Raw genomic sequence first — 70,235 nt, forward strand, 5'->3', positions numbered from 1 at the left:
GTAAAATTTCAAAAATCAAGAAATGAAAAAAAAAAAACTTGAGTTGGTTCATTCTGATGTTTGGGGTCCTGCAAGTACACCATCACTTGGTGGCTCATTATACTATGTAACATTCATAGACGATGCGACTAGAAAAACATGGATTTATGTCATGAAGAATAAGTCCGATGTGTTTTCCATATTTCAAAGGTGGAAAGCCTTTGTGGAGAATGAAAGAGGTACCAAGGTTAAATGCCTCAGGTCAGACAATGGAGGCGAATATTGCAGCCAAGCTTTTGTGGTAGCAATGTAATTCGGAGGCAAAGGACAACCCCAAGGACACCTCAACATAATGGGGTTTCGAAAAGAATGAACAGGACAATCATGGAGCGAGCACGAAGCTTGCGGTTACATGCATGTCTACCGCTTGAGCTTTCAACGGAAGCTGTAAGTACGTCTGTGTACTTAATAAACCGGTCATCCTCAATGGCATTGGATGGGGGAGTTCTAGAAGAGGCATGGACAGGTAAACCGGTGAATTATGCATTTCTCAGTGTTTGGGTGTGAGGCTTTCATGCACATAGATAGAAGCCTAAGATCAAAGCTAGATGCAAAGTCCAAAAAGTATTTCTTCATTGGCTATGGAGAAGGTGACTTTGGGTATCGCCTATGGAATCCTGAAGATGGTAAAATCTTAAGGAGTAGGGATGTAACTTTTAACGAACAATTATATGTACAAAGATTACTTGGAGAGAAAACAAACAAAAGAAACAGGTGATGAGTACATGGAGCTTGAGGACGGTGAAGACTCAAGGACTGCAAACGGTGACAATGTGCAACAATGTCAACCCAATGAGGAGCCTCAACCTATTCCCTGAAGATCTACAAGAGCAAGTAGACCCCCAGAAAGGTTTGTTTCTTCCTTCAACCATCTCTTGATCTCAGATGCTGGAGAGCCGGAATCATATGAAGAAGCTATGCAACACGAATCCAAAGAAGAATGGACGAAGAGCATGCAAGTGGAGATGGACTCACTACATGGAAACCAAACATGGGAGTTAGTTGAGTTGCCTAAAGGTAAGTGGGCACTTCAAAACAAATGGGTTTACAAGCTGAAGGTAGAAGAAGGTGGGAAGAAAAGGTACAAGTCTAGGCTTGTGGTAAAAGGGTTTTCTCAAAAGAAAGGTATTGACTTCAATGAAATATTTTCTCTTGTTGTAAAAATCAATTCAATTAGGCTTGTCTTAAGCCTTGTGGCTACTCATGATTTTAAATCTCAAGCAAATGGATGTAAATACGGACTTCCCTCACGGTGACTTAGAGGAAGAAATCTACATGCTTCAACCAAAGCGGTATGAAGTAAAAGGTAAGGAGAAAATGGTTTGCAGATTAAAGAAGAGCTTGTATGGTTTAAAGCAAGCATCAAGACATGGTACTTATAGTTTGATCGATGGATGTTGGATCATGGATTCACAAGATGCAACGCGGATCACTGCGTCTACACGAAGAATTTGGGAGATGGGAAGTTCATCATCCTAATGTTGTATGTTGATGACATGGTGATTGCAAGTGCTAACATGCAGGACATCAAAGACCTAAAAGAGGAGCTGTCTAAATATTTTTCAATGAAATATTTAGGTGCTACAAAGAGGATACTTGGTATGAAAATATCAAGGGAGAGGATGAAGAAGACAATAAAGCTATCTCAAGAGGAAGGTTTGCAATACAAAATGCAAAACCAGTTTCTACACCTTTGGTTGGTCACCTTAAACTAACCAAGGATATGTGTCCAAAGACAGAAGAAGAGATAGCCTATATTTCTAGAGTTCCATATGCTGCAGTGGTAGGTTCTTTTATGTATGCTATGGTTTGGACAAGGCCAGACATTGCACATGGAGTGGGAGTTGTAAGTAGGTTCAAGGACAACCCAGGTAAAGAGCACTAGCAAGCTGTGAAGTGGATTCTTAGGTATCTAAAAGGGACAACAAAAAATGCTTTGTATTTTGGAGGAACTGATATTTTTCTAGAAGGATATGTTGATGCAGATATGGCAGGTGACAAAGATACTTGAAGGAGCACTACTGGCTATGTCTTCACGGTTGGAGGCACAACAGTAAGTTGGGATTCAAAGCTGCAGAAAGTGGTCTCACTTTCTACCACGGAAGCAAAGTATGTAGCAATGATGGAGGCAAGCAAAGAAATTCTATGGCTTCACAGATTCTTAGAAGAGCTTGGATTCAAACAAGACAATTGTGTCTTGTATAGTGATAGCCAAAGCGCTATCCATCTTGCAAAGAACTCAGCCTTTCATTTAAGGACAAAGCACATTGAGGTGAGATATCACTTCATACGCACACTTTTGGAAGAGGGACAGCTAAAGCTAGGAAAGGTGCAAACAAGTGAAAATCCTGCATACTTTAATAAGTGACCTACGTAGGGATGAACGAACACGTCTTATGTTAGGTAATGCTGTTTGGAAACTAATCAAGTGATTGTTTTCTTACTGTGGATGCAGGTAAGGGTGCTCTCTCTCTGGCTTTGCTTAAAGGAAGAAGTTGCTGTTACCTTTTTCTCTACCACTAGCAGGACCCCAGAAACACTCTCTTCTGGCCTGTTCTTTAAAAAGATGTATCGTTTTAGTGTGAATGACTACATTGATATGTCTACTTTTTATAGAAATTGTAGTCTTGTCGTTCTTGTACTTCCCTTGAAGTCTCATGTACTAATTTAGCCTATGTAGTAAAACTCTCTCTCTCTCTCTCTCCTGACGGAGATTGTGGTAGAGGATCCACAAGATTCTAGCATGATACGCAGAGAGTCTATCAAGATAGGCTGCATGCTAGTGCTATATTTTATCATGGTGAAACTTATCCCCACACAGTACATGTAAAAAAGGCTCTTTGTGTGTGTGTGTGTGTGTGTGTGTGTGTGTGTGTGTGTGTGTGTGTGTGTGTGAGAGAGAGAGAGAGAGAGAGAGAGAGAGAGAGAGAGAGAGCAAATTGATACAATCTTTGTGGATCTAATATAATGTTTGGGTACAAAATAAAGATGAAGTAAAGTGAAAAACTAAAAAAATCATCATCATCATCAATGCTCGACGATGGCTAGCATGGGACGTTGTCCAAGAAAGTATTGCATCGATCCTCGCTGAAGAGCATTGTCAATGTCCACCTCTGTAAATAGTGGTACTACTGGATGTCTCCCATGTCGTGCTAGAATAGTCATGATCCTCTGATGGAGCCTCTGTCAATGTTGTGGTCGCCCTCATGGTTGTCTAGCCTTCGGAGATCAATGGCTCTGTCAACTAATATACCTCTAGTATAGGTGGGCTTTGAAGTCTGTTGTGAGGCTTGCTCATCTAACTATCGAGTCCCTGCTCTAAAGAAGTTAATGATCTCCCTCTGTGAATGTCTCCCACTGCTTGAGCTCTAGCAAAAACAACCCAAGGAATCTTTGATCCTGATATCTCATGACTCTAGCCAACAGTCCAATGCCCTCTCTGAATAGACAATGAAAGCGGCCTCATAGTATATTGGACAATGATGTGTGAATGTGACCAATAGAACATTGTATCCCATGGGATAAATGAGTGTCCATATAGGCCGATATAATCACATAGCCATCTTCGTGCCCAACTCTATGTCGGCTATATCCATGTGTTCCTAGTATCTAGCTAAATCAAATAATGATGTATGAGTCTAGTGATCTCTGTCCGTGTGAGAAATAGGGAGGGTGCATCCAAGGAGTACTGGAACGAAGGTAGTCTATCCATGCCGAAACCATGTGATTGAAACCATGATGTCATCGGCCCATACCAGCATGTCATATCTCCCTGTAGAGCTAGCTATCGGGATGACTCAATGGATAGCTAAGCGTATCTTTCTCTAGGAGGTCCCATAAACTATGCATGAAGGATACTGATCTAGTAAGCGCGTTGATCACGAGAAGGGGGGCAGCTAGCTCGGCTCAAATAATCTCATGTGGAAGTTAGGCCTTAGCCCCAATCATCTGAAAGATCATAGAGACTAAAGGCCTCTCCATACATCTCCATCCATCATTGCTACCAAATCTTCCATGGTGGTCCACTGAGAGTCTCCAAAGTTGAACTTTGTAAAGCATAATTGAAGCCACTAGAGTGTCAAAAAACCAGACCTTTGTTCGAGGTTCCTGAAATTGAACTTGCGAGCACATCCTCTCCAATCCTCCCAAGGGTACACAAGCTCTTGTCAATTTAGTCTCCGTTGCTCTCCTCAATGAAAACGTCGGTCCACTGAAGACCACCCTAAGATAGGGAGTGCGGACATGCCCGACTACTGACCTGTACATAGATCCATGATCCCCCAAATCAATTATGTGGGTACCCCCATCTCCTGTAGTTTGCGCATCAATTTAGCTCTGGGCACTGTATCAAAGGCTTTGCGGAAATCCACAGAGCAAAAATAGAGTCGTCTCCCATGTGATCTCCCCTCCTCAATAATGGCTTTGTCAGAATATGATCAAAAGTAGAGAAAGCTCTCCTAAAACCCGCTTGTCTTGCTGCATGTACACCCTATCTCTCTGCCCATCTACTCAACTGCTACTGAAGGATGGATGCATACAATCGTGTCAATGTGTGTCCAATCATGATAGTGATAGTGCACTAGTTCCTAGGCTCCATAGGGTTCCCGGACTTGAAGATAGGTACGATAGTATACAAACTGCAAGTATCAAGTATGCCCTCACCCATGGCACGGTTGAACATCACTGCTAGAAGCTCTACAAGCAAATCTCTGGCATGTATAAAATGCTCTGCTACTAGGCCATCGTGATCATATGCTCTCCTGGTCCTCATCCTGTCAATTGCCTTCTTTACCAACTCGGTGTTAAAGAAATCACGTGTGTGGGCATGGCTCTGGTGCCTCCGAAAGAGGTGGCTGCCCCAAGACCGTGTAGAGAGATGATGCATACTGACCCCATTTCTATGTAGAAGTGATGACAGGTGGGCGAGAATGCCCATGGAAGGGTCGCCATAGCTTGCCTGAATCTTGGCTCAAAAAATAGGCGGCATAAATCTTGCTCTGATCGAGCTAGAAACGCCCTCTTCTTCTATCGCATGGGCAATGCCGATGCAACATGGCAAGAGAGAGAGAGAGAGAGAGAGAGAGAGAGAGAGAGAGAGAGAGAGAGAGAGAGAGAGAGAGAGAGAGAGAGAGAGAGAGAGAGAGAGAGAGAGAGAGAGAGAGAGAGACAAGAAGAGAGCATCTTTGGTTTTTTGCTAATTTCTCTCCAAGTAGAAATGAAATGAAATGAAATGTATATTAACGTCTTCAAAAGGCCAAAGTGACCTATGAGACCAGAAAGTTACAATGTGGTGGATCTGATACAAAGTCAGAGTAACAAAATAACAACATAACAGAACAAAGATATATACTATGGGATTCTAGACTGGTCGATGTGGACTAAGCAAAATGGGTGGCTTGCTGGGATAGCTAAGCATTGGTCGTTGGCGGATCTCATCAATCTCCTCCATGGTTAGTAGTCTGATCGGGCGTCGTGCATGCCTAGCCAGAGTGCTCCAAAAATCTTCTGACGTAGCCTCCGTCAATGCTCTGTAGTCCTCCGCAATCGTGGACGCCTAGATTTTCCCAGCTCAATCGCTCGATCGATCGGTGTGCCTCTGGTGTGAGACGAGAGGGAGCTCTGCTGTGGGAGTGGCTCCTGTGGCTTTCCCGTGTCTGATCTGAAGAAGTCTGTGATCCGTTTTTTAGATTGACTAGCCTCGCCACTCAGCAGGCTATCTCTGTGTCTACGTAGCTCGAGCAAGAACAAACCCAGGCATCTTTGATCCTCGTATCCCATGACTCTTGAGAGTGGTCCAAAACCCTCTCTAAACAAGCAATGGAAGCGGCCTCGTATCTCGTAGTAGACGGGGCATCTGCATGTGTAGTGCAACTCTGTCTCAGGCTCCATGTCACACAAGGGGCATGTCCTGGCCTCTGCTAGTACTCTGCTGTATCTCCCAATCTCAATCCGTAGCTGGTGAGAAGATGTGCGTAACTGGCCAATAGCACATCGTATCCCATGAGACAAGTGGGTGTCCATGTATCTGGGTCTCGTCACAAAACCATCCTCCGTAAGCTGGAGAAGATGGTCTCTGTAGAAAGCCATCTTCGTGCCCAGTTCCTGTGATGACTGTATCCAAGTCCTCCTGGTGTCTAGCTGGGTCAGGTCTTGGCGGATGAGCCTGGTGATCTTGGATTGTGTAAGAGTGAGAGATGGTGCATCCAATGAGTATTGGAAGGGTGGTAACTTGTCTATGCTGAACCCATGCGCCTGGAACCATGATGCCGTCTCCCCATACCAGCATGTTGTATCTCCTTGCATGGCTAACTCTCGAGAGGATCCAAGTGCAATGCGAGCATATCTGTCTCTAGGATCTCTAGGAAGTTCCCATGTGCGGTGCATGAAGGAGACTGATCTGGTGAGCGCCTCAACCACTAGTGGGGGGGGCGCTAGCTCTGCTCGGATAATGGCCCGTGGTACTGATGCCTTGGCTCTAATGAGCCGCGAGATCATAGAGACGAGAGGTTTCTCCATGTTCCCCCATCCATCAGTGCGACCCGGCCTCCCATGGTGATCCAACGAAGGTCCCCATATCTCAGCTCCATAGAGCAATGCAAAAGCCACCAAAGTGTCAAAGAGCCAGAGTTTCATCCGAGGCTCCTGAAATTGAACCTCCTGAAGTAGAGAGAGAGAGAGAGAGAGAGAGAGAGAGAGAGAGAGAGAGAGAGAGAGAGAGAGAGAGAGAGAAATGAAATGAAATGAAATGATATATTAATGGCTTCAAAAGGCCAAAATGACCTATGAGACCATCAGATACAAATTGGTGAATCTAATACAATGTCTGAAGTACAAGTACAAAAAGTAGTACTGAATGTAAAAATGAAACTGAAATTGAAGTGTGAAATGTGAAATGTGAAAATGTAGAATAGGCCCTCAATGACAATCTGGGTGTCGTGCTAGAATGCCTCTGATCCTCTGCCGAGTCTCCGTCGATGGAGTGTGCTCCTGTGTCTCGATCGTGGTCGTCTAGATCTCCCGAGCTCAGTCGCCCTGTCAATGAGGGTGCCTCTGGTATAAATGCGGGTACAACCTTGTGCTGGTGGTTGGTCTCCTGGCTCCCTCGATCCAAAGAAGTATGTGATCTGTCTCTGTGACTGTGGTACTCCATGTCTCCTCAGCATACTATCTCTATGTCGGTGTAGCTCAAGTAGATATAAGCCAAGGCATCTCTGATCCTGATACCTCATGACTCTATCTAGGGGTCCAAAACCCTCCCTGAATAAGCAATGGAAGCGCCCTCGTATCTCACAATACACAGTACAGTGGCATATGTAGTGTAGCTCTATCTCTGGATCTCTACCGAATAGTTGGCATATCCTAGACTCCGGTGGTATCCCTCTGAATCTACCCGTCTCAATCTCCACCTGGTGTGAGGATGTGCGAATCTGACCAATAGCACATCGCAGACCGGGAGACAAATGAGTGTCCATGTAGCTCGAATGAGTCACAAACCCATCTCCCGAAATTTGGAGAAGATGCTCTTGTAGAAAGCCATCTTCGTGCCCAACTCCTGCATCGGCTCTACCCATGTCCTCCTGGTGTCCAACTGTATAAGATCCTGACGAATGAGTCTAGTGATCTCCGTCTGTGTGACTGGCAAGGAGGGTGCATCCAGGGAATACTGAAAAGGAGGCAATCTATCCATGCTGAGACCATGCCTCTGAAACCATGAGGTCATCTGCACATACCAACATGATGCATCTCCCTGCATCGCTAACTGTCTAGAGGACTCAAGAGCCAATCTAGTGTATCTGCCTCTATGTGTATCCCATAGACTGTGCATAAAGGATACTGATCTGGTAAGAGTCTCAATCTCTATAGGGGGGGCGTCTACCTCCGCTCGAATAATCGCATGTGGTACGGAGGCCTTGGCTCTAATCATCCGGGATATCATAAATACCAAGGGTCTCTCCATGTTCCTCCAACTGTCATTATTCACAGATGGTCCCCAAACCTGGACCCCATAAAGCATAGCTGAAGCAACCAAAGTATCAAAGAGCCATAGCTTTGTTCATGGTTCTTGAAACTGAACCTGCGAACACATCCTCTCTAGCCCTCCCAATGCCACATAGGCTCTGGACAGTCTAGTCCCTGTTGCTCTCCTCAAAGTAAACCTCAGTCCCGTGAATACCACCCCTAGATATGTATATTCATCTGTGTACTCCACAGTGTCCTGACCATATACGAGTGTAGGTGCCGATCTATTGATCCACTGTGGAGTACAGAGAGAGATAGATAGATTGAATTATCGTCCACGGAGGTCAAATATGACCCATGGGACCGAAATCAAAACATTACAAAGGGGTTCTTCTAAATAGGGGGATCATGAGATACATCTCAGTTAAGGACTGAGGGTCCAAAGAGGTGTCAAAGGAAAAGGAAAAGTTGAAATGAACAAAACTAAGAAGGGGAAGGTGAGGGGAGGGCCAGCTTGGGAGTTCGAAACTCCTGGATAATGGCTTTACCTCCTCGATAGACTACCCATTTCCCTGCTGTGCGTGCTTCTCGCATCTTCTGGAGTTCTGCCTTTTTTTGTTTGAGTTGGGCGGGTGTGAGATCTTTTGCAAACCAAATTTTAGTATCCTTGAGGAGCCTTGATTGTTCGAGGAGTTCGGTTCGATTCGCCTTGGTCTTAAAAGTTAGGATTGCATGATTGGTGCGATGCTCATGTGTAAGAAAGGTGATTGTTGCTGGATCCCATTGTACCAAAGGGGTTACTGCTTGGATACGGGCAGAGCACTTGTGAAACTTGTGATCTCCCTCCCCTTTCCAGTCACTTGGGAGCCCGCCAATGCGGACATTGAGGGAGATGCCCTCTTGTCATTGTCGCTCGCATAGTGTGGATGTCACACAGTCCTCGACCTTGCGAAAGATTACTTCGTGCACTTGATTTTTGACCTCCTTCGTGAGTTTGGTCTCCACTTTCGCTGTTGAACTTGACTTCCATCTCTTCCATCTCTTCTTTCTTGCAGTTTTCCATTGCGGCAAGCCGTGTCTCGATGGTGACAAGTCTTAGCTTGAGCTCCTCATTCTCCTTGCGAAGCTGTCTGACTTCATTTTGAAGGCCGACGACGTTGTCCTGCTTCGGGGGTGTTGCTACAACTCCTGCGAAAGTGAGCTTGCTGCGGGATGAAGCTCGAGTGGCCATCTTTGTTGCTTGTTGCGGGATGAAGCTCGAGTGACTGTCCATAGGCTCGGGGTGGGAAAGGCCGCTTAGGGTTTTTAATGTATCACTGTGTGAGCTTGAAAGGTAAATAATAATGTGAACTACTGGACAACGAGGAGACGGGGGCGGGTATGGGAGGCAGGAGGCAGTCCGTGGACGGAACAGGGAGCCTGTGATGGCGCTGCTCGAGCAGGTGATGGTGCGCTAGTGGCGGGACAGAGCGGCGGCGCTGTTGCTGAAGGGGATCGGGGAGCACCATAGACGGAGAGTGAGAGAGAGGAGACACACACACACGATGTGGGTGGGGAGACTCAAAAGAGTGAGCAGTCCCCTATACACTTATGCTATGTATAAGGTATACACGTCAGTGGGCGCCCAGACTCTGGGCGTCCGGGCAAGGCACAGACGCCTATACCCCAACAACCTCCCACTTAAAGGCGACTGTGCCTTTAAGCAAGAGAACCTAGTCTAAAGACTACAAAAGGCGAGAGAAAACCGCTCTCAACCGATGCCCACTGGCTGGCTGTGATCGTGTGCATCCGACTGTCCTGCTCCCGTGTAAGTCCATACACCACCAGACGTACCGCACACGTACTGCAAGTATGTACGCAATACCTGCATATCTCCCTCGTGCACTATGCCATCATCAGTCAACAAACGACTGACAACCCCAACTGCAAATGCTCCCACTGCAGCTGCAAAATCCGGTCTCAAGATCAACATCTCATACATGAGACCACCAAATGCCGATGCAATGCTAGCGGGCCCTGCTAGCTCTACGGAGCATGCATCAACATATATATCCCTGGCAATAGGCATCTCTGACTGACAAGGCGTGTCAGCCACATGCATCTCCTGACTGTCCGCAAAAGACGCATCAACCTGTCGTGCAACCTCAGAGCAAACCAGCTGCTCTAGGTGTCTGCTGGAAGACATATCCTGCACAACTATATCCCCATGCTCACCGTCGAGCATAGAAAGGAATGATTGCATAATCGTTGACATCTCAGTCTCCTCTGCAATAATCCACTGCAAACATGACCACTCAATCTGCTGTGACTCACTAGAGCTCTTATGCTCTAACTCCGTATGCATAGACTCTTGCACAACGTCCTCCTGTTGTGACTCACTAGAGCAAGACCGCTCTACCTGTCTATCTTGCATAGAAGTATCTCGCACAATTGACTCTCTGCTTTGCTCAGTCACTAGCAAAGCATGCATGTCTGACTCTATCACCTCTCTGTGTGACTGCTCAAGTCGTGCCCCAACTGTGTGCACAACGAGCTCACTACTCTGCACTCCATGCAAAGCACCCTGCAACCCATGAGCAAAAGAGATTGTCCGGGTCTCTCGCTCTCTGCATGGTTGTAACAAGATTGAGACTCGACCATCTCGCACTAGTACTACGTGCAATGGGTACCATGTGCCAACTCTAGCACCTCTCGCAATCACTAGCGAACCCAAATGCAACGCAAAAGATCGCTCAAGCAGCGATACCCGACATCCACTATCCCTGAGCTGACCAACGGAGATCAAACTCATCATCAAATCTGGCACATGACGCACATCTCTGAGCACGTACGATGCACCGCTCGGTAATGACACTCTCACATCTCCTGAACCAGCAATCTCATGCAGTGACCCATCTGCCAATCGCACACTACCATGCACTCTGCTAGAATAGCTACTGAACCAGTCACGATACGGAGTGACATAAAAAGTAGCGTCCCTGTCTAGCACCCACTGCAAAAGAAGTGCACTATCCTCAGACGTCAAAAAATCAGGAGTAATACAGGAAGCAAATGTGACCTCATTGTCACTAGGGTACTCAGACACTCTATCTGATCTGCAATTGTCAAGTCAACGGAGCCTATAGCATCTACTGCATCCTTGAGACTAGCCTGTCTCTTGTGCTATCTCATACGACGAAAGCATCGCCGTCTAATGTGCCCTGTGTGACCACAATGCCAACATCTCAAGTGTCGACATGAACGAGAACGTCGTCTCTCATGAGTCATTGTCCTAGACTCGAAAGTCTCACACATATTGACTACTATAAGTGAATGTCAAAAATAACCAAGAGCTGTAACCCTACTCTAGGTACGGTAGCAATGAAATGCACTCAACTAATCCAAAAGAAGCAACCTGCAATGAGAAAATGCTCTCCGAAAAAGAGCTCACCAGCACCTACAATGCTCATGCGAATCCACGCATAAAATCTCTCGCAGTAGTGTAACCACACTGTGCTCCACAAATGACAATGATGCAAATCCCAAATGCCAAGTGTACGAGGCTCTTAAGAGTAAACCAAGCTCCTGTATGGTTGTAAAATATGGCTACAAATCAGCCCCAAAATTCAGCTCTTAAACAACTGCATAAACAAGTCTCAAACGTATCCCAAATCAGCCTACAACTGAGCCATACATGGACACCTGCAAATAGGAAACAATGTCTGAAAATTCAGCACCCAAATAAGCCCTCAAAACTACCTATAAACTTGTAAACCTTAGCTGAAACCTGTTGAAAAAACTCAAGCCATTAGTGCTCGAATCTGGCTACCTAGCTCGTAGCCACACAAGCATACATCACAATATTCACTCTTGTGAGTGTGCCAAGATAACTGTACGCCTGTCAAACCGTGAGCGAATCACCAAGTCCACACTGTGCGGTATCGATGCATACACATGCACAAATCTCCCACCTGCAGAGAACACCGCACGCAAATGCTGAGTGCAACCCGCAATCTCTACCTAGATCGCATAAATGATGCGCATAAAACTCCTGGGAAAATTTCGCCAGAGTTTCGTCAGTAAAACGGCCACAAAATCAGTAACCAAACTGATTGCACGCTCAAAACCATGAGCAAATAAAGCACATCAAACCGCACTCCAAATGCATGCACCAATCTCCACACTTTGCATACATAATTGCAAACACCTGCAAATCTAGTACACAAATATCTGCTCTACCTGTGACTGCCAAAAAACATGCTCGAGGCATACATTTCCGAGCTCAAATGCAATCACATTAGTCTCCCTGAGCATCAAACCACATAAGGCATACATCATATCCTCCCACCTGTGAGGAAACTTGCAACAAATATCACTCACATCTCCTCGACACACAATAAACAACTGCTGCTGCAGAAAATTCAGCGTTCAGAATTTTAAAATTCTGATATAACGAGCGCGTCCGGAGCATGCCAAAACCCCAAGGTAGACTCCTGGATCACATGTATCCGAGTCCGGGTGTGAAAGCTATGCCAAAAACCTCCGTTTCGGCCCAAAAACGCAGCATAAACTGCCAAAAGAGGGCTGAAAATGCAGCTCCTCAACCGTAGCTCGAATGAGGTTTCTGATGGCTCGAATGGCTTCGAAAGGGGGGTAAAATGCAAGCACACCTGGTGGAAACGCTCTCGGAAAGCTGCATTTGCCGATGCCGAAGTCGAAACCCTGTTTGGACTCTTAAAAGTCCGTGCGTGCGCGGACACGAAAACAGCAAGCACAAAACCTCGCTCTGATATCAATTGAAGGGGATCGGGGAGCACCACAGACGGAGAGTGAGAGAGAGAAGGAGACACACACGATGTGGGTGGGGAGACTCAAAAGAGTGAGCAGCCCCCTATACACTTATGCTATGTATAAGGTATACACGTCAGTGGGTGCCCAGACTCTGGGCAGCCGGGCAAGGCACAGACGCCTATACCCCAACAGTTGCTGGAGTTGTGACGCAGAGCCGCTCGGGCTGGAGCTGGGATAGGGCAGCGCTGTAGAGCCGGGGGACCCCCCGCAAGGCAGCCCCTCGCCCAGGGGGAGGTCAGCGAAGCAGGAGAGCAAGAGAGCTAGGGTTAGAGAGAGAGAGAGAGAGAGAGAGAGAGAGAGAGAGAGAGAGAGAGAGAGAGATGAAATGTTATATTAAACATCTTCAAAAGGCTAAAATGACTTATGAGACCAAACTGATACAATCCTTGTGGATCTAATCCAATGTTTGGGTATGAAAATAAAATGAAGTAAAGTGAAAGACTAAGGACTAAAACTAAAAAACTACTATTGAGAGAGAGAGAGAGAGAGAGAGAGAGAGAGAGAGAGAGAGAGAGAGAGGGGGGGGGGGGGGGGGGGGGGGGGGGGGAGACCATCCTTTTGGAAATCTGCTTGCCAAAAAAGTACTTTGTGTGAAATGCTTGCCTAAACAATACATCTTGATTGATTTGTCTCTTTCTTGTGAGCCTCTTTAACCTTAAGCTTAAGATGTCACTTGATAAAACAATCGTTTTCTTTACAAAAATGTCATTTCATATTATTATGGCCTTTATTGCCAAACTTCTCACACCTATTGTTGTTTGAAGAAGCAATAATTATGAGGACATGCCTACTTCTCAAAGAAGCATTGGAGGTGGCAACAATGGTATTTTTCTTTTGTTTGTGTAGCCGCAAATGCTTATTCAACAACACACCACTTAACTCGATTCTTCTACACTGGCCTCTTGCAACAATACAACAGAGAAAATACAATCAAACTTAATATCATCAAGTTTATTATCTATCACAAGTCTCACAGTGGAGATAAAAGTCTCACAAAAATATGAAAAAGTATCAAGAATTGTCTGCATAAGAGAATGTTCATGGATGACCTCACCAATAGCAATTAAGTGCTCATTGAGATCTTTAATCTCCACAAGCAGTACATCCATATCCTCCTTGTGCATAACCTTTGACTCTAACTCTTTATGTACGTAAGTTATTTTTATTAAACTAAGACTTGCATATAAAGAAGCTAATATATCCCATGTTTGTTTGTTGTTTGAGATGAGAAAATGTGTGGGGTAATGGATGGCTTGACAAAGAGCACAATCAACACATGAGCTCCGTGTCTTTAGCATCCCAATGTGTCTGCTCAATAGTAGACAAAACAACTTTAGCAATGCTAAAACCTGCACCATCATCCCTAGAACCTGATTTTACATCTTAACCTCACACAATGTCCAAATGCCCTTAGCAACAAGGAGATGTTACATCATGTATCTCCAAAGTGGGTGGTTGTCCTTGTCCAATTTGTAATCAAGAGACAACTTGCTAAAAACATCATTGTTGTCAGCAATGGCCGAAGACTACACCTAATACAAAACCTACGTGCATATTTGAAAACTTCCCAAAACCAACATGTGCTATACGCCCATATTGGAAATGCAGGTGAAATGATACTAAGTAAAAGATACCAAGGTCTATGAGCTTGCCCAAAGGTTATGTTGCTCTACAAGCATTCACCAAAAGTCCCCTCAATCTGAAAAAGTGAGCAAGGAGGAAGGGTTTTGGCAATGGTGTTCAAATTGCTAGGCCTATTTGACATCATTTGTTGGAAAATGGTTGTAAGAATGCACACAGAGATGGAAGACCACACAACATAGGAAGTACAATTATTGAATGTGCTTACACAAAGATAATTCTTCTTCTAGAATGATGCATGTATATACACCTTGTAGGGAAGTGACTTCTTTCCATATAACTGTGTGAATTGGCCCCATGCCATTGAACCTTGGCCCTTGACCCATGGGCCATGTAGCAATATTGGCCTACAGGACTCAAATTTGCCCAAAACTACAATTGGTCAAACACAACGCTTAATGTACTAAATCAGACGTTCATACGGGAGTCCTTGTTAAGGGGGAGAACATTGTCAATGCAAACACAATATTAAATTTAGAGTTCCTTGCTACCATCCTCAACAAAGGAGCTTTAAACTCAAAGTTTTGTTTGCATTGATCAACTTCTCGCCCTTTGCGGTCTTAAGCGCCATTAGCAAAGAGTTGCACACAACCTGAACATTAAGGGAGCACAGCTAGCTATGAGCACTCCATTTCATTGAGAGGCGCTAGCCTCACCAATAAAGCTAGTATCTAGTCACTTTACTCGTGTGCTTTGTAAACAAAGAGCAAATCTTGGTTGTAATGAGTTCCACCCATTTTTTCACGTGTTCTGATTTTTCTGAGATTCACAACCACCTACGAGTATGGAACATGCTTAAGCTAGAATATCCAAAGTTAAGTGCTTCAACTCCTTCGAATAAGATCCAAAGTGAACTTGATGCCCGTCGAGCTATCACTCCTCGATTGTGCCCGGCTTTTGGAAGAGTGTGAATTTGCCAACAAATACAAAGCTGCTGCAATTCACAATGTTGTCGTGGTGAACATACATTGACAGAAAAGTGGACCAACAATTAGCCTTTACCAGAAAGTCTTGGAAAAAAAGCCACTCGACAAAATCAGAACGGTCTTGCAGCTAACGATCATATAATTATCTGGCTCAAGCAGCTCAAAAGATAGTGTGCAAAGAAAGAAGATAACCACTCATGTTTACTCGGCGAATTTGAGCTATTATGGACTATGAAAAGCACACCTTTCTATATTGCCACTACTGTCAAAACATAGAAAGGAAAAACATGATATGTGGAGAAGCCAAGCCTTGCAAGCTTAAGAGGCTTCTCATATCTATTAGATAAGGTGGCATTTGTTATGCTCGATGATATCACTAGCTAGCAAATTCGTTTTAAGCTGTGTATATTACAAGGCTCTGGCACATTTCCAGTAAGCCTTGGGAGAGCTTCCTATCAAAAAGCTCATGACTTCAACAAGTAGAGCTGTAGTGCAGTCTGCTATTCTTCGCAATTTTGTACAAAATCTGTCAAGCTACATACATCTGAAGCTAAAATATTACATGGCTTAGGCACATTTTGAGGGAGCTTATTTTCAAAAAGCTCATTGACTACAATAAGTGGAGCTATACTACTACGTTATGCAATTTTGTACAAGGATTGTTGCATTTGGGAGTCCTTTTAAAAGTCTAGGCTATCTTGGCAGCATTTGATAGCCTGAGATGCTGTGGAATGGTCCAACAGATCAAGCATAACCAAACATGCAAGCAAGCTAAATAACTTGATCAGTTATCATTCCTAAGCCCCCTCAGCATAGATTCTATCATTCTTCCAACTGCAATACACCATTTGTGCACGCCGAGGCTCTCGCGCATGTGTCGTAGGCCCCTTAATGGCTTAATCCCTCCAATTCATTGCTGTCAATAAGGTCCTCACATGCACCCCAGATACCATCAACTGCCGTCTCCGGGCTCTCCTTGTTTGACTCTTTATTTTTCACTACTGCGAAGCTTGCCTTCTGCTCGTTTAGACCATGCGATTCTTCTGCATTCCAGTTATCAAAGCCTTGTTCATTGTGATTTTTGTGTTCATTTACAAGTGAACCTGCAGAATTCTTGTCCCTCTTGTCAGTTTCCTCTGCTGTCCATTTTCCTGCCGAGCTCTTTCCTTCTCCCTCAGAGGATTGACCTCCTTGCCCAGCCTCAAAGCTTTCACCAGGTACTAGATCTGTTCCATCCTCCCTTTTCTGCTCTCTCTCTTCACCTTGACCTGCGCAAGTATGATCTCCCCAACCCTGTTTCTCAGTGCTCTTTGAACCATCATCTCCCCATCCCCGTGCACTCTGGCCTTTATCCAGCTGCTCGGTGGTGTCACCCCAGCAACTGTCGTTTTGGCCTTTGGAAGCTTCAACTCTATCTCCCTTTCCATTCCCCCCATTCCGTTTACTTGCACTGTTTCCTTCCCCTACATGCCAGCCACTCATTTCTTGTTTCTCAGCATTAGTTGAGTCATCTGCTCCCCATCCACTTTCAAATTTCTCTGATGAACCGTGCGCCACTCCCCATTCACTTTCACCTTCGTTTCTCGACTCCTTAAAGCCCGCCTTCTGTTCACTCCAACCAGTTGATTCACCTACAGCCCAATTGTTCATAAAGCCTTGTTCCTCGTGCTTCCTATGCTCATTCCTACATGAATCTGCGGAGTTCCAGTCATTGCTTTCCCTTTCCTGTGCTCCCCATTTTCCTGAAAAGCTGTTTCCTCTTCCAGCTCTCCCTCCAAAGCCTTGGCCTCTTCGCCAAGACCCAAACCTTCCACCACGTCCTCGTCCTCTTGCATCCCCACTTTGCTTGTAGCTCTCATCATCTTGGCCTGCCCCCATAAAGCCTGCAGCTCCCCAGCCACCTTTTTCAGTGTTCTTTGAATCACCGGCTCCCCATGCTTTCCCAGTTTCCCCTCTACCCAACTGCACATCAGCATCACCCCAGCCCCTGTCATTTTGGCCTTTGCTTGCTTCAATTCTACTTCCCTTTGCATTCCAACCACTTCCTTCAGTCGCACCATTTTCTTCCCCAACATGCCAGCCAGTCCTTTCCTGTTTCTCGGCGCTCTTTGAGTCACCTGCTCCCCATCCACTTTCAAATTTCTCTGATGAGCCATCTGGGATTCCCCAACCACTTTTATCTTGGGTTCTTGACAACTCAAAGCCCCCTTTGTTTTCGTTCCAACTGTTTGATCCACTCACAAAAACTGGCCGATTGTTAAAGCCTTGTTCCTTGTGATTTTTGAACTCACTACTGCCTGGATCTGCAGAATTCCAGTCACTACTTCCCGCTTCCTGTTGTCCCCATTTTCCTGAAAAGTTGTTTCCTCTTCCATCCCTTCCTCCAAAGCCTCGCCCTCTTCGCCCAGACCCAAACCTTCTGCCACGTCCTCGTCCTCTGTCATCGCCTCTTTGCTTGTGGCTCCCTTCATCTTGACCTGCCCAGGTACAGCCTGCAGCTCCCCAACCACCTTTCTCAGTGTTCTTCGAATCATTGGCCCCCCATCCAGCCTCAGTATCCCGTTTACCCGAAGGCACATAAGCATCACCCCACCCACTATGATTTTGGCCTTTGGACACCTCAACTCTATCTCCCTTACCTGCCCAAATACAGCCTGCACCTCCCCAACCACCTCTCTCAGTATTCTTGGGATCATTGGTTCCCCATCCAAACTCAGTTCCCCCTTTGTCCAACTCCACATCAGCGTCACCCCAGCCACTATCATTTTGGCTTTTGGAAGCTTCTACTTTATCTCCCTTACCTGCCCCCATACAGCCTGCAGTTCCCCAACCACTGTTCTCAGTGTTCTTTGAATCATTGGCTCCCCATCCAAACTCAGTTTCCCCTTTATCCAACTGCACATCAGCGTCACCCCAGCCACTACCATTTCGGCCTTTGGAAGCTTCAACTCTATCTCCCTTTGCATTTCCACCAATCGTTGCACTTTTTTCTTCCACTGTATGCCAGGAACTTATTTCTTCTTTCTCATTGTTCTTAGAGTCATCAGCTCCCCATTCCCTTTCAAATTTCTCTGATGAGCCGTCGGTAAGTCCCTGACCACTTTCCCCTTGGTTTCTCGATACCTTAAAGTCCACCTGCTGGTCATTCCAGCTGGTTGATTGACGGGCAGCCCAATCGTTACTGAAGCCTTGTTCCTCCTGCTTCCTGTCAGAATTCCAGCCGCTGCTTTCCTTTTCTTGTGATCCCCACTTTCCTGCAAAGCTGTTTCCTCTTCCGGCTCTTCCTCCAAAGCCTCGGCCTCTTCGCCCAGACCCAAACCCAAACCCACGTCCTCGTCCTCGTCCATCGCCACTTTGCTTGTAGCTATCTTCTTGACCTGCCCCCACAAAGCCTGCAGCTCCCCAGCCACCTTTTCCAGTGTTCTTTGAATCACTAGCTCCCCAGCCACCTTTTCCAGTGTTCTTTGAATCACTAGCTCCCCATCCACCTTTCCCAGTGTTCTTTGAATCACTAGCTCCCCATCCAAATCCAGTTTCCCCTTTATCCAACTGCACATCAGCATCACCCCAGCCCCTGTCGTTTTGGCCTTTGGAAGCTTCAGTTCCAGCTCCATTTTTATCCCCACCATTTTCTTCCCCTACATGCCAGCCATTGAGATCCTGTTTGTTATTCATGCCTGAGCCTGCAACTCCCCAACCAGTGGTTACAGTATTTCCTGAGTCATCTGCTCCCCATCCACTTTCATTACGCATGTGTGAACCTGCAGAATTCCAGTCACTATTTTCTGTCTCCTGTGCTTCCCGTTTTTCTGAAGAGCTGTTTCCCCTTCCACCTCTTCCTTGAAAGCCTCGGCCTCTTTGCCCGCACCCGAACCTGCCACCACGTCCTCGCTCTGTTCCATTACCCCTTTCCTTATGGCTCTCTGTATCTTGCGATGCCCACGTACAATCAACGGCCCCCCAGCTACCTTTTTCAGTGCTATTAATCTTTGAATCGGTGGCTCCCCATCCACCAAGCCCAGTTTGCCCTTTATCTGACTGTATATCAGAATTACCCCAGCCACTGTCATTTTGGCCTTCAGAAGCTTCGACACTGTCTCCCTTTGCATTCCAACCATTTCCTCCAGTTGCATCATTTTTTTCCCCTATATGCCAGCCGCTTATATCTTGTTTCTCAGCTTTTTCTGAGTCGTCTGCTCCCCATCCACTTTCAAATTTCTCTGGTGAGCCATCAGCGACTCCCCAGCCTTTTTCATCTTGGCTTTTGGACGCCTCAAAGCCTGGCTTCTGTTCATTCCAACCATTTGATTCTTCTGCAGCCCAACTGTTATTAAAGTCTTGTTCCTCGTGCTTCTTGTGCTCATTCCTGTGTGCACCTGCAGAATTCCAATCACTATTCTCTGTTTCCTGTGCTCCCCATTTTCCTGAAAAGCTGTTTCCTCTTCCACCTCTTCCTCGAAAGCCTCGGCCTCTTCGCCCAGACCCAAACCGGCCACCACGTCCTCGCTCTGTTCCATCACCCCTTCGGTTGTGCCTCTCTTCCTCTGGACCGACCAACCTACAACGAGCATCACTGACAGTCTTCTTTATATAGTTTATAACCGTATCCATCTTTCGAAACATTTTGTTCTGCAATCCATATCCTTCAGGATACAGGTCGACTTTCTCTGTAAAAACTTTTTCACCCACCATGTACGATAATGCTATGGCTCCAAGATTATTAGGGCACAAGGAGAAGCAATACACCAAACCGTCTGTGGAGACCTCTTTTTCCTGATTAAGGAAGCTTCTAATTTCATCATCATTCCCGGACTGGAATTCTCTTGATTGTAGCACATCATTCATTTTACTGACCAGAGGGGAAGCATAGCTAGTAACCACCTGCAAGCATGTTTGTAAGGTAAGAACAATCGTGTAGTGCTAATGAATAGACCAACCAAAAAGAAAATGACTTGAATTCCTTCTAAATCAAGATGCAAATAAGAGCAGGTAAGCAAGACTGTAAAGTTCATGTTCTTCGCATCATAAGAGTCTTTTGTGACTGTGACATCACATTGTGAGAGTTTGGAAATAAGAGCAACTATGCAGCACACAAGCTCATAAGCATTTAGGATCCGACAGAGAGATGGAAAAAAAGGGGACTGTGATAGTCATTGCGGGAGTATTTGTGAGCTTTTTACGTGAAGAATAGGCAGAGACAATTAAGGCTTGTCCCTCTGACCTGAAAACCTGTACTAATGAATAGTAGCATCGAGACACTCCTGAAACAGGTTCCATAAATTGAAACTCAAGAGTGTAATTCTTCCCATCTCTGGATGCTAGCTACACTTTGCAATATAAAATTGTATCACCTTCAGGGTTTAGCACATCATCACAAGGTTTTTTATTTCTAATATTTACTTTTCCATACACCTCTCTCCCAGACAGTATGCCTTTGGTCTCTAATAATGCCATTTTTATTCATTTTGCTAGTGTATTGTCACTTTATAATACTATGTAACAGAGTTCAAAACAAAGGTTCTTGCTTATGACACTTTCAAATCGTCCAGGCCATTAAATTCACAAAATACTCCTATGATAAGGGAACACAGTGCTTGAGGCCTGGAGTTCACAAAATAATGCTAATATGAGAGATCACAGAGCTTGAGGTTTCCAACACATCTGAATTGATTCGGATTGGAGCTACTTCTTCCTGAAGTTTGCACTAGACAAAGAATGACAGTTAAAACTTTTTGTAACCTGTTGACAATGTTTCAGAAAAAACTCAGTAAGGGAAGGGAACAGACAGAACTCTACATTGTACCTCATCAAGGGTACTGAAATTTCTTCCATCAATTTTGAGAGTGTTCCCAAGTCGTGAAAATGTGCTTAGATCTGAGCTATCCTTCTCAAATTCTTCAATCTCTTTTTGTATATAAACATTGTCCTGACACTTCAAAGTCATCGATAAACAAGCAGGTCCTTCACTACTTGGATGGAACATCACCTTGTTAGGATTCTCCTCTGATAATGCCTGAAGACAAGTAAAAACGTTCATAGAATCTACAACAGATGCAAAACAAACTCATGCAAAACTATGTAAACACGTAATCTAAGATTTCTGAAATGAGGTGATCACTGTCTACAGTGACATTTTGCTTAAAAGAAGATCCCTATCTCCCTCAATTTCACAGTCATCCATTATGTTTAATCATATCTTTCTGTATTTGTAGGTAGTCACCTGCACTTCTCGCATTTTATTTTATTTTACATGTGAAATGTGGAGAGACGATTACCTTGATTGCATCAGACATAGAAACGTTTTGAAATAAAGGATGATGAATGTCTCGAGGTTTGAAACAAAGGTCTTTTGCATTGGGTTGCCCCTTGTTCAGCACTGCCTCCTCTGAGCAAAGCACTCTTTCAGCATGTGGCACACTTACATCACTATCATGAGCTTCCATATTGTTTCCTAGGCAAGACAATTGCACAGAAAATTGATCTTTGAACACATTAGCAACGTAGCAGGTCAAAGTGCTTCCTTCTGACAAAACTTGTGTCAGGTCGACATTAGAGTCAGAAGTGAAATCTTCTTTTTCTAAGACCCCCCTGAGACGAGACTCTAATGTGCATATTGCCCGATGCCGGAAAACTTTCTGAACAATAACATTCACTGCTTTGCCAATGCATAAACTTGCCTCATCTTCTCCAGTAAGCCAAGTAAACTCTTCATCCTGTGTTGGCTGGCTGTATGGAGCACGAAAGTCACTGAACCCATCAAGTAATTCTTTACGGACATCCTTCAGAATATCTATGTTTACAACCTCGTCCAATTGCAAAGAGTTGAAAAAGTTCATGACAATTTCTTCTGTAAAAGCATCTGGATTTTTTCGGAAATGCGCAATAGCTGCTTCTACCACATCCATGTCTTTCTCACTGTCCAATGATGCTTGTCCATTGGTCAAGGCATAAATTGCTAAATTCCTGGCAAACTCGTAGTACTCCGGATGAATCCGTGTATCATCAAGAGGATCAAGTTTCCTCAGCCCTGAGACAGCATGCCCAACTCGTCGTATTCGCAAGAATGCAGAGCAATTTCTGAAGACAACGTCCTTCAATGAGAAGGGATATCTCAACAAAGACTCTCTGCTAGGAAGCCATCCTGATTCTTGGATAAGCTGTTGTATCTTGGAGGCTTTCTTCCAACCAAGACCACACACAAATTGCAGGGGTGAGAATAACCATTCATGTGCTACAGCTAGGTTAACATCAACACCAATCTGATTAGTAACTGTAACCATGACACATTCTATGGAAGCATAGAGGTCCTCTGCAGACAAAAACCGCTGCATTGGATGCATACTCAATGCAACAATGTCCTTACTAGGGTTGCATAAAGCAGCTATCACTGCTAGAGGATTTTGAAGGCTGCGTCCTAAAGCAACAGCGCGTCGGATAATGCCTACAAGCACGCGGAAAAAAACCATGATTGATGGAAAAATATAGCAAAACTCCGTATAGCCAAGTAATTATTCTTACTTGGCTGCTTTGGTAGTTGCACCAAGGAAACTTGTGATTTCTCATAGAGAGAAGCCAGGGATTCATCTCCATAGATGACAGGAACAGAAATCAGAGCAGAATTCACCTCAGCAGCCTTGCCTACGGTCTTACAAAGGTAGAAAACATTACTTATTCACCATTAAGCCCAAGTATGTTAGATGATGCAGCCTGTTGCAAATGGCAGTACTAACCTCAGCAATTGTATCCTTGAGGTGACGACAAGCAAAGTTTATTACTGCTCCCACAACAACAACATTCGGCTTGTGCATGAGTATGAATTTTTTAAGTCTCTCTTGATCATCCACTTTTCTTTGGAGCTGCTGTTCATGACTCCCAGGGCGTACATTCAAATAACCTGTTTGCAGTGAGTCAACCAATTCTCCAAAGGCATCAAGAATCACAAACGTAGTTGGAGGATCTCGAGATCCCCAGCAGCACACCATTACTATTGCATTCTTTGAAGTGTTGTCTTTAGAGCTCGTAGAAGCATCAACAAAAGGGTCGCTGATGGGATAAGGAGCCATAGTAACCCTTTTCCAAAGGCTCTTACAACATTCGGCTTGAATCCAAGCCTTGGCTGTTACTGTCAATGAGAGTCGCATGTCCTTAGCCAACAGAGGCAGTAACATTTGGGCAAGAGCCTCTTGCAATATTAGCTTTCTTTGCTCATTCCACAACTCGCTTACTTCATTTGAAGCATTTGAAAAGTAGTTTTTGTGGAGACTCTGTATGAGTACTTCATCAAAGACTTCTTGAGTTAGCTCTATCCGGACCTCTACGAGCTCATCCTCTTCTGCCTTCTGTATGAGTAGCCACTCTCCACCATTGAAGCTTTTGACAGACTTGGCTTTAACATTTTTAACACATGCAAGCTCATGAAAAGCATCAATCAGGACTTCACCCTTTGACGTTGGAGCAGTACTCACAACAGCATGTTGATCAAAAAGACTTCGGACAAATTTCCTCACTCTTGGTTCACAGCTCAATTCATAAGCAGCCTACAGACATACAACATGTACAAATCAAAACTTGATATTAACAAATTTACTAGACAAGAAATTACGTCTGGAAAACTGTTCCCCTACTGGAACATACCCAGTAGGAAATTACTTGATAAAGAAAAAAGCTTACATGGTTAGGATAAAGCATACCATGTGCCTTGCTCCTTCAAGTGCTTTTTGTGGCTCAGTGAACTGCCCACTAGCATAGCTTAAATCAACTTCTTCTGGAGGAACAGTAAGATCAAGCGGTTCGTGTATCTGACAGATAATTATACAAAATCAATTGATTTTGTTTTCTGGTAGAAATATGCGCATACAAAACAATAGTCCAAATTCTAAATGCAGGAGTGTGTATGCCTTCTTCTGATATGCAATGTGTACAATAATACTAAATGTTTACTGCTTCAGAGTGTTATCGAAAACCACAGACGCACCTTCTGCAATCCATGAAGGTTTTCACCCAACTGTTCTGGTGTTAAACCCAGCTGCCTCACCAAGTGTCTCAAGCCTGACTTGCAGCACAAACCATACAAGGACTGCCTTCTTGGCCTTTTGTACTGACCCTTGGGTGGTGCCTTTTCATCAACTGGAAACTGTAAGTTAAATTTGGCATCTAGATCATCAACTGTCACTTCTGAATCTGCTTCCTGTAAGGCTTGCATAACTACATCCAGGGTCCTGTCTTCTTCATCAGAGCCAATTACTTTAGTCATGGCACGATTTTTCCAGGTATCTTGCTGTGTGCTTTTACGGCGCAATAAAGACAGCCATTTTCGGTCCCATTGAAAAATCATCCACAATGCCTAACATCAAACAAAAAGTTCGATTGTAATTTGTGGTTAGTACCAAAAACCTGATCTTGCTAACATGTTAAAATGCGCTGCAGCTAACTGCATTTAATGAGCCTAATGAAACTATTAAGAGCATGAGTTTGTGATGTACAATCTAATATCGGTTACAAAGATAAGGAGAAGGTCTGTGAGCAAAGAGAAGGCCACCTTAGAAAATATATCCAGCAAACATATACTCGTCCATACACTTGCTATAGCATGAACTTAAAAGTCCTCGTATCTCAGCTCAAAAGAGTTCACCTTGAAGGATTTTATCTGCAAGCTGTTCCCTGCGCATCCAAAGCCTACCTCCTTTGTATCAATTCTTCTGGCAAGCCTGGGGCACTTGTGAAAGTTGTACATACCAATGACAGGAACCTAAAGAAACAAAAGATACCATTTTAATAGGTCTTTAAGAGGAGTAATAGATGAACGACCTGTAATGCAGTACACGTCACCTCACACTTTTCAACATGTAGTTGCATGAGCACAGCTACAATTTCTTTGATTATTTCCTCCTTGTCAATGTCTGTGATACATTTAAGTTCCTCGTCTTCTTTGATTGTTGTGAAGTCTCCAAATAATCTGTTGTGAATCCAGTGAGCCTCTTTAGTCCAATCATTCATTGAAGCGGTTGCTGTAAGATCCTGTTCATGCATCTGTAAACAGCAAATGGTGGCAAGGATGTTAATGCATTACTCTACTAGGGTCACAGGCACAATACAGTCCACTTTGAAGTTCTTGAACATTTGAAATAGAGGCGTTGGTTTGAGCTCGGCTTAAGATCACTAAAAGTACTTTTAGCTTGGATTTCGAGATGTGAAACATAGAAATCAATATGCCGCTTCAACAAGGAAGATATTTTTTGGGAGTGAAAGAGAAGGGAGATAAATCAAGATAAGCAAGGGAAAGAATCAAGTTAAGCTCAATATATGTTTTCAACGTCAACTGCGCCAAATGCTCTCTGGCACACAAAACTCCTTCAAATAGCCACCTTCTGTGAGAACGAGACAAAAAGTTACTTACCTGAAACCTTTCAGGTAAATCTATCTCCTTCGTATAAGTTTCTCTTGATGCATTCACTGCATCCTCGAATAACAAATGCTCAAAATCTTCTCCCAGAAATATGAGAGCATCATCGTCACTATTCTGCTTCTGTGTAGATCCATTAAATCTAGCGTCATACCAGCCAAATTTAGCTTTAGAATGAGAAGTCCTTTGTGCCGAAGAAAGTTTCTGCTTTCTTTTCTTGGCACAGACTGGTGAAACAGGACTCTCTTTGCTGTTCCTTTTGCTACCATCACCCCTGACCTCCTTATCCCCCTTTTTCTGAGACCATTTTTGCCTGTTCAATTACAGTGTAAATATAATGTAAGGGAAATATTGCCAAAGGATTTCCTTCACATTTGCTAGTGGATGGAAAGTATAGAGTAGCAAAACCTCCATGCAGTCTCTGGGATCTCTTCACATTCAGAAGACTCCTCTTCCCAATCACTATCAGAATCTGCCAAAAATTATTAGTATAAAAGACTTCAATATGGATCCAATATATGATAATGACACTTAATAAAAACACAGCAAGCCATACATGAGACGGAACAAAATTGAAAAAGAATAATCTTTTGAAATACAAGAACTCAGCTTTAAGCACATGTATAATAGTCTTTCATTAGTGGCAGCAGAGGAGTCATACACACGAGGGATTACAGCAGAAAACCAGCAGCTCCGTATGGGGAAAGATGCAGCAGAAAGCAGGAAAGACATAGTATAGTGAAACGCATACGACAGAAGTTCTGTCATTTGGGCTCACACCACCATGCTGTTTATTCACCTGCTCCTTTTACCAGCCTCTCTGATCCTCTACTAGTATTCCGACAAGCTACTGTGTCAGATGTAACAGAAAGAGAGAATTGACGATGTCACGAAGTGCTGAAGTGGCATAACTGACCGACCGGAGGATGACGTTGCTGACCGTATGGTGGTGACATGGCACTGCATGTCACAAACTGCTGACGCCACTGAAGACCTAACCAGTTAGGGCTCCCCGAGCCTAACCCTAGCCAACCTACAGATCCCGGCTTATGAGGCCTAAACCCTAGCAGAAGCAAAAGAAGACGAAGTTCTCACCAACTTATAGTTCCTAGCCGAGTGACCTAATTATTAAAGAAAGGTTAGGATTAAAATCCTAACCCCCAACAACTTATGGTACCCCCATCCCACGGGGCCTAAACACACACACACACACACACACAAAGACCTTGCGTAAAAACTGATGATGCGGCAGCCGTATAGACGCCTGCAAAACGGCGCTGACATGGCAGTGTACAGACGCCCGCAAATTGCAGAGTTCTGATGACATGGCGCTGCTGTATGGACAACCCCCAAGGACGCTAGCTTTTGGGAGACCAAATGATTTTATTTTAGACTACTAGCTTTTCATGTAAACTGCTTTTGAGGGCCCATGGACTTTAAATAAGAGATGAGGGCTCACTCTCTAGCATCCTACCGCGTGGAGGTGCAAAGGAGTTCTACCAGAGTTGTAACGTGTTGAAGCAATATAAAAAAATACCGAAAGGGGCGCCATCGTTTGAAGTGCTCTCTTGGGGTGGAACGCCACCACTCCCGTCTCTCGTGTGCCGTGCATCTTTTACAGTTCAGTTGTTTTGAAGCATCTAAAGTCTGTTAAATCTGTTCTTTTCCGTTGGCACGTGACGCGGTGCCCTCTCATTACAATGTTATCAGAACTCTAGCGATGTGCTTTTCTGAAAGCATACCTATCCTACCAAGAACAGATAGAGCACCATGACGTTTCTGGATTCTACAAAGTACCTGCAATTTCTTCTCGACAAGCTTCACGACATACTTTCGCGGCATCCTCTGCAGAATCTCCCTATGCTGCAAAGTTTCAGGCAGTTCCTGAATTACATGTTGCCCCCTCTGATGCGCCAAGTGGTATCACCTCCTCCGGCACCAGAAAGTGCAAGAGCCTCTAACCGACAACCCTCCCAGCCTTCTGTTCCAATTGGGGGTGTTTTTAGGAACATGGTAAAGCCATCTGCTGACCTTGACCCAGTGCAACCGCCTCTACCACCGCCGTTGCCACCACAGCCGCCTAGGTACAATGGCTGAACCCGTATGGATATCCCTACTATCCACATCCGGGGATTGCACTTAACCAACCAAAGTGAAGGGGAGGAGCCGGGAGCACAACGGAAGAGGAATACGCACGCACACACTCACACACACCCCACCATAGCCACATACAGGTTGGAGGAGGAGAGCCGACACGTACTGTGTGCCCCCTTTCTTTCTTCTCTATCTTATGCCTCAAGGCACAATACACATTGTACTTAGTGTTAGTGGCTCACACAAGTGTATAGCTGTACACTTAGGGTTAGTAGAGCAGTTAGTGATAGGCGATCGGCCACATGGCCATTAAACCTAACATTCTCCCACTTTATGGCAAATGTGGGAGACCATAAGAATGGAAGAGAACCACTCTTCACCCAATGCCCATCAACTCACGATACTGCTGAAACTGATGGTTGGAGAGACTTTTAGTGAGTGCATCTGCTGTGTTGTCTGACGTAAGAATCTTCACTAAATCAAGGCTCTTGTTTGCCAAGCATTCACGACTGAAGTGATAATGCACATCAATGTGTTTCATTCTGGAATGAAACACTGGATTGTTAGCCAAGGCAATAGCACTCTGACTGTCACAATGAAGAACTGGTGTACACTGCTTCAATCCAAGATCTTTCACTAGGCAAGCAAGCCAAATAGCTTCTTTGCATGCCTCACTCAATGCAACATACTCTGCCTCTGTGGTAGAAATGGATGTACAGTCTTGAAGAACGGATCTCCAAGAAATAGCAGAACCAGCAAATGCGTAAATCCAACCTGTTGTTGATTTACCACTGTCAACACAGCCTGCATAATCACTGTCCACAAATCCCTGAATCGACTTGCGCTTATAGCCTAGGGAACGCATAAATACATCAAGCTTTTGATACCATTGTCTGGATGATTGCTTCAAGCCATAGAGACTTTTCAGAAGCTTACAGACAAAATGTTCCTTGCCCTTTAGCACAAACCCTTCAGGTTGCTGCATATAAATCTCTTCCTCGAGATCACCATGTAAGAAAATTGTAATGACATCCATTTGATCAAGCTCCATATCTTCAGTAGCAACCATAGCAAGCAACATTCTCAGTGTGGTCATTTTGACCACTGGAGAAAAGATTTCCTGGAAATAGACACCATATTCTTGCTTGAAACCTTTGGCCACTAAACGAGCTTTGTAATTGTCAATCTTCTTCTTGTAAACCCATTTACAAGGTAATGCTTTCCTACCTTTTGACAATGGAACAAGTTCCCATGTTTTATTCTTTGCAATACTGGACATCTCCCTCTTCATAGCATGTTCCCACTGAACCTTATCATTGGCTAGCATAGCCTCTTTGTAACAAGAAGGCTCACCACTATCTGCCAGCAAAACAAAATCCAAGCCTGGAACAAAAGGGTATGGTGGATGTGAGACTCTTTGAGATCTCCACTGCTGATCAGAACTGATACTAGCATGTGTAGTAATTGACTCGGGAGCTGTATGGACAAGAGGTGATACATCGAAAACGTCACTTTCCGGAATTCAACCTCTTTCACTGGCTGTCTATGTATCTTAGTCTCATTAAAGACAACATCACTACTACGGATCACTGATCGACTTTTCGGATCCCATAAACGATAGCCAAATTGACTATCTAACCATAGCCAATGAAGATGCATTTCCTGGACTTAGGATCTAGCTTAGCACGCAACTCCTTGAGTACATGTGCATAAGCTTCATAGCCAAATGTGCGGAGTTTTTCATAAGACAATTTATGTCCTGACCGTAACTCCAAAGGTACACGAAACTGTAATGAAGCATGTGGTGATCTATTGATCAAGTACATGGCTGTGTACAATGCTTCAGCCCAAAACGCTTGCGGTAAATTAACCTGTGATAGCATAGACATAATCTGCTCTTGGATGGTCCTATTCATTCGTTTTGCAACAACATTTTGTGCAGGGGTATAAGGACTAGGAGCTGTAAACTCACGCTTAATTCTCCTACTTGAACAGAAGTCTGTAAACTCTTTGGAGATATATTCACCACCATTGTCTGAGCGCAAAGCTTTCAACTTATGTTCAGACTGAGTTTCAACACTAGATAAGAACTTCTTGAAGCAAGAAAAGGTCTCATCTTTAGACTTCATGGCGTAGACCCAAACATGTCGTGTTGCATCGTCAATGAATGTAACATAGTAGGACGCACCACCATGGGATTTAGAAGACATAGGCCCACATAAATCACTGTGCACAAGCTCTAAGGGTTTTCTTTCTTTGTCAAAAGAATGTGTACGATGTGTTCGTGTTTGCTTTCCATATCGACAGTGCTCACGAAAGGAAAAATCAAAAAATGACAAAGACGGTAAGTAGCCCAAACGAGAGAGTGTCTCCATTCCCTTCTTTGACATATGTCCTAACCGGCTATGCCACAAAGCAACGGTTGGTAGCTCGGTTACAGAAAGAACACTGTTTTTATCAAATACATAAAGAGGATAAAGTGAACCAGCTTTAGAAACATGAGCTATAATAAGATGACCCTTCGCAACACGCCAAGACTGCTGATGAAAAGTGACTTTGTAACCCGTCATCAAGATGTCCAACCGAAATCAGATTGCGTGTCAAGGCTGGAACACGACGCACATTATGGATGATAAACTTCACCCCATTTGCCATAACCATGGCAAGATCACCTACGCCAACAATGTCACAAGAGTAACTATCACCAAGTGTAACAGAGCCAATGGTTTCCTCGTATGTAGTAAACCAATGCCTATAGGTGTGACATGCAATGAAGCACCCGAATCAAGAATCCATGTATGGGATACTTCACCACTAACAAGGAGTTCAGCTGGCATAGAACTCTGCAAAGATAGAGTTTCATGTGCGTCATAAAAGACATCATTATTTTCAGTTAACATGTTAATGTCTTGCACATCACTGTCATCCTGAACTATATTCAGTTCTTCAATCTTAACCAAACTCTTTGGTTTCTCCTCTTTATCATCATGATCTTTGTCTTTGTCCTTCTCTTTGTCACGCTTCCAAGCATAACAAGCCTTCTTTATGTGACCAAACTTATCACAATATGGCATTGAACATTGCGACCACGAGACTTTGATCTACCCTTTGATGCATCTCTATTGCCCTCTTTTTTGGACTCACGTTGCATAGAACGGCCCTTACGTTGCTTATCATCCTTTTGTAGATAATGAGCTTCGTCATAGTGCGAGCTAGTCATGGTCTTCCGACACACCTCCTCTGACAAAAGAGCACTAGTAACATCATCGTACTTTAGCGTACCATTTGGAGCAGAGTTACTAACAGCTGTGCAAAAGATATCTCAAGAGGGTGGCAACGAACAAAGCAAAAAGATTGCTTTCATCTCATCATCAATGGTCATGCACTGTGCACGAATCTGGACAAAAAAAGAATCAAAATCATTGATATGGTTACGAAGGTTGAAAAGTTTTCGCATCAGGAAAATCTTATTGCTAGCCGTATCCTTTTCGTAAGTGTCAAATAATTTCTGCCATAAAGCATGAGCGGCCTCGCATTCTAACACTGAAAAGTACACCGACTGACCAAGGTGCAGTCTAATCGTAGACCTGCATAGCTCATCAAGCTCCTCCCACTGAAACTGAGTCATGTGCATATCTTCACTTCTAGCCGCATAGGCAATAGGCAACTTTTGCCTCTTTTGGACAAGCACATCATGCATTTGGTTCTTCCAAAGCTGAAAATTAGTGCCATCAAACTTCTTTATGTCATAAATGTCACGGTCTTTGCTAGTAGACATGGTGACAAACCTACCAAAAGATTCTAGGAAAATTTCGACAGAATCTCCTTGGTATTTGGGACTATGTCAACCAAAATACGAGACAAAATGACCAAGTATGTCGCTCACAAAGCATAAAAGAGGGCAATACCTCTCAAAAGCACACTGTATAGAGACCAACTGAAACGCATAAACTATCAAACTCACCATAGACCGCCAACTCGGCGTCAAAAGCACCTATACAACTCTATACATGTCCTATGGCGAGGCCTCGTAAGGGATGCTCCAGCTACCTGCATCACCGAAGGTATCTCCACATTTGAGAATACCCCAGCTCAATAAAAAGCTCACGCTATTGACCCTCAACAACGTAGGTTATGCAGCAAAACGTATAGCCAAGTCTAAAAAATGGCTATCTTCTGGACCAAGTCTCAAAAATGGCTGGGACTGCCGTACTAGCCAAAAGATTGCTCCAATGGCAGTATCCACAAAGACGTACAAGTCTGTCAGGACGCTCAAACAGGCGTCAAAAGCATGTGCATGCAAATAAACATCCCTGCGGGGAGTCAAACCGCTCTCAAAAGAGCTCAAACAGTGTCAAAAGTGTCATTATATGCATTTACGCATAAACAACTGCTCCCACTGGAACCAGAGCACCGCAAGCACTCCAAACCTGTAGCCTGTGAGTTGATGCCGATGCCATAGCCGAAGCCGAGATCGAGGCCGAGAAGCACAAAGAAAGCTAACCAAGCCGCTGTGCCTGTACATGTACCTGTATCTGTAGTCGAAGAAGACAATGCCATCAAACTCCCACTCTGTGTGTATGTATGAGGCCACTCCGAAAGAGGCTACACATTCCCGAATGAGTCGTGGGCTCTCGTAGATGGAAGAGACTGCAACAATGGTACCTGTAATTGGCTATGGAAGCTTTGCAGCACAAACTACCAAAAGAGGGCTGAAAAATTCAGCTCCTAAAACGTAGCTCGAATGAGGTTTCTGATGGCTCGAATGGCTCCCAAAGGGGGGTAAAACCCCGCATGCGAGACACACCATCCAACAACTCGAAACGCTCTCGGAAAGCTGAATTTGCCGATGTCGAATATCGGAACCCTATTTGCACTCTTGAAAGTACGCGCGCGCGCGGAAGCGATCTCGAGAATGAAACCGCTCTGATACCAGATGAAGGGAGGAGCCGGGAGCACAACGAAAGAGGAATACGCACGCACACACTCACACACCACCATAGCCATACACAGGTTGGAGGAGGAGAGCCGACACGTACTGTGTGCCCCCTTTGTTTCTTCTCTATCTTATGCACTAAGACTTAATAATCTTTTTTTGGTTAAAGAGTTTGCTTCTCCTTTCGGCTCCTTTGTTAAGGAGTTGGCTTCTCCTATCGTCCAGATCGAAACTCTTGATATTCCAGCGTAGTAAAATTAGCTAGCACACCTAGATAGTACTGATCTTCCACGGGTGTCCTGATGCACTAAAATTACTTACCCAAGAAATCTCATCCAATTAGGAATATTCACTGGTTGGCACATCACAATGCAACACAAATGCTCACATATGCATGTTACAAGACATAGAAACATAAAGCCGTCGATGAACACTCCCCCCGCAAATAACCATCCAGGTCCAGGCCATGAGCTATTCAACGACTCCCTCATCACTCCTCCCGCAAATAACCTAAAAACGTCCGGGCCATGAGATATAGAGGCTTTTACAACCAAACGTCCCTCAGACCGCCGCCTGCATCGTTTGGAGGTGCTGAGAGTAACCACTGCTCAGACTTCTTAATATACCCCCCCTAACCCCCCCCCCCCCGACAAATAAACACAAGGGTCCGGGCCATGAGTAACAACAAGAATACTCCCCCCCCCCCGGTAAATAACCACAAGGGTCAGGGCCATCAGTAAAAACAACACTTTTCAATCATTCAATACTCCCCCCGCAAATAACCACGAGGGTCCGGGCCATGAGTAAAAACAACACTTTTCAATCATTCAATACTCCCCCGCAAATACCACAAGGGTCCGAGCCATGAGTATGAACAAGCATTCTCAAACATCATTTCTCACTATTCCACCCGAGAGTAAAATCACCAATCATTGAAACTAGTACTAAAATCAGAGTCAAACAATTCAAATCGGCACCAAGACAGGTTCAAAACAGATACCATCCATTTCAAACAAATTCCAAATAGGATCACCAAACAAGTTCTCAAACAGATTCTCAAACAAAATTCAAACTTAAAGCAATCTATACATCAATCGAGCTCGAAACGTCGACTGACTTTCCATCCTAAAACCTGCACCAAAAAAATTAGGATTAGGTTCCTTCCATAAGGTCGTAGCTGACCGCACCATGGTCCATAAGCTCTTGGACAAACAGTGTTCCTGTGGCGATGATGGTAGTTCCAAGACATAGCAGTCACACCGGACCTCCGAAGTTATCAACAAGAGACACCTCCAAAGAGATGTCTAGAAATTTCAAGTTATAATCTGCTAGGGTTTCCATGGCAAGCATTTCAGCATACCCGACTCTGCCAGAAGTTACACTCCGAAGGAAGATGCGAGAAATCATATAACTTCGGGCAAAATAATTTTCTTGAACGCTTGCCAAGTCCTTTGGGGTGTGCGGCTCGATAGCTATAGACATCAACCTCTGTATGGCACTGTCTCTGAGAAAAACAGTAGCTCGAAACAAACTTGGATCCTTCGTTGCAAGTGATCTTTATGGCTTATGCCCTGTAAGACATGAGCGGTGAAGACGGAAGCGCGCTTGATGCGCGATGAAGTAAGGGGAAGAGTGGCTAATAAGTTCGGGGTCGGAGCACGAAGATTCTTCACATAAAATTCCAATAGATTTTGGAAGCGCTGGTTTGCTCTGTTTGCTCTTTTGTAGAACCGGTATGCTTTCAGAAAAGCACACGCTTGATGCCTGATACCACTGTCATAAGACGGGCACCACGTGCCACTAGAAAAGAATAGACTGAATAAACTTTTAGCACTTCAATAACAACTGAACTGAAAGAGAGAGGCGACACACGACTCGAAGTGGCAAAATTCCACCCCAAGAGAGCACTGGTCCCAAACGCTGGCTCCCCTTTCGATATTTCTTTATTATTGCTGATTCGCAAAGTACAACAGCCGGGGAGCACCTCCTCTTCAATCTGCGCGCTCAAGAGTGCCAGAGAGGGCCCCAAGGGTCATATTTAAAGGCCCAAAGCCTAAAAGCATCAAACATGAAAAGCTGACCCCCAAAAAAACACTTTCCTAAAATTTCGAGATTTTCCTAAAAATCCGCCGCGAATTGCGGAACGTCTGTACATGTGCCACATCATCATATTTTGTTGTAAAAAGTATTCTGAGTGTGTTATGCTTTATTTCTAATGCCTTTATGTCACTTGGGCCCCATCAGGCAGGGTCCCGTAAGTTGGTGGGAACTCTTCTTTAAAAGTCTGTAAAACTTCTTCTTCTTGCTTAACACGTCAGTAGTTTGTGACATTCCCCCTTCTTGAAAGAAAGTAATCGTCCGCGATTACAACATATTTGCAAAACAACTCAAGTTAGCTCAAAAATTTCCGAGGGACAATCTGTTTGCTCTTTTTTTTGTTAAGGAGTTTGCTTCTCCTATCGTCCAGATCGGAACCCTTGATATTCCGGCGTAGTAAAATTAGCCATCACACCTAATGAGCAACCCAAAGTGGAGGAAATCAAGGAAATACTCGCTCCAGAACAGATTTTGGCACACAAGGACCAGAAAGATAAAAGGTAAAGCAATTAGGCGGTTCTTGGTTAAATTCAAGAACTATCCTACATTGGATGCGAAGTGGATGGAGGAGGAGGACCTAGCAGATACTCCTCAGATTTTGGAACTTTACCTTGAAGCATTCGGTTTAGCATAGTCTACTCAGATAGAAGCCCGATTTTAACGAGAGTGAATCTAGTGCAGCGGGTTTGCACAAGAGGGGAGTCATTCCGCTCCTTTGTCAACTGATTACCCCGATTTTGAATAGAGTCATTGATGTCCCCTTTGGGTTTCAGGGATACTCATGGGCTGAGTAGTATTCTACTGTATGACTTTATGACAGGGAATTCCCGAAAATGAAAATGATTGATTTGTACTTGACTTGTTTGAGTGCAAGAACTGAAAGATAAAATTTTCGGTCTCATAAATCTCCAGACATGATTGCAATAAGGACAAGATACGATTACTAAATACATTGCCGATGGTCATGATCTGAGATTTGGAATGAATTTGTCTATGATTTGTCATGTGATGTCCTACGATGTTAAGTGATGTCCTATGATGTCAAGTGATGTCCGGTGATGTGACTCGTTTTGTACAAGTGCTAGATGTGTCGTACCTAGTGCGTCGGTACTAACAGTCAGTGTCTACTAAGACAGTCTATGGCCTCTGTCTGTTTTGCAGGCGTAATCGAGGGCGATTACAATTCTTTAAAGAGGGGGGTATGTCACAAACTGGTGACATGGCAAGCCCTCAGACATAAACACACACACACAATTGCTGACGTGACAAATTCCCGAAAAATGCGCCGATAGGCTGACGTGGCATTGTACAGACGGCCGCATTATGCGCTGACATGCTGACGTGGCAACATACGGAACTCCGTAGAATGAGCTCACATGCTAACGTGGCAGTGTATGGAATTCTGCGATTTCCGTTGACTGTACAGATCTCCGCTTTTTACAGACATCTGTATGGAATTAGCGCTAGCAGCTATTGTTGCACTTGCTTTTGATTTTGAGTTGAAACTTTTGGGGTTCTGCTTTTGGTTATCCCTTGTAAGAATAAATAAGCCCAAGGGCCTACTCTGCAGAGCATCTGGGGCACCCGCGAGCTCAGTTGTACTTTGCACACAGATTAATATAAAAATAAATACTGAAGGTACGCCAGTCTTCTTTGGGGCCAATACCTCTTGGCACGGAACTACGCCCGGCCGTGTCATCTCTTGTGAATTGTTTTGAATTTCTGTTGTGTCGCGGTAGAATCTAGACTTGGGGTGTCCAAGTTTATTACACCTTAACTCTTACTATAGAGATCACAGACTTATTGCTCATTTGTGCACTTTTGAGCTTCCATAGACATCTGCAAAGGTAAAAACTGGGTCAATGCCTCATAATAGCTAATACCATGACAATGACCATGGGATCGGATCCCAAATTGATCGCTGGAAAAAAGATCGGTGAAATATTTTCCCTACAGCTGCAAGACATAGTTACCCAGAACAAAAAATCAGAACGGGAAATAGGGAACGGCAACTAGCATGAAAAGCCATTCCCTGTTATGGATACCATAGTTACCCAGAACGGGAAATAGGAACCGGGGACGGGGAACGGCAACATGCATGAAATGCCATTCCGTGTTTCGGATACTCGCGTCTGAAACACGGAACAGGAGACCGGAACAAGAAATTAGGGGAACAGGGACCTGAAAATGGCCATTCCCTATAACTATGACGGATACTCATGTCTGAAAAACGGAACAAGGATTTGGAACGAGAAGCTGGAATGGGAACGGGGAACAGGACCTGAAAATGGCTATTCCCTGTGACTATGTTGCAAGAGCCAACCCACTTAGTCCCTTCACAAAAGAAAGAAAATGGAAGCCCAAAACAGACTCCATGAGAAGAGCAAATCACATAGGCACTCCAATGGAGCAATTTCTACATGCACCTGACATAACTTGCCATTTTCCTTGCTGAATTGTTCATTGGGCATTTTAAAAGATTTAGACTATGAAGAACATCACCCGTATCCACAAAAAAAGTGATGTAATGGATCTTAAAATCAAAAGAGAGTTGTTGTTCGCCCAGATATATTGGATGATGTTGGAGGCAACTTTTTGTAGCCTGCTACAGTGATCTTACAGATACAGGGCATCTCTCGGTTCCAGGCAATTGGTGATTGGTCCTAGTGCACTTAGAGGACAGATGGAAAGCAGCGCCAGGTCCGCACTCCGTGGGTCAAAGGGCCACATGTACCAGATTGTCATGTAGCCAAAAGTGTACCAATGACACCAATCTGGTACAAGTGGCCAAAAGTGTACCAATGACACCATATGGACCAAGGTGTGCCTGGGTCCTGTTCAGCCATGTGGACCACGGAGCACACCTGTGTACATGTCAGACGCAGTGCCTTATAGGGAGTGATTGCTGATGCTGCAGCTGGCTACACCACTCAGTCCTACCAGAAACAAGTCAAGCATATTCTAAAGAGCGTCAAGAACCTTGCTACCCACATTGTCATATTCCCCCAAATGCATGCATGATCAATAAAAGCATGTCAATATCCTCCCAGTTTGACTTTTATTTTCAGCCTGACGAACAAGCTTACTCCATCTGCCGAACCCAGTGTCACAAGGCATTGAACGGTTGAGTCCCATGATTGACTTGAACGCTATTAAATCTTGAGCATTTATACTCAGTCAAAGAGGCGTAAGAACTTTAAGGCTTAAGCATCTATGAGACTTTTTCAGCCCAAGAAGAGGTGAGCAGACAAACATTTCAAGATGTATTGCAAAAACTCAACCTGTCAAATTATCATTAAAAGCTTCAACCCAAAGTGCTACAATTTCGAATAGCACCTTTTGCTGCCTTCTCCAACGTTCGCTTTAGGCGTTTCAGTTTTCTAGACTTGCCCTGGAAAAAGCATACCAATATGTGTGGAATTAATAAAAACATCAAGCATATTTTTGTACTAGGAAAATTTTGCATGTTCTCACTATAGTATCAAATGACAACAATCAAAATGAGTTTCAAAAGAGCTCACAGCTGTGTTATGTGATTCAGGAGCAACTTGCCATGCAGAAAGCCTGCAAAAAGAAAACAAAACAGAAAAGTGAACCATTTTGGATTTATCAAGATTCTTTAACTTCCTTGGTAAGTTTTGTAAATACTACTAGAAGATCAAATATATCCAAGTGCTTATATAAGGAAATATATGACAACATTTACTGTATCCTACCGTAACAGAGATATACCAGCTGTTGGAGGATGCATTAATGAGCTAATAAGATGGAATAGACACAACTCCGGGTTGAACAATATTGTCATTGAAGACTCTATGATACATTGAAGGAAAGGCAAAAATGTTCAGCAAATTCTGTTTGAAAGATAGCGCACCATAGTGGCTATGCAAGCACGGAATACATCTTAAAAGATTCAATTTTATTGCAAAGAGAACAGTCCACTTGCATGAAGTATGAGGTAGAAGTACTTAACAGCCAAACAAAGTCATGTGTGCTATGACAGTCGTCTCGGTGGTCATTCAGTCTATGTTGCTTGAGGTTGTACTAGACAGATGAGGGGTGAGATACTATCATGGATGCTGTGTAACTTTAAGCCACAGCATCTGGGTAGAGAACTACACACTAAGCGTCTTGACTACAGCTGTTTTGAAGTTCAAGTGTCATCAGTTTTCATGTTCCAACAAGTGTTTGCTGTTGATTCACCACCTTGCCAATGGCTTATCGCTTCAGAAATATCAAAGCTTCAGCAGATTCTTCTTCTACAGAGGATCCGATCTGACATTTTTTGCCACAGTTGGATTCTGATAGAGAATTTGATAGGGAACACCAGAGCGACGCTGAAACTGAGGATATTCTACTCCGACCAGGGTGGGCCCACATGATGACTTACCATTTGTCTAGGCTCGGTATTTCTTTATTATTGCTCACACCAAAGTACAACTGCCAAGGGCCCTCTGCTCTCAGACTCTCAGACTCTCATCCAGATGCTCTGCAGAATGAGGCCCCATGGGTCCTTTTAAACTTACAAGGGATGCCCAAAAGCACTTCTCCCAAAAGCATATGCTCCGAAAATCTCACACAAAAGCTGCCAGCAGCGCAAAACACAGAAATCTGTACAATCTGCCACATCATCACCAGCAGCGCGATTTGCAGAAATTTGTACTGCTTGCCACATCATGTCTGCGCAATTATGGAAACCTCCCTAAGCGTTCAAGCTTCTGTCTTTTAGGGTTTTGGGCCCTTTGGCCGGTGCTCCATAAGCTCTTTAAATTGGTCCATTCGATTTCTCTTGTTCACTCGGCCATTTCTCTTCCTGTTGGTCATACCACGTCATCACTTTGTGACATCCCGCTCCCCCCCCCCCTTGAAAGAATTGTACTCGCCCTCGATTACACCTGCAAAAATAGCCCACCAATCCAGCCTCCACCAATCCAGCACTTCTACAAAGAAATCGATCACTGATCAATCACATTTCTATCAAGGGTCTCAGATACAAATCTGATCATTGTAACCATTTAGCAATCACATCCCGACCGCAATGATCTTTTCACGGATGTCTAAATCTACTAAATCTTGTTACTATCACATTCATATCCTTTCATTTCACATTTCAATCAAGCAAACCAAGCCCATGACTATCCTCACGAGACAGTACATACACATAGCATGCAAACACAAAATCACACAATTAGTTCACACTGAACACCGTGTTTTCAATCATTCAATCTAACCATCTCATTCCGTCCAGAACTCTCGATGCACTTAGATCACTGTGCAACCATCTCATCCTCCCAAAACTCTTGATGCACTCACAACAATATCCAATCATCTCATCTAGATAAACATCTTGATGCAATAGAATCTCATTCAGTTGACTTAGCCATCACATCCAGATCTCGCTGATCTCTAGCAAATGTATAGATGCACTAAGTTCAAATCATTCATCAGACAAAATGCTATAGACATTTCATCTTTCTCTACATAAATCTCAAAGAGAAATTAGTGACTTTCTTCAATCTAGGCAATCTGTAACAAAGGAGTGGAGTTGTAAAGTGTGAGCTTTGTCCTAAGGTGTGAGTCAAGGAGAGGAGAGTGGATTTATCCCACATACTGTGGAGCAAGGCTGTAGAGCTACTTAAAGCTCATTTCTTGAATGAATAAACAACAACTTCATTTTGCACTACATGCTTGTCTATGGTGAGCTTGTGCTAAGCTAAGTCAATACTCAAGATTGTGTTTATGAGTCCAAGCTAATTCTATCTTGGAACCTAATTCACTTGAGTGATAACCTTGCTTACACACACGCTTACACATTGAAGCCATGTTTCTCTTTCATCCACCCTAACTAGCTCGATCCAATTCCTAACATTTGGTATCAAAACCATGGTGTGCTAGCTAGGATTTTCATTATGCATTAGTGTGTGTGAATCATTAGCATCTCCATTAGCTTCGATTAGCACTTCTTAATCATCTTTTTTGAGTCCTTAATCTATCATCACCTCTCTCCTTCCACCTCTAATAATCATCACTTAGTAATCACTACACTAATTAGTTGTGAGCAAGCTCATGGGTTTGATTCCTATGAACCACTACTCTCAGTAGTTAATCTTGGTGGTCAATTAAGCCATCTTTAGATTCAACCTCTTCAATTTGTGTACATTAAGTGTCATTTCTCCCCAATTTGCACTTGCAATTAATTTCTTTAGCTTCACCATTGAGCTTCATCACCCTCGCCATCTCAAAGCACTCCTCAAAACCTATCCATAGAGTCCCTAAGTGCCCCATTCTGACAAGGGAAGCCCGTTCAATTTTTTGTCTAAAAATAGGTGTGTGTGTTATGTGTGTGTGTGCATTACCTACTAGCATTGACTCATAATCTTATTAAAAGGGGATACACCAACACAACCCGTAAGGCTTGTTGGCTAGCTCAAATTGGGAAAGTCGTTCTGGACTTGTGGGGTCCAAAGTTCAAATTGGTATTACCCAAAGATAGGCAATACGGGCGGACCCGAAGCGGAAATTTCAAAACTGTTTTTGTGGAAGCAGCGGGTCCGCAAGGGGGAGATCCCACGCGCGCTACCTACCCGACAATTGCCCGCGCTCCTGCTCGTGTGCCAGACGGCGTTGTCCGCGCTAACCGGAGTGTGTCCGCCCCTCTTGGGCCCCCCTTCTCACGCCTGCTGAGGCCCGCCTTGCCCTTTTCCCTTAAAGCCCTTGTTGGGCCTCGTTTCCCGCGCTGCTCTCGACTTCAAGGCAAGTAAAACTTCAAGCCTGCATAAGCCCCCTTTCCCACAACCTGCTGCCTCAAGCCTCTGAGCACCTCAAGAGGCCCGACCTCAAGAGCTCACCAAGGAATACATTTCCATAAGCTTGCTACCATCAAGCCGCCGAGACTCCTTTAAGGCTTGCTCCCACCAAAGCTGCAGCAAGGTTTTCAAGGCCTTCCAAAAGGCATTCAAATTTCAAAGGCGGATCTCATCGTGCTTCAAAAGGCATTTCCAACCAATTTAAGGGAGGGTGAAACTTCAAAATTTTATCAAGCATCCAAGGGCTACCAAAGAGACCGTTCTCACCGACCGCAGCATTACCAAGCTTCAAGGAGTTCTTTCGAGCATCAAAAGCAAAAACAAAGAATCATTTCCCCTATCTGTGGAGAGGGGCTTCACCAACAGTGAAGAGGAGCTTCACATTGAAGGGAAAATCCAAAGTACAAACTAAAATCTTGCAACGAAGTACAACAATTTCCTGAAATGTATGTAATTGTATTTGTCTACATGGATGACATTATATGCTTTTGTAATGGGATAGACACTGGCATTGGAAAGTCTCCAAATTGCTAAAATCTCTCCTATGTGTGAAAACTTTGTGACAAATTGTATGAGAAATTCCGCATGCTTGGGCTCTCGAAGTATGACCAAGATGAAAGAGAGCATTAATTTTTGCATAAACCTTTTCATAGGATATTTTAGCATATTGTTGCATGTCATTATGATGCATGGAATAAAGATTGATTGTACCACAAAAAGGGGGACAGAAGTACTCGTTCGAGGGGAGGACACGGAGTCAGACTATGAAGCAGTTGAAAGCAACAGCAGAATCAACGAAGGCAAGAGACCTAACAAAGGATCAGCTCACATAGTAGAAGACAAAAAGGACAAAGACGAAAGCAGCGTTGTCTTTTATGAAGACCCATTTTGAAGATGCAGACTCTCTACTTGTAGGGAAGGACTTTTTCCTGTGTGGATACCAGCTTATCATCCTTTGTGGATTTTTCTTGTGTGGATTTTACCATCCTGTGTGGATATCACCATCCTTTGTGGACTTTATTTTCCTGTGTGGATACCACCATCCTATGTGGATTTTGTTAGTCTGTGTGGATCATGCATCTTCAGTATCTTGTCTTAGTCCAAACCTCAAGGGGAGGATTGTAAAGTGTGAGCTTTGTCCTAAGGTGTGAGTCAAGGAGAGGAGAGTGGATTTATCCCACATACTGTGGAGCAAAGCTATAGAGCTACTTAAAGCTCATTTCTTGAATGAATAAACAACAACTTCATTTTGCACTACATGCTTGTCTATGGTGAGCTTGTGCTAAGCTAAGTCAATACTCAAGATTGTGTTTATGAGTCCAAGCTAATTCTATCTTGGAACCTAATTCACTTGAGTGATAACCTTGCTTACACACACGCTCACACATTGAAGCCATGTTTCTCTTTCATCCACCCTAGCTAGCTCGATCCAATTCCTAACAGGAGTGGCTACCCTCTTATGCCGTCCGCACCGCACCATATTCAACCTGTTGATTCATCGATAACTTTTGGCATAGACATTCCTAATAATAGCCTAAAAGCTTCAAGGTACAACTCTCTCTGAAGAGAATTTGCGAGGATCTCCATCCACTTTGCATCGAGGGCCAAAAAGTACCCTTGACCAAATTATCCAGTGAACCTAGCTTACCTTTCTATTCTTTCCTTATTTCCTTTTGACCTGTTGGTAGCCTCACTTGCCTCCCTGTCCTTGGCACCTCAATCTGAATCTGTGGAATTCTCTGATTTACCAGTTGATTCCCTTTCCTTTCTCTCCTGGTGCCTTCGGACATGTGGGTAGCCTCGCTAGCCTCCCCTATCCGCTGGCACATCAATCTCAATCGTCGGAACCTTGAGACGCGACTATCATCTAATGCCCATTCTTCTCCGGAATCCTCTGATGAACTTGCATGCGGTTCCCTTAGTTTGTCAGAACGCTCGGATGCGCTACCATTTGTACTACTCTGGAATCCTGTGATGAGCTGTTATCCGTTTCCGAGGGACATTCCAAGGGACAATCAGTTTTCTCAATCCAGATTGGAGCTCTTGATATCCTGGGTCGTTAGTCTCCCAGAAAAGTCTCATCCAATAAGGAGTCTCATTCCAAATTGGAGCTCTTGCTATCCTAGATCGTTGGTTTCTCAGAAAAATCTCATCCAATAAGGAATATTCAGTGGTTGGCACATCACAATGCAACATATGCATGTTACAAGACACAACGAGCAGCACCTCAACGTTGAGCACTCCCCCGAGACAGACAGTGTGCGGTATGAAGCTACTCGACTACTACCTCGTCACTCCCCCGGCAAATAACCTTAAAAGGTCTAGGCCATGAGTACGAAGGACTAGTACAACCAAACGCTCCCCAAACCGCAACCTATGTCGCTTGGAGGTTCAGGCATACAACCAAACGCTCCCCACACATCTTGTCTGCGTCGTTCGGAGGTTTTCTAGCATACAACGAAACGCTCACCAGACATCCCATCTGCGTCGTTCCAAGGTTTTCAAGCATACAACAAAACGCTCCCTAGACATCCTATCTGCGTCGTTCCGAGGTTCAAACAATACCAAAACAACATTTCTCACTACTCCACCCGGGAGTAAATCAACGAGCATTGAAACCAGTATTAAAACCGGAGTCAAAGAGTTCAAATCGGCACTAAGGCAAGTTTAAAACAGATACCAATCCATTTCAAACAAAAAACAGGATACCAAACAAGTTATCATACAGATTCACAAAATTGCTAAATCAAACTGAAAAAGCATTCTCGATATCAGTTGAGCTCGAAAGTCGACGAGGCTTCCGTCTTGAAACCTGCACCAAAATTAGGGTTAGATTTCTTCCATAAGGTTGTAACCGACTACAGCATGGTCCGTAAACTCTTGAATAGTCAAAACAAGCCTCGACAAGCAATGTTCCTGTGGCGGTGATGGTAACCCCAAGATATAGCAATCACATTGGGCCTCCAAGGTTATCAACTCGAGTAGAGACACCTGATGAGAGATGTCGAGAAATTTCAAGTCGTAATTTGCAAGGGTTTCCGTGGTAAGCATTTCAGGATACCCGACTCCGCCAAAAGCTACACTCCGAAGAAAGATGTCTGAAGGCATATAACTTCGGGCAAAAAATTACTTGAAAGCTTGCCGAGTCCTTGGAGTGTGCGGCTTGGTAGCTATAAACATCCACCACTGCATGGCATTGACTCTGAGAAAAACAACGGCTTGAAAAAAAAATCATTGATCCTTCTCTTGCAAGTGATCTTTATGGCTTATGCCCTATAAGAGAGAGCGATGAAGACGGGAGCGCGCCCGATGCGCGATGGAGTAAGGGTGGGAGTGGCTAGTAAGTTCGAGGTCGGGACACTTAGATTCCCGAATAAAATTCCATGACGCAGATTCTTGAATAAAATTCCATGTGAAGCTTGGAAGCGCCATCTTGCTCTGTCTGCTATTTGGTAGAATCGGTATGCTTTTAGAAAAGCACACGCCTGAAGCTCTGATACCACTGTCACGAGGACCGGCCCCACGTGCCAACGGAAAAGAACAACTTGAACAACTTTAAGCAATTCAAATAACAACTGAATTGAAAGAGATAGAGAGTGCACGACACACGCGACACAGAGTGGTGGAATTCCACCCCAAGAGAGCACTGGCCCCAAACCGTGGCACCCCTTTCAGTATTTCTTTATATTACTTCAAATGAGTACAACTCCCATGGCTCTGCTCTGCATCTCCCATGGACTGACTGCCACGGTGAGAGCCCATGGGTCATATTTAAAGCAGTTTGCATGAAAAGCATTGAAGTTCCAAAAGCATCTAGCCTTCCAAAAGCAACATGCACAAAATAAGGAAAATTTGTACAACTTGCCACGTCATCAGTTAGCAACATAAATCGCGGAATTCCGTGCAAGCTGCCACGTGGCACTATCAGCACAAATCACGGATGTCCGTACAACTACCACGTCATCATCTTTTATGCAAGAAATTTGTGTGTTGGTCTTGCTTTATTTTAGGTCACTTGAGCCCCATCGGACGGAGTCCCATAAGTTGGTGGGGAACTCTTCTTTTAAAATAGGCCTCTCGACAAGACTTTGCAAGTTGGTAAAACTTCTTGTGCGGCTTCTACTTCTTCTGCTCTTCTTCTTAGGGTTTAGGCTCCTTTCCGAGATCTGCAAGTCGGCTTCATTCTTCAGTGGCTTGACACGTTGGTGCAGTCAAAAGCTAGTTGGTACTACAAAGAGTGCAAAGCATGGTTGTATGGCTCTCAAGGGCTTGCCAAGGTGATTGGGCAACTATGAAGGTAAAGAGCTAGCAAGGAGCAATGGTTATGTATGCTATATGTGGTTTTCATGGCTAGAACGCTCTATTATGGTGCTTGTCAGAGGTGCATGCTTGAAGTGTTGAAAGTGCAGAGATGAGAGTGCCAAGAGTGGCCCTCAGTATGGTCTACAAGCTGGTCCACACAGCTCATCAAACGGAGCTACAGGATGAAAGATATGGTTGGTCAGAGTTGAAATGGTTTGCAGATTCTCGACAGACAGGGCAAGTGATGACAGGTGGTCGGAGCTGGTTTCAGTGGATAGATATGTAGAGCTCATCATGTGGAGCATGTAAATCTTTTCAGATCGTCAATCGACATCCCGATTGCCAAGTTATTGTCAATTGAAGTTTCACCGGGGGCCAGTTCTATGCCAGATTGGTCGCCTCGATCGACGTGCCATCAGATGTTTTTTGAAGCTCGACAAGGTTTTGAAGTGTAGTGTGCACTCTACGAAGCTAGCAGGAAGTGACAGCTCGTTAAACGGAGTCCGGACCGGCAAGATACTAGATTTTGAAAATGACGACAGGTGCTAGTCGGGTGGTATGAATTTTTGTGATTTTGGTCAGCTCAGTTAGAGGACTTGATGAGATCGATATGGAGTGATGCTTGCACAAACCAAAGTTGGAAACCAGGGTTTTTGCAGAGAGTTGACGGCTCGGGCATCGGCTTGATGAGCAAAGAACGGAAGGGCACTAAAGCAAGAGGAAAAAAATGAATTTTTGATGACCTTTTGGATATTCTTTTGGGTGATTTAGAAGCCTTGGAGACCCAATGCAACCGGTAGTGACACGTGGCACTAGCAATCGTCCCATATGCGGTTCGCGAGGCTTGGTTGTTGGGGTATATATGCTACTTCGTGGCTCTTCTGCAAGCATCAAACGAGGGGGATAAAGAGCTCCCCTCCCATTAGTTATGGCGTGGCCTACTGGGGCGCTGCGTGGGCGTCACCTGCAGGCATGCCAACATGAGCGGGCTACTCTGTCTGTCGTACTTGGCACTGCAATCGATAGCGGCCCTGCCGGGCTCTGGCGTTCGGGTGTTGTGCAAAGCTGCTAACATAGCAGCTTCGTCCGGGCTGTGTTCCCACGTGCCCTACAGGGCCATCTCTTTTTATTGAAAGAACGATATCCACAAGCCGTTGCCACGGCGGTCTTAAGCATGGCATCCAAGACTCACCGAAAATAGCAAAAAGGTGGCATCCCATACAAGAGGAGAAGTGTCGACCAAAAATAAAGCAGTTGCCCACGTCCTATAGGGCCAGTTTTTTTTTGGCAGTTTTGGGGGGGAGCTTGGGCGAGTTTTTGGAAGAGGTTTTTGGACAACAAGAGAGCTCTCAGCGAGGAGAGCTTTGCTGAGACGAGGAAGAAGACTGCCGAAGTGCTTTTTTTGTGCTCGTCCTGCTCGTGCTGATGGAGCCGATGCTAGCAGGTTTTCATGATGTTTGTAGAAGGTGTTTTTGGTCGAAATTGAAACAAACCATAGCCAAATTGTGTGTCGTTTCTTCCCCCTTTCCTCCCTTCTCGTCTTTACTTTGTTCAAAGTACTTCGTGTCGGTGTGTGAGATGTGCTTGCCTCGTCAGGTCTCTATGTGTGTGTAAGAAAGAGTAGTGTGTGTCGTGAGAAGGTTGTAGACGGGCAAGATTGGTGTGGTATGAAGTCAGTTGGACGATGCGAAGCGCACGTGCATATGGTTGTGTGTAAACGGTGGTTTGCGTGTGGAATGTGTGAGTTTTAAAGGTGACCTCTAGTGGATTGGGGTGTAGTGAGTATCCTCGGCTATAGAGAGGCAATTGTTTGTGTGCCAATGTGGTCCCCTTTCTCCCTTTCCAACGTCAGCAATTTGTGACGAGCGACGTCAAACTGCTGTATAAACTCAAGGGCTCGATGGGTGTCCTGGTAGCCTAAAAACGTCTCAAACGTGACGGCCTGACCCCCTTCCTTGAACTTCTTGGTCTTCTTGCTCGTGAGTTCACTGTCAGAAGAGGACAAGCTCTCCTTCTTCGAACTGCTAGATTGCCTCTCATGCCTTCTAGACTTTTTTAGAAATCAGCTTTTCTTACTTTTTCTCCGCTTTTTCTCATCCTCACTAGAACTAGAGGACGATGGATTGTCGAAACTCTCTGAAGACAAAGGAAAATCTCAGTCATCCTCAAAACGCGCACGCTTCTTAGATCTCGAAACTCAACATCCGGCCCAAATAAACGGATGAATCCACCAATTTCCTCTTCTTTCGAGAGTGCTTCAAGCCTTCCATTATCTGGTGCATCTTCTTTTCAAGAGCTTTGTCCAGCTCTTTCTACGAGTACAGTTTCTGCTTTTTTGCACTCATCTGTCCTTCCACCTTTTTTTCCGACTTGAGAGGAGAATCTATGGTCTCGTGCCATCTCGAGTGAATCTCATTTATCGGGTAAGTCTTCAGATGCTTCACATATTGCAAGTTATGGGGTACTTAATTAATATTTTCACAAGTGTCAACCTGCAGTTGACATTTGTACTCCGCTCTAGCAAACTTCCATGCCAAAAATTTCCCCAATTCTTCATTCTTTTCTTCAGTTCTCGCGTTGGATTTCAACTTTTCTTCGCCTTCCCGCTGAGAGGTGTTATCTCTATCAAATTCTCCACGAGAACCCATGTTATGGCTTATGTCCCTTAAGACAAAGCGATGACGACGGGAGTGTGCCCGATGCGTGATCGACTAAGGGTGAGAGTGACTAATAAGTCCGGGGCAGGGACACGAAGATTCTTTCACAAACAAAATCTTGACAGCTCTGTCAGATTCTCCTGGAGAGCCTGTGTGTGTTGCAGAAGGAATCGGATCCTCCGTAGAAGAAGAATCTTTTTGAGCTCTAATACCACTGTTACAGGCTTGGACACTCCGAGCGAGAAATCAATAGCAACACACGAACATAAACTACGAAATCACTGAACTTCACGAGAGAGAGAGAGAGAGAGAGAGAGAGAGACGACACGGCACGGTAGAGTTCCGTGCCCATATGCACTAGCCCCAAAGACTGGCACCACTTTCAATTCTTTATTATTGCTCACAGCAAAGCACAACTCTCGAGGGTGTCACAAGACGGAAGCCAAGTGCCAATAGAAAAGAACAGACTGAACAGACTTTTAGAGCACATGCAACACGGAGTGGCGGAATTCCACACCAGAGAGTATTGGCCCCAAACCTTGGCGCCCCTTTCGGTATTTCTTTATATTTCAACAACTGAGTACAAGCTGGTACTCCATCCTCTACACCTTCGTCTAGAAGCATGCCATAGAATGAGCCCATGGCCTCATCTTTAAAGGCCCTAGGCCCAAAAGCAGTTTACATGAAAAGCCTTAATCTCAAAAGCATTTGATACAAAAACATCTGGCCCAAAAAGCAATCAACGTAATTTACGAAAATCCGTACAACTGCCACGTCAGCACAGCAAGCGCAATCCGCGAAAATCCGTACAATCTGCCACGTCAACAACGCAAAATCTGAAAATTCGTACAATTGTGTCATGTCATCAGCTCCATGCGCGCGTGTGTGTAAATCCTGCTTTATTTTAATCTCTGGTGTCACTTGGGCCTCATCGATCGGGGTCCCATAAGTTGATAGGAACTTCTTCTACTTCGTCTACTTATTCTTAGGGTTTAGGCCCCTCAATCAAGATCTACACAGTGGCTCCGTTCTTCAATGGCTTCACACGTGAGCTATTTGTGACATCCCCCCTTCTTGAAAGAGAGTAATCATCCGCAATCACAGAATATCTGCAAAACAACTCAAGTTAGCTCAAAAATTTCCGAGGGACAATCCGTTTTCTTTTTTTGTTAAGGAGTTTGCTTCTCTTTTCGTCCAGATCAAAACTCTTGATATTCCGGCGTATTGAAATTAGCCATCACACCCAGACCGCACTGATTTTCCACGGGTGTCTTGATGCACTAAAATTACATACCAAAGCAATCTAAAGGAACATTGTCTGTCCAAGAGCTGATGGACCATGTTGTGGTCGACTACGACCTTATGGAAGGAACCTAAGCCTAATTTTTGGTACAGGTTTCGAGATGGAAAGTCAATCGACTTTTCGAGCTCGACTGATGTCAAGATTTCTTTTTAAGTTTGAATTTAGTTTCAGTTCTGTTTGAGAACTTGTTTGGTGGTCCGGTTTGGAATTTGTTTAGAATGGATGGTATTTGTTTTGAACCTGTCTTGGTGCCGATTTGAATTGTCTGACTCTGCTTTTAATACTGGTTTCAATGATTGGTGATTTTACTCTCGGGTTCCAATTAGGAATGAGCTCGACTAATGTCGAGATTTCTTTTTAAGTTTGAATTTAGTTTCAGTTCTGTTTGAGAACTTGTTTGGTGATCCTGTTTGGAATGTGTTTGAAATGGATGGTATTTGTTTTGAACCTGTCTTGGTGCCGATTTGAATTGTCTAACTCTGGTTTTAATACTGGTTTCAATGACTGGTGATTTTACTCTCGGGTTCCAATTAGGAATATTCAGTAATTGGCACATTACAATGCAACACAAATGCTCATATATTGTAAGGTGCAGCGGAATGAATGTTGTATTTTCTCAAGATTAGTGATCTATATTTTCTCAAGGTTCCTTTTAGTGCTAAGGGAAGGAGAGAGCCTTCCGTCTTTATGGAGAGTGCTATGATCACGAACAAAGTGAGTGGATATTGTGCATGCAAGTGTATGAGACTGAGAGAAGGAGAGAGAAGAGATACGACACCCGAGAGGTTGTAAAACCCTCCTCTGAAGGCCCCACTCTCGTCGGCAAGTGGTCTACTTTTGATTGCACAAAGGTGTACAATGATGATGCATGGACTGATGCAAACAGGGACTATATCGATGACGACGACGATGACTTTAGGGCTGAATTTGGTTCTCTTCTATCTGTTGTCCACAAGGGCGTAATGGATGGGAATCTGGGTGATCTTGGGGCTGTTTCGTATGGCTGAAAATCCCTGTTTTACTGCTGTTTTTATGGCTGAAAATCTCTGCTTTGTAGAGGCTCATACAGATGACAAAAACGCTGAGGTTCTCTGCTTGATTAGGCTGCGTTTTTGGGCTGATGTCGAGGGCTGAAAAAGCTGTCCTGCTGCAGGGCTGAGGCTGCGTTTCCATGGCTGTAAACGCTACCACTTGTATAAGTTGCTAGCGTTAGCAAAACGCTGAGGTTGGCTGCCGGTAGTGGGAGAAAACGCCAGGAAGGGGAGCTTGATGGCGATGGGCTGTTGGTTGAGAAACGCCAAGGGAGGGAGAGAGGATGGCGATCCCAGAAACGCTAGGGGCTGAAGGGGGGTGTCCTCACCAAGCGAGCTTGAAGAGGTTCTTGCTGAGAGAGGGAGGGAGTGCCTGTTGCTTGGAAAGCCTGCTGTGCTCCTTGCTCATCTGCCCTATTGTGCTAACTTGGGTTTGCTTATATATTAACTTACCCAATTTGCCCTACTTAGTTCCCAACAAAAGTCACTTAATAAATAAGTGAAAAATGTTAAAAATAGGGAAAAATTGGATAAAGTCACTTGAAAAATCCCCAAACTGACTCTGATGGAATCTAATGGAAATGCTTATGCTTATGCGGTGTGCAACCAGAGGATATGCATCTACACTAAGTGACTGGGCATGCACGGTCTACGAATAGACTCACAAAAGTGCCAGATCTCTTCTAATCTAAACTGACTGGACTGACGGGAACCCTGCTATGGTGTAGCTTGTCCACGGACACATAGGGTTGGATGTGTCACGTGACATATATACATGTTACAAGACACAGAAACATAAAGTCGCCGATGAACACTCCCCCCGCATAACTTAACAAGGTCTGGGCCGGGAGAGATTCAACGACTGCCTCATCACTCCTCCTGCATAACCTAAAAAGGTCCGGGCTGGTGGAGATATAGAGGCCTTTAACAACCAAACGCCCCCCAGACCGCCGCCTGCGTCGTTTGGAGGTGCTGAGAGTAACCACTGCTCACACTTCTTATTACTCCTCCCGGATAACCATCCAGGTCCGAGCCGGGAGTAACAACAACAATATTTTTCAAGCATACAACCAAACGCCCCCCACACATCCCGTCTGCGTTGTTTCGAGGTTCAAACAATACCAGAACATCATTTCTCACTACTCCAACGGCGATGGTAGTCCGAAGACATAGCAATCACATCGGACCTTCAAGGTTATCAGCTCAAGACGAGACATCTACTGAGAGATGTCGAGAAATTTCAAGATATAATTTGCTAGGGTTTCCATGGCAAGCATTTCAAGATACCCCACTCTGCCAGAAGTTGCACTCTGAAGGAAGATGTAAGAAACCATATAACTTCGGGCAAAAATTTTCTTGAAAGCTTGCCAAGTCCTTGGAGTGTACAGCTTGGTAGCTATAGACATCAACATCTGCATGGCACTACTTTTGAGAAAAACAGTGACTCGAAACAAATCTTGGATCCTTCTCTTGCAAGTGATCTTTTTGGCTTATGCCTTGTAAGACATGAGCGATGAAGACGAGATTGCGTCCGATGCGCGATGAAGTAAGGGTGGGAGTGGCTAATAAGTCCGTGGTCAAGGCTCGAAGATACTTCAAGTAAAATTCCAGTAGTCTGTGGTTTGCTCCGTCTACTCTTTTGTAGGACCGGTATGCTTTCAAAAAAGCACACGCCTGATGCTCTGATACCACTCTCACAAGACGGACACCACGTGCCAATGGAAAAGAACAGACTGAATAGACTTTTAGCACGTCAATAACAACTGAACTGAAAGAGAACACACGCGACACGGAGTGGGGGAATTCCACCTCAGAGAGTATTGGCCCCAAACCTTGGTGCCCCTTCCGGTATTTCTTTACATTTCAACAACCGAGTACAAGTCGGTACTCCATTCTCTATACCATCGTCCAGAAGCATGTCATAGAATGAGCCCATGGCCTCATATTTAAAGGCCCTAGGCCCAAAAGCAATCTACATGAAAAGCCTTAATCTCAAAAGCATCTGATACAAAAACATCTGGCCCAAGACGCAGTCAGCGTGATTTACGAAAATCCGTACAACTGTCTTGTCAGTATAGCCAGTGTAATCTGCGGAAATCCATACAATCTGCCACGTTAGCAGCGCAGAATCCAGAAATTTGTAAAATTCTACCACGTCATCAGCTCCACGCGTGTGTGTAGGTCTTGCTTTATTGTATTTTCTTGTGTCACTTGGACCCCATCGGACGAGGTCCCATATAAGTTGGTAGGAACTTCTTCTTCGTCTGCTTATTCTTAGGGTTTAGGCCCCTAAACCGAGATCTACACAGTGGCTCTGTTCTTCAGTGGCTTGATACGTCAGCAATTTGTGATAGAGGGTCCGCTGCTCGCAGACTCTGTGTCCTTATGCTCTGCAGAGTGAGGCCCCAAGGGTCCTTGTAAACTTACAAGGGATGCCCAAAAGCACTTCTCTCGAAAGCGCTAAACCCCAAAAGCATCTCCTCCAAAAATCTCGCGCGAGAGCTGCCAGCAACACAAAACGCGGAAATCCATACAATCTGCCACGTCATCACCAACAGCGCGATTTGCGAAAGTCCATACGGCATGCCACGTTAACATGTCAGCGTGATTTACGAAAATCTCTCTCAACGTTCAAGCTTCTGTCTTTTAGGGTTTTGGGCCCTTCTGCCGGTGCTCCATAATTTCTTTAGGCCCCTAAACCGAGATCTACACAGTGGCTCTGTTCTTCAGTGGCTTGATACGTCAGCAATTTGTGATAGAGGGTCCTCTGCTCGCAGACTCTGTGTCCATATGCTCTGCAGAGTGAGGCCCCAAGGGTCCTTGTAAACTTACAAGGGATGCCCAAAAGCACTTCTCTCGAAAGCGCTAAAGCCCAAAAGCATCTCCTCCAAAAATCTCGCGTGAGAGCTGCCAGCAACACAAAACGCGGAAATCCATACAATCTGCCACGTCATCACCAACAGCGCGATTTGCGAAAGTCCATACGGCATGCCACGTTAACATGTCAGCATGATTTACGAAAATCTCTCTCAACGTTCAAGCTTCTGTCTTTTAGGGTTTTGGGCCCTTCTGCCGGTGCTCCATAATTTCTTTACGTTGGTCCATTCGGTTTCTCTTGTCCACTCGGCCATTTCTCTTCCAGTTGGTCATGCCACGTTATCACTTTGTGACAATGCCACCTTTCAAAAGGTTGTCCAAGATAACCTACTACTCTATCGTCGACTGCTCCGAGTACCATCATGTTTCAAAACATTGCCGTGGAAAGGGACTTTGGCACTACATCTCAAATGGCGCTGCAATGTGAGGTGCTTGTCGTTAGCGTTTCAAAACGCTATGGCCATGCTACTCCTAACGCTGCAAGAGTTGCCCCAAGGAGCGCTAGTGTTTCGAAACGCTACACCTAATGGTAAAGAGGATCTGCCCTTTCGAAAGACTGCACCCAACAGTTCCAAACGTCGTCAAGAGACCTCTCTCTTAGCGTTTTTTAAAATGCTACTTCAAAGCCTTAAAACGCTAAGGCAACAAGATCTACTTCTTCGATGCGTACTAGTCCTCCCACCAATGCTCTGATACTATGTCATAGTCGACGTTGCGGAAGCGTAGAGGAATCGAGAGAATACGAGAGAGAGAGAGAGAGAGAGAGAGAGAGAGAGAGAGAGAGAGAGAGAGAGAGAGAGAGACTGTTGAACCAACCCACTAGGCAATGAATTAGTGAGTATATAATGGGGGCAAGGTGGTGCTTATATACAAGCCTGGGGGCCCTTAAGTACCCTCCTTAGTGAATTGCCCTACCCAAGACTTTGGCAAATAAGTAACATAAATACCTCAAGGCTAGAGCCAAAATAAATATTGGGATCACATTGTACTATTCACTTGAGATGTTATCACTTTAACAATCTGAGCCATCATGTGCTTACTCTAGCCAAAAATAACCCCTTGCCCTACAACCTCGTCCTCTTGCCCTACGCAACCGCTCCCATTCGTTCTAGCTTTAACACTTGCCACTAGCCTTACACCCTTATTCTCTCAACCTACACAATGGTTTCAATTCTCCCTAGCGATGGCCTCTTGCCTCAGCAACAAGCCACTGGCACTAAGCAGCCACTCAACCCTCACTTTCATGCTCTTATGGCAATGGCCAACTAATTTATCATCTACACATTAAATCTGTCAAGGAGCGCCAAAAAGCTACAAAGTTTACTTACCTTGTGATAACTCTGTTTATCACCCACCACGAAACAACTGTTCAACATGTCATATCATATAGATAACCACATCCTCCCTTCATGCCAACTTTTCGCCTTAAGTAGCCCCTTCTAAATCAAGAGAAATCCATGGAAAAGCAACCACAACGTTTCGGCCCTAAACACTCTTTAAGCCATGCTCCGTCCCCCAAATCCTCAATGTCCCTAGCACATTCACCTTGAACAGTACCTTCAAGTCATGGATTCCCAAAGCCTCCCACAGAGACATGTGACCCCTCTAATTTGTGGAAATTTCCAAAATACCCCTCAAATTTTATGAATTCCCAAAATACCCCCAATATTTAGTCATAAATTCTCAAAATGCCCTTCAAATTTTCCAAAATTCCCAAAATACCCATGGTTGTGAGATTAAATATTTCCAAAAATAAAAAATATTGTAGCTTTTCATAAGACGACTAATTGTCTATCAATACAAGATGCTAAAAGTAGGATTCGAGTTGGTTATATAGGTTCTAGAGATAATTGCTTCATTATTTTTACACATAATTGCCTTTCTTTGCAAGGTAATTTGTGACAAATTACGTTCTAAGCACTCAAAAACGGATCTCAAGTGACAAAAAGGAATAAAGATCAGAAAATCTTGAACAATCCAACAAAAATAGATACAAGGGTATTTAGGGAATTTCCACAAATTAGAGGGGTATTTTGGTAATTTTCCCTACAATAAAAAACAAGACTCCGAACTTCGTTACTTAAAACTATGCCCTCACCCTAGTGATGGCAAAAGGTGATATCATAAGCATAATTTATATGCTCTGCCATGAAGCTAATGACATCTAGCACCTAATACAATGTGAGGACTGATAACAACCAGGTAGAGCATCAACAAGGAAAAAAAAAACACTTCAACAGCTATGAAGAAGATAACACAAAACACGTCTTTAGATGAAGACTCGGAACATGCATGCATTGCCGTGCCTTTGCTTGTGCATAGCAGCAACAAGCAAAGAGCCTGCATATTATGTTATTAACTTCAAAGAGCATTAAGAAAAACCAGAGACTACCTTTTGCTCTTTCGTAGCGCTGAAGAAGTGCTGGGGCCAGCACCATCTCCATGTAGATCACCGCTGCCCTCATCTGCCCCAAAGAAAAGAACGCATGAAAATGAGAGGGATTTGTGCTCAGAAAATTGCACAAGCTTTTCATACAAGGTTACCTTCTTCATCGGACCGGACGAAGAGGCGCCTGGAAGCACCCATCTCAGGTTAGGCCACGAACGTAATCAGGAATGCACTGTAACATTACCCAGTGAGAGCAAGTCGAGCTCTGCTTACATTAAATTGCGCCCGCACACACGCACGCGCACAGAGAGAGAGAGAGAGAGAGAGAGAGAGAGAGAGAGAGAGAGGGGCCGGGTACAGACTCACACTCACTGGAAAGGTGGCAGGTGATCTCGATCACATAACATCCTTAATTGAGTCTTAATTTTGAGCTCGTGGAGATCGCACAGTGCTATTGTACCATAACGCGCAAGGTTGTGAGCACTAGGTTGTGAGCACTAGGTAAGTACTAAAGCTAAGGCCCCAATTCCACTAAGTGTGTAACTTGTAGGCCTTAAAGCTGGAGGCCATTTTGGACGTCATTGGCATCTTGGGCGTCAAACGAAGCATAAACTGGTCGATATGGGCGTCAGCATGAAGCTTTTGTGTTGGGGGCATGGTGTCATTAGAGTCTCAAGTAGAAGGAGCAAGGTATCACACACACACACACATACACACATGTGTGTGGGGGTGGTTATATGTATGTATCATGTATGTAATGTATTGTGTAGCTTGTGTTATAAGTTATAACGCATGTAAATATGCATTAAAGGGCGGTCATAATTTTGCATGCAATTTGTCTCGAGAGTCGCGTCACTCGCAGCTCCCGAGTCCCGACTTCCTCCTCTTCTTTCAAGTTCTAGAGTCCCGACTCCCTCATGTTCTTCCTCCTCTTCTTCCAAGTTCTAGCTAGAGTCCCGACTCCCGACTCTCGACTCTTCTTCCAAGTTCCAGAATCCAACTCCATCCGGATTCTGAAGTCCATCATCTTTCAAGATGGGAATGTCCAGATAGTCCTCATAGGGAAGAGAACCATCATCATGAATGGGATAAGTGTAGCAAGTGCCGTAGACACCTGCACTTCCTCTGTCAAGTGTGAAATTGGCCATGAACGGTTTGAGGGTGATGATAACGGTCAAGTAGATGCTAGCCTCGAGCTTTGCAATGGGTGTGCCGGCATCGGGGATGCTGCCGCCATGCACACCGTCAAGGCTCACGATGAACGTAGATTCGGAATGGGGACGATGGTGTTGCCAACACTAATGCGAACGAGGGGCACATAGTAGAAAGAGAGATTATATCTCGGCATCATGGCATCAAACACCGATCGGACAAACCTTCATGCAAGATAATGCTTGGTTGAAGGGGGGCAAAAGGGGGAAGGGGGGGGGGGGGGGGGGGGGACATCCTTTGGTTATAAACAGAGATCCCATGTTCACAAAACTTCAGATTGTGTATCTTCCTCCTTACCTAGTACAAAACTGCTTTTAGTGACAGTGAGGATGGCATTTCGTGAGAACAAAATTCGTTAAAGCATATGGGTATTTGCCTCAAAGCTGTGATTGTAAAAGTGTCTGTAATTTATGACTAGTAGCAATGGAGTAAGCCATGTTGATGGGGGAAGTTGTAGATGAGGCCAATTCTTATTCAAACAATGTGTGTGTGTGTGCGCACGCGTGCGCAAATTTTGAGGAGTACGAGCAAAGGCCAGAACATGTCGCTTATGTTGTATAGAGCCAAAAACACAACTACACTATATATGTCATTGCCCGATGTACTATGAGATATGAGGATGCTTCCATTATCTGCTCAGAGATGGTTTTGGACCACTTTCTAGAGTCATGAGATAAGAGGATTAGATGTTTCTCATATTGCCTTTACTTGAGCTGCGCAAGTATAGAGAGACCTTGCTGAGGATGTCAAGGGAGAGCTAGTCTCAAAGGCAGATCAAAAATTTCTTTACACCAGCCAACGGACAGCTAGAGGAGCAACCGTAACAACATATTTCAGATCTCACCCACACCAGAGGTACGTTGATTGATCAAGCAATTGATCTAGGCACCCACGACCATAGGGGGCCTCACAGCATAGAAGCTCAACTTCTTCACACTGAGAGTCATTTGAAACTCAAAAAATGTAAACTAAAAGTCACATATATTTAATCAAAATCTAGGGGAGGAACTCAACTTTAAGACATGTGTGTAAGTGTGCCTAATCTTTTGTAGGGGTTTTATTAAGTGGTATCTAAGGAGATGCTCACATACCTTTGAGGGAAAAAAGGGGGAGGTGGCACATGGAGAGAGAAAGAGAGAGAGAGAGAGAGAGTGAGTGGTGATCATGTGTTAAGCCAACGAGAAGTCTTGTCTCTATGTCCTCCATGTGAGCCGATTAGCAGGTGCTTGCGCCTCTGTTGCTAGACACATGTTGAGGTAGAAGATGGGGATGAAGTGATGCAATCGAGCAACTCAAAGAATGTGGGGAGTGGTGTGGGAGGGCATCGTGTTGCAGAGCAGGGTAGCAACTCGTTCTACCCATCGCTCTGTAGAGTAAAGCAAGTAACCGCAGGTCGAGTTTGCGTTGTGCTGCATATTAGGGCATTTTGAATGTGATGATGCAGGGCAGGGCAGGGCATCGCACGGGAGGTACGATTGGGGAAGAATAGGGGGAGGGGGGATGATGGCTAACAAACTTCGAAGTTGTGCGACTAGTAGGCATGTGCCATGCAGCTTGCATGAATGCTGCATGTGTAGTCCTCGATTGATCTTGCATGGGTTGATGCCTTGTCATTTTCTCTCCGGCTTGGTAGCCGAGGAGAGGAGGAAAGTTGGGAGGGGGAAACGCATGTGGACACCCTCCCTTGAGTATTCTTTTTAAACCCCACAAGACCTTGCTTGGGCGCCCTAATGAGAAAACCTGAAGAACTATCTCTCCTAAGCTATAGTGGTCAATTGGGGGAAAGAAAATTAGCTTGCTACGCTTGCTAAAGGCCACACAAGATTAACCTTATGTGATGAAATTTCCTCCCCTTCCCAGGGCGACCCCAACCAACTTCCTTGTGCACGAAACCGTGACGGTCACTGTCTGGCTTCTCTCCTTGCTAGGAAGCCATGCCCATGGTGGTTCTTGTCCGAGAGTGCCTAGTAGTGCTTCTTCAATTAGATTTTGCCAAAGTCTTTGTCGCAGTAATATGGGATTTGATTGTGAAGATGATGAGGAAAATGGGATTTGACCTGAGAATTTCAAACTATATACAACTACTGGGACTAGGGGCCACTTCCAAGGTCATTGTAAATGGATAACTATCACCAACTACTAGAGTGGGAAGATTTGTTAGGCAAGGATGTCCACTCAGCCCTCTTCTATTTGCAGTTTCCACGCATCCATTGTTTTTCTTTTTATATGCTCAAGTTAAAAATGGAGATCTTGAAGGATTGCGGGTTGGGTCTGAACATGTATTGGCCTTGGGTTTTGCTGATGACACTATAACCTTCATGCATGCAAAGAATGCTAACATAGGAAAATGCATGTCATACTTGAGTTTGTATTCACCGACTGCTAGTCTAAATCTGAATCTTGGTAAAGCTCAATTGATTGATGTCTCTGCTGAACAATTCATAAGCTCATTTGGCAAGGCAAAAGGGTCTCAAGGGAAAAGTGTATTCAGGCATTTAGGGTATCCTTTGGGAGTTGATGTGATTGCTAAGCAACTCACTCAATGGGTTGAAGATAGGATCCAATGCAAAATGGCCTCATGGAATTGTACCTAATGGCCCATTCATGTTAGATTGCGAGTTGTGCAGGCAATTATGATACCATATTTGGTGTATTTTCTGCCTTTATTGGAATGGTCTGAAAGTGCATTGAATAGATTTAAATCAAAACTGTTAAAATTCTTTTGGGGATCATCTGTTGTTGCTCGGATTGCATGTGACAGTGTGGCTATGCCTGTTAATTTTGGAGGGTTGGGGGTCATTAACTTGAAAATGCAAATGCTTGCAAGGAGGGCAACATTGGTTAAACATATGTTTGTTGTTGACACTTACTGGACCAGAATCATGTGGATTCTCATTGTCAAATCAGTCGTGTACTTTCATGGGATGTGGGGCATGCCTGCATGGGATAAATTGTTCTCAGTAGCTCTTATAAAATTGTGTGGTATTACTGCTATATGCTTGTGCAATCATGGAAAGCTGCTTTTTCTCTATTGATTAGAAGATCCAGATATAGTGGCAACTCAATGGGAATTGAATCATGCTTTTGGAGTTTTCTTTTTAGAAAAAACCCCTGCTTTAATTTTGGGTAAAAAAGCCTTAACCCTCTTCAAAAGGGGTTTAAGCTCAATCAATCAAGTAGCTGACTCTAAGGGCATTCTTGTTTGCTTTTATGATTGCCAAGAAAAGATTCAGACTTAGCCATGGACTCAAAATTTCTTGGGGGTAGTTGTGCTCTCATGTGTTCAACCTCAGTGTGCCTTGCAATCAAGATGTAACCCTCAAATTCAAAGATTGGGTGCTGCCAGATACCCCAGCCAATTGGTGGTCTTCACCCACAAAGGTTTTCTACATGCACTTGATTCCCAAAACTCAGATACATGATATATGCAATCAGATATGGCAGTTCCAGTATACATAGAGTTGGTGGACTCACAAGCTATCAGATCTATGGAGATCAATAATGAACTTCAAGCATAAGGTTTTTATGTGGAGAAATCTCACAAGAGCTCTACCCAAAGGGGGACTTTTAGCAAGGAAGAATATGTCAGATGGGAAATTCCCTAGCTGTGGTCAATTGGAAACCATCAAGCATTTATTTTGGAATTGTCCCATAGTTTACTCATGGGGATTATGTTTGTATAATATATGCATGATGCAATGGAATGTAAAGATCAATAAGTGCAGCCTGACCTTTGGTGCAATCAAAACTGGTGATGAGGGTTTGGACTTATGTATTGCCTCACTTAGAGTGTGGATGATGTCCTTATGGAATGCCAGAAATTCTACATTTTTTGGTTATCACACTTTTTAGAGTTTCACTTTACCCTATCTATGATTAAAGATAAATTGATGGAGGACTTCCTAGCTATGTCTGATCACAAGCAGACTAAGATGATGGATTTCATCATTCTCATGTAAAAGATGTAACAAATGTATGAAAATAAAATATAAAGAAAAGATTTCCACACACACACACACACACAGAGAAGCTTCCATGAAGCTTCGATGCTCTTCCCCCTCCTCCATAGTTGCCCTTCTCCCCGAAGTTGTGATACCAATATGAGATAGAGGGAATTGATGCATGCAACTCTCCACCCAACCTTTCTATTTATAGGCCCTTTGCCTTCCAAATATAGCTCCATGAGTGTCTCAGCCCTTGGCCTACTACCCAGACCTACCTTAGGCCTGACACGCTCAGTAGTGGGCTTTGTTGATATGTAGACTACCTTGTATATGTCATGCAGTAGCAACAAACCCACCCAAGATCTGGGTGTAGAGACCGTTGAGCTTGCTCGACAGTCTAGAACCACTGGACCAGATCTAACTAGATCAGGCTAGACTCGACAAGACCACTCCTGCTAGATAGGGACGAGAGAGACTAAAACAACTAGATCAAGTTGGACAAGGCGAAGATAGATTAGACCAATCCGGACAAGGGCGAAGATGTCTAGACCAAGCTGTGCTTAGTGGAGTGGAGTGAGACTTCAGTTTGAGGTCCCACGGTGCGTACCATGCCCCAGACATCCCAGATCAATGCATCTCTTTTAGAAAACAATACTTAGGTGACCTAATCTCTCATGCCATAATTGAGTTGGACATTTTTTTGTACTTATCATAAGTGCAAAAAGCTCGTAAATATTATTGCACCCTTACTCTGTTTCCCACTCTATTGCCTTTAGAATCCAGTATTTTTACTCCAGTTTGCTTGAAACAAACTTCAAGACCATGATGAGTGATTGCAGCCATCGAGAGTAGATTCTTTTGATTTGTGGCACATACAATACATCAGATATTTGATCACTTGTAAGCTATTAAAAAAGAATTTTTTCTAGACCCTTATATTGGATATTTTGCATTATTCCAACAATTACACCGATGGGTTCTTGTAGAGGCTTCCAGGAACTATACCAATCTTTCTTACTAGTCATATGTCGGGATGCTCCACTATCTAGAATCCAAGAACCTTCAAAAAATGGGGTTTGTGCTGATGAATATACCTCTTCTATGGTGGCACATAGTTCTGAAGTGCACAAGCGAGAGCATGTGTGTGTGTGTGCAGCAATGGAGAAGAGAGAAGAAGAGAGGAGACACAGGTTGTGGTGAACTCCAAACACAATAGTGTCTAGGGTTATGAGTCCTTATTGTTTTTATGTAGATTGAATGACCATCAAACCCTTAGGTGCAACACATTGGGATTTACCACCCCAACAACCACCCACTTAAAGGACAATGTGCCTTTAAGCTAGTACACACAATACAAGTAGACAATGAACATGATCATCTACCCAACACCCATGAGTGCTCAACAATGTGCAAACATCTCTTAAGGTAATCCCTTTGTTAGAAGATCAGCATGATTCTCACCGGTGTGAATCCTGGCAAGCTGCAATTGCTTGTCCTCAAGCACCTCACGACGAATGAAGTGATACACATCCACATGCTTTGTCTTTGCATGAAACACTAGGTTCTATGCCAATTGTGTAGCACTTTGGCTATTACAATGTAACACATGCATCTTAACACTGATTCCTAAGTCTCCCACTAGCCGACCAAGCCATATAGCTTCTTTGCAAGCTTTTGAAGGTGCAACATATTCAGCCTCTATAGTAGACAAGGTAATGCAATCTTGCAAACACGATCACCATGAAATTGCACCTCTAATAAATTCAAAGACATAGCCTGAAGTGGACATTCTCTTGTGCAAGTCCCCTGCATAATCTGCACCTGTGTAACCCATTACACATTCTTTCTTTCTTCCAAAGCAAATTCACATGTCCTTTGTACCATTCAAATATCGCATAACCCCTTTCACTGCCTCCCAATGCTTCTTGCCTGGATTTGACATATATCTGCTAACAACTCCCACTGCAAAATCAATATCAGGATGTGTAAAAATCATGGCATACATCAAACTCCTAACTACAGATGAATAAGGCACTTGTGTCATTTTAGCTTTTTTCTCTTAAGACTTAGGGCAATCATTTCTAGAAAGTTTCACATATGGAGGCAATGGAGTACTCAATGCCTTCCCCTCTCCATATTGAAATGCTTGAGTACTTTGTCAATGTACTCAAATTGAGAAAGAAAGACCCCAATTTCTTGGATTCGTCTCACCTAATGCGCATGCCAAGGATATGGCTTGCTGTACCCATGTCTTTCATTTCAAAGTTTGCATGTAACTCACACTTCAATGCTGAAATTTCATCCCTGCATTTCTTGGCAATTAACATATCATCCATGTAAAGGACCAAAATCAGCAAACTACCATCTTTAGCTTGCTGAGTGTAGGTCCATATTGCTACGTTTGTAGCCTTGAGAGAGCATGAGCGAGTAGAATTTACGATACCACTCCCTTGATAACTATTTTAGACTATAAAGGGTCTTTTCTAAGTGACACACCAAGTCTTCATTGCCCTTCTCAACAAAACTAAACTTCTTCTTGAAGACCACCATGCAAGAACAATGTCTTAACATCCATTTTTCTAAGCTCCATGTCCTCTTTAGCAACCAATGCAAGTACACACCGCAGAGTAGTCATCTTGTCATCAAAGTCAATACCTTGTTGTTGCTTAAATCCTTTACAACAAGTCGTGCCTTGTACTTGGGTTTATTGTCATGAGGTGTTTTTTTCTTGTACACCCATTTGCATAGTAATGCCTTTTTACCATTAGGCAACTGAACCAACTTCCAAGTTTGATTCTTATGCAGCGAGTCCATTTTTTATTGCATCACTTTCTCCCACTTCCCCTTGTCATCCATTAAAATGGCTTCCTTATAGCAGGAGGCCCATCCGCAATCTATCAACATAATGTAGTCAAATGAGGGAGTATATCTATCAAGAGGCCTTGAAACTCTTGTAGACCTTCTAATGACTGGTTGAGCTGGTTGTCCCTCAACAACATCTTGTACTACAGGAGTATTTTGGCCTTGTTGTCTAACGTTAGGTACTTCCTTGGAAAACTCTCATGAAGTCCATTTTATGCACATGCTTCTTATGCATCTTCTCTTCATTGAAGTATATGTCATTGCTGCAAGCAATCTTTTTAGCTTCAAGATCCCATAACCAAAATCCCATCTTGCTAGGATTTCCATAGCCAAGAAATATGTATTTGTTGACTTAGGATCAAACTTGCTTCGAAACTCCTTTGGAACGTGGAAATATGCTTCATAGCCAAAGACTCTAAGATACTTGTAAAATGATGGCTTCCCAGACTAAAGCTCTTCAGGTACCTTCTCATATGAAGCCTTGTTAGGAGATCTATTAATAAGATGGACACCAATTGCTAATGCTTCTACCCAAAATCCATTAGGAAACTCTACTTTAGACAACATGCTATGTAACTTCTCTTGTATGGTACGATTCCTCCTCTAAGCAACACCATTTTGTGGAGGGTTATATGGAGTAGCCAACTCTCTTTTGATGCCTTTGGAATAACAAAAAGTTTGAAAGTCTTTAGTGACATACTCACCACCATTGTCTGACCTTAAGCATTCTCCACTAATGCCACAAAATTTTGAAACTTTGAAAGGACTTCATCCTTCTTCTTAAGAGGATATACTCACACTTTCCTTGAGAATTCATCTATGAATGTAACAAAGAACCTTCCATGGATACGTTAGGCATAGGCCCACACACATCACTATGCACTAACTCTAATGGCTCACTTTTTTTAGTGCTGCCCTTTTTGTGTGGTTTTTGTGTTTGTTCACCATAAAGACAATGCTCACAAACTGAAAATTCTAAGAAATTGAAGCCACGAACATAACCAAAATGAGACAAGATTTTCATTCCCTTTTGAGACATCTGTCCTAATCGACGATGCATCAAAGAAACACTTGGCTACTTGGTTACACAAAGTACATGGATTTTGACATTGGCTACATTGAGCATGTACAAAGTTCTAGACTTTGAACCATGTGCTAACACTAAAGAACCTTTGGACATCTTCCACGAACTATCACCAAATGTGTAGTAATATTTCATGTCATCCAATTGTCTTGTACTAATCAAGTTTTTGGTAAGCTTTGGCGCATGTCTCACATTCTTGAGCATGAATGAAGAAGGATTCTAAAATTTTAGCTGCACATCAACGTTCGTAACCGCTGCGGAGGTTTGTCTAATTTAACAGACCCTCAAGATCTTATATCAAATATGCATGTGATAGAGATTGCAAAAAGTGTATGCAACAATGAAAACCTGCATGCAAAAGAACTTGCAAATGTAGACCACCTTGCTGTCTAAAGTAGATAACTCCCAAACCATGCGGAATTTGTAGAAATTTCCTTCTGCAAAGTTATAGAACATGCAAAAACATTCAAGTTTAGTGGGAACCAACTTGAAACGCTGATCCTAATTAGGAGAAATTTGACCTACAAAATCTACAACCTGTCCTACACGACCTGCAGGTAGTCTGAGCAAAGGTATCTCAAAATTGGTGAGGATTCTGAGAAAACTTTCTTTTGCAAAGTTGAAGGCACAAAAAATTGGTCAAGAAATGAGGGAATCGGCTTGAACAAAAATCTTTTGATAGACCAAAATAGATGTGCAAAAATGTGTTGAAGTTTATGCTACTTCCCCGCCTGCTTCTGTGTCAAGCTCCAATGGTGTTCTCCAATTCTCAAGCTCTGATACCAGTTGAAGTGTGTGAGGCGAGAGCATATGTATGTGTCTCGGGGGGGGGGGGGGGGGGGGGGGGTCACTATGTATGAATTGTGTATATCACGCACGTTCAAGGACTATTTCTAAAACTCCTTATCTGATTTTTAACAAATAAAATACACCCTTTTCCTATTCAATTTGTAAATCTATTTTCCAACTCTATTTTATAAGACCCTTCTGTATGTGAAAATGTGAGAAAATAAAATAAATTTAATAACCCCTTCAGTTGCACTCATGTGATAGTCACATAATTGTTAAATGACCCCCCCGAGGTATGTGTGCAAAATGGAGAAGAGAGAAGAAGAGAGGAGACACGGGTTGTGGTGGACTTCAAACACAATAGTGTTTAAGGTTACGAATCTTCCAAAATCTTCCAAAAAAATAGCCATACCAATAGTGACTAACTGATCTTGGAGATTCTTAAATCACTTGATAAAGGCCTCCACTTTCTCTCTGTTAGCATCTTTCTCAACAACAAGTTGATTTTCTAGATTTTGAATTTTGGTGTGATTGTGCACCTCATATTGGCAAGCAAATATGCTCCAAGATTCGTGTACTTTAGTGGTATGTTGAATCAAAGTGAGAACAAAATCACTTACACACATGACAATGATGTGCAATGCATTTGGATTCCTTCTCTTCCAGGCACATAGAAAAGTAGCATCTAAAGGAATTACAAGACTTGGATTTTCTTAATCATTTGTTGTAGCAGACTCTGTCAGCACCATTTTGACCCAACACTATATCTAGTAATTCATACAAATCCAGAATTGTTAAATTTTGGAACTTCCACAAAGTGTAGTTGGTGCCTTCAAGCTTACCTTCTGTGAAAGTTGGTGGACGAATTCCTAGTAGAGTAGCACCGATAACAACATTTGGCAATGCCAACATGATAAGGGATTGATTTTGCAATATAATACTAGTCCTTATTGTACAATTTTAGCTATGAGCACCTAAAGCTTTGATACCATGCAAAAAATGTAGAAAAAATAGGATCTTGTAGCAAGGAGAATAGAGAGTCCCAGGCCATCAACATGTCATTTTGCATGACAAAACACAAAGGGGTTTGATAGGCACACTCCTATGTCAAAACTCCACTCTTTAGGCTTCAAACGACTTCAAAAATCCTTCAAATGATTAAAAAACCCTTTTATAAGGGGGCTCCTACAACTTTAGAAACTGCTACCCAATTGGCCCACTTGGCACGTCGGGGGGATTCACTATTAGTAATGGGAGGATGTCACCTGCGTGCATCCAAATTAGAGAAACCCCCCTATGTACGATTTCTTACATGCTAACCTACCCCCCTACATACGAACAAGATATGGGCGTTCTCACAATGAGCCATCCCCCCTCATACAGATTTCGTATGAAATGTAATTACCCAGTATTTTATGTATACTAGTAACATGACAAATTTAGAAGCACACACTTTTGCAAAAATACATGCTAAATTGCAAATGAATAGAAGTGTAGATTGTAGAATTTTTTCATTCGAGAGAAGAAACCACCATGAAAGCAACAAATATAATGAATACTATATTAAAATAAACCAATCAATTCAATGTAATTTGTCAAAAATGGACAACATTTCCCTTGTAAACTGATACAAATCTCAATCTCAAAACAAATGATACTAGCCACCTACTCAATAGGGTTCCCACATGGGCACACATATGAAATGGATTGTTCTCTAACTAACAAATAATGGCATGCTCATAAACAACCATTGTAAACTTCGCTTATCAAATCAAAACACATTACAAAACGACCCATTAAAAGATTCAACTTTTTGAACAGAAACATTACACGTGAGATACTTGCTGCAACAACCTTAAATGAAAGATCTTATGTTTATTATCAATTATTGAACAAACCATGATACGCTTCTTATATATAAGTCTTTTTATGCAAGTACTAAGAAAAAAACATTTTTTCTAACGAAGGAAAATAAAGGCAAGCTTAAAAGTATCCCAGTATTTAGGTTAAAATTTGAAACTTTTGCGGCTATTAAAGGTATTTATATTTTTTTCTCTAAATGTATCTCTTTTCTCTCTCTCTCTCTCTCTCTCTCTCTCACACACACACACACACACACACACACACACACACACACACACATCATGTACCAAACTCAAATGTTTCTATTCACTCTAAATTTTGCAAGCAATGTGATAGAGTCTTAGGACTTCTAAATAAAGGCAAACTTAAAAGTCTCCTGTTTTTTAGGTCAAAATTTGAATCTCTTTGCTAGTATTTACACTAAATTTTGTAAAGCATTGTCGGTTTACTTTAAGGAAAGGCTTAGGGTTAAGCCGGGTTATTACAATTCAAAGGATCAAAGAGCTCAATCAAGAGTTCAATAGTTGGATTGTTACACACTTAAACAAAAAATGCCACATTTAATATATTGAAACTCAACAAGTTATCTCTTGATTCTTTTGCTAACTGTACATAGACAAAAGGTCCACTGATATAGCTAAAAACAATCACCTTAGAAAGCCCAAAGTCTAAGACTCTTGAAGAGAAAATTGAATAAACCATCTAAATAACTTTTGTTTAGCAAAAGAACCAGAGTCTAGAGACCAATAGCAAGAAAAGAGTACAACAAAAGCAACTTCAAGCACCATATTAGATGAAATGGGAAATTCTCAATAAATTGGGAATCTTAAACTTTGACCCATCCCACTTAAAATGGGAAAAATCCCACTTATTTTCAGAAAATGAGTGTTCAATACGTGTTTCAATCACTTGTACAATGCTTTTTAATTTAAAAAAGATCTCACAGCTCATAGGGTATGTGGTGTTGATAAACACCTTACATTAGGAAAAAATTGGACTCTCAAGGGGGCCTTATAAGGAGGTTTGACTTTGCCTCTCTTGTCCAAAGTGGGCAACCCAATGAAGTACATAAATGCTTTGTCGAAACCCTATCAACCAACATATCATTCGAAAGATCTTAGAAAGTAGGATCTAAATTCCCAAACTTCGACAATTTTGGAGTTGATTTGTAGAAGTGATGGCCTCCCCAATGAAGCTGAAATGCGGGGAGAGATTCCATTTATAAGTTGGAGTTGTCACATAAAAAAATAGAATCTTTTAGAATATAAGGAATCTAATGGCATACTATATATCAATGGATAGATCTCAATGAGTACATTCTAAATCCAAAAGGTCCAACAAAATTTCATTTCATTTGTAAATTTTTTACCGTGTGCCCCTTTTTGGACAAGTCAAAGTCCTTATAGGCTCCATTTGAGAGTCCAAAATTTTCGTAATGATTACCACAAACATCATAACAAAAGTCTTAATCTCATATGGTACACAAACTTTGTTATAAATAAATTAAAAATGGATTACACCATTACATAAGCTTGTTTAAATTTAAAGGAATGTTAATGGGTACGCACTTCTCAGCGGCTCATACACATCCATGATGATAATCTTATCCTTCTTTGAGAACGTTCATGCTCTGTCGAGCCTTTTCGAAAACGTGCTTTGGGATCTTCACCCTGTTTGGATTCTTTGGTTGCCCCCTTCTCACCCACGAGAAGACAATTGCATTGACATCCTCTCATAGTTGTGGATCTTTTACTTTAGATCCCCATTGCTTATCCCAACAATTTTTGTAAACTTCAGCATCTCTCACACCCTTCTTCTTACACAATGGTACCAGCCCAATATTGAATGAGGACCTTCCTAAAGTTAGTTGAATCAGGATCAGCATCAATGTCTAATTGAGCAACACCTAGCCATATTGGGTATACTACATCCGAAGGTCATATCAATTATGAAGTCCCCTTTTTTGGCATCAATCAATGGTGCAACGAGTCCTTGGGCCTTTGGTTTTGTGGACCACAATAATGGTTATTGTACTCCTCATAGCCGTCAAACTCAGAATCCCCTTCCATCTCCAAAGGCACCACATAATGAGTTCCTTCTGATAGCAGCCAGAATCTTCATACACACGTGCATTTGGCAAAGAGGGTTTTTGCAATTCAATGAACATCTTCTTCCAATACTCAATCACAAGA

General features: G+C 43.5%; 1 protein-coding gene across 5 annotated transcripts; it reads right to left on the reverse strand.

Moving 5' to 3' along the window:
• Nucleotides 1–15,749: 15,749 nt before the first annotated feature.
• On the reverse strand, nt 15,750–56,781 carry LOC147446083 (uncharacterized). 5 transcript variants are annotated; one of them, XM_086525396.1, is made up of 16 exons: nt 56,662–56,781; nt 56,445–56,521; nt 56,293–56,365; nt 38,446–38,488; nt 38,261–38,315; nt 26,206–26,269; nt 25,792–26,110; nt 25,224–25,424; nt 25,027–25,143; nt 24,370–24,738; nt 24,086–24,193; nt 23,126–23,932; nt 22,914–23,040; nt 21,671–22,836; nt 21,199–21,408; nt 15,750–20,276 (listed from the first exon to the last, which is right to left on the reverse strand). In XM_086525396.1, the coding sequence occupies exons 2-16, from the start codon at nt 56,485–56,487 to the stop codon at nt 16,284–16,286; spliced, it is 7,695 nt and encodes a 2,564-aa protein (XP_086381522.1). In that variant the 5' UTR covers nt 56,488–56,521; nt 56,662–56,781; the 3' UTR covers nt 15,750–16,283. The 5 variants fall into 5 exon arrangements, with proteins under 5 accessions (XP_086381522.1, XP_086381521.1, XP_086381520.1 ...); XM_086525395.1 differs by having other exon boundaries at nt 56,656–56,737; XM_086525394.1 differs by lacking the exon at nt 56,662–56,781 and having other exon boundaries at nt 56,445–56,649.
• Nucleotides 56,782–70,235: the final 13,454 nt, after the last annotated feature.

The sequence above is a fragment of the Adiantum capillus-veneris genome, chromosome 12 (assembly GCF_014529385.1).
Source record: "Adiantum capillus-veneris isolate H3 chromosome 12, ASM1452938v2, whole genome shotgun sequence".
Lineage (NCBI taxonomy): Eukaryota > Viridiplantae > Streptophyta > Polypodiopsida > Polypodiales > Pteridaceae > Adiantum > Adiantum capillus-veneris.

Bases quoted from the DNA above. Each gene is read 5' to 3' on its own strand.
- LOC147446083 (XM_086525396.1), bottom strand. From the start codon at position 56,487: ATGGGTGCTTCCAGGCGCCTCTTCGTCCGGTCCGATGAAGAAG. The intron at 56,366-56,444 runs GTAACCTTGTAT...TCTTTGGGGCAG, and splicing joins CGTCCGGTCCGATGAAGAAG to ATGAGGGCAGCGGTGATCTA. The intron at 26,111-26,205 runs GTTTTGCTACTC...GTAATTGAACAG, and splicing joins ATCCCAGAGACTGCATGGAG to GCAAAAATGGTCTCAGAAAA.